At 40.0% G+C, this 56,744-nt stretch overlaps 1 protein-coding gene across 1 annotated transcript; it reads right to left on the bottom strand.

Annotated features, from left to right (window-relative positions):
* Positions 1-12,754: 12,754 nt before the first annotated feature.
* COL1A2 (collagen type I alpha 2 chain) lies at positions 12,755-51,438 on the bottom strand (the record flags this gene model as incomplete). Its single annotated transcript, XM_082283706.1, has 53 exons — positions 12,755-12,901; positions 13,489-13,731; positions 15,399-15,592; positions 16,012-16,258; positions 16,667-16,774; positions 16,905-16,958; positions 17,636-17,743; positions 18,082-18,135; positions 18,346-18,453; positions 18,561-18,614; positions 19,533-19,640; positions 20,072-20,179; positions 20,888-21,049; positions 21,990-22,043; positions 22,137-22,190; positions 23,161-23,268; positions 23,370-23,423; positions 23,532-23,585; positions 24,134-24,187; positions 24,759-24,812; positions 25,637-25,744; positions 26,394-26,492; positions 28,607-28,651; positions 29,449-29,502; positions 29,602-29,655; positions 29,782-29,835; positions 30,483-30,536; positions 31,291-31,389; positions 31,762-31,815; positions 32,673-32,771; positions 32,873-32,926; positions 33,790-33,897; positions 33,997-34,050; positions 34,628-34,726; positions 34,836-34,880; positions 34,966-35,064; positions 36,481-36,534; positions 38,586-38,630; positions 38,737-38,790; positions 38,987-39,031; positions 40,742-40,795; positions 41,057-41,110; positions 41,640-41,693; positions 42,069-42,122; positions 42,410-42,463; positions 42,560-42,604; positions 44,735-44,791; positions 46,101-46,184; positions 47,076-47,157; positions 47,858-47,893; positions 48,560-48,577; positions 50,227-50,419; positions 51,369-51,438. 53 exons carry the CDS (start codon positions 51,436-51,438, stop codon positions 12,755-12,757), a joined length of 4,359 nt encoding a protein of 1,452 aa, XP_082139832.1.
* Between the last annotated feature and the right edge of the window lie 5,306 nt (positions 51,439-56,744).

Genomic DNA, 56,744 nt, shown 5'->3' with positions numbered 1-56,744 from the left:
TGAATGAGTAGCTGGGCGAGGGTCCGTGCCGCACACGGTCCGTAACTGGCACTGAACAGGGAGGGCATCTTCCAAATAATGCGATTTTTAAACACTTGTCACTCTTGTGTTGACAAGGAAATGGTCATTCCGGTCTGGAAGACGCTCACTCCCTCTGAACGCGGGTAACTGTACAAGCAAGCTGACACACTCACAGAATCAATTATGTTGGAAAAGACCCCTGGGATCATCGGGTCCAACCTATGACCGAACACCCCCATGTCAATTGGACCATGTCACTAAGTTTAAGGAAAGACATCCAGGCTTTCCTTAAACACTTCCATGGTGACTCCACGACATCCCCGGGAAGCCCCTAATCACCTTTTCTCTGAAGAAATTCTTCCCAATGTTCAACCTAAACTCACCGTGGTGCATCTTAAGACTGCGTCCTCTCATCCTATAGCTATTTGCCTGGGTTAAGAGGTCGACCCCCACAGACTTACCTGGGCTTGGGGGATGGATGAAATGATTGCTGAAATCAAACTTTGCTAAGATTTGCAAAAGGGAAATTCTGCTCCTCCACAAGCAGATACCTGAGCTGGGCAGGAAATCTGGGCTCCGAATCCAATCCCTCACCAGTGGTGGGGCTGGGAAGCTGCCACCAAGCCCGGCAGGCCTGGAGCAGGGCAGGCTGTCACGGGAAAGACATTTCCACAGAATAAAGTAACCATATATAAACTGCATAAGCAAATCTAAAACTTAGGAAATGTGTGCACTATATAGTCACATGAAGATGGGAAATGAATATGGGAAATAAAGAGTGAGCATTTATCAAGCCTTGGGTGCATGATGAAGTACATACTGTACTAGACAGGTTCCCTCAGATCTAGCAGAACTCTTTTCATTAGGACTAGCCAAAAAAAAAAAACCAACAGGAAGAGTGTCGTCATCCCCCCCCCCCTTTTTTTTTTTTTTTAAATTTAACTGAATGAGTAAATAATAATAATTAATTGTCTGGGTTTTGAACACATAGAAAGTCCAATTTTCATTTCACTAACCTTTCATTTCCCTGTCATCCAAAAAACCCCTAATCTGGAAATTCTGCAAATCATTGAATTTGATTATTCATTTAATAATATGTGAAAAAATAATTTTGTGGAGAAAAAAGAGAAGAGAAATATTTGAAAAAAACCCAGGAAGTCTACACATTGCAAAAGAAGTTTTATTTTGAAATGTTATCTGAAAAACTGATGAACTTAAAGCATTATGCAAACATAATGTAATGTAAGTACAAAATGTGAGTTCTAAGTATTATTCTGATGTGTGCTGTTACTATATATTCAATGTATATCCCATTTCTATCCAACCAATGTCTTTACTATCTGCCAACATATAGCCCATACTTCTTTTCTATTCAAGTCTGTCTGTTGATTTGTTCACTTTCTCAGTATTCTTTTTAAATAATAAAAGCGCTATTTTAAAGTGCTCAGATTTATTCCCTCAGGGAGAGGGAGAGAGAAAAGGTACCAAGTATATAGATGGGTATTTACTTGGTTACGTATTTCCAGAAAAACCCCAACAAAACCAAACTAAAACAATGACAACAACAAAAATTCAAACCAACCCCAACCCCCCCCCCCCCAACCACACACCCCCCCCCCCCCGTTCTGGTTGTAGTAGGGATTTTTTTGCTCCACAAATGAAAAATTCTCATGGATGCATTATTTTTTGCTCATGCCTCATTCAAAAAGACAAGAATTTTCATAGCCTTCTTTCTGTGAACAAACCTTCTTGTTTGTTAAAATATTCCTGTTAGTGCTCCAGTTTCTTTGTGTTCATTTCACATGCATTTTACACTTGAAGAAGCAACTTAAACACTTTTTAACATCTTCTCTAGCTAGAATATTTTTGTCACTTTTTGCACTGTTGCTCATTAATAATTCTTAACAATCTTATGAAATATATCTTTCCTGCAGTCATTGAAGACCACAGATGCTCTTCTTCATCTGTTTATTTGTTGATGAAAAAGTGAGACTTTTCATCCAACTGAAACGTATTTACTTCAGCTTGTCTCATTCTGCAATGTAACTATGTTAAGTTTGAGGACTATGTGGCAAGTCTGCAAGGTGCATTTATGACCATGAGTGCAGCTCAGAACTTACCCAAATTACTGCTGTTACTATAAGCAGTGTAGATGCAGAAAGCATGGGGCTCTGCCACAGCTCCTGTGTTGACTCAGCTTCTCAGGGTGGATGCAATGCTTAAGCAGGGAAATGTAATTTTTAATTTTTATTCTCAAAATCATGAAATGAATTCAACTCTCCACAACAAGGTGGAGAATTTCAGGGATCTTCAACTAAATCAGCTTCTTTCTCTGACAGAGCAGCAGGAAGTAAAATGCTATCAAAACAACCATTCTTCTGTTTATAGATATCTCAGAAAATTACAACCCTTAGAAATAGTAATTCTGTCCTTCAGCCTTTGGAGGGCTCTTTTGGATCTGCTGCCTACTGCTGGAAGTCCCTGGGCATTCCTCATTTGCCATGAAGACCTAACACCAGCCTTCAGTAATGCCTGAAAACTCCATGTGTGGATTTCAATTGTGTTATTTTAGGACTGTACAAATACATGCTGATACTGTTACAGGTTGAGTATCTTAATTAAGATAATTCCCCTGTGTATATTAAATATTTATATGGATGTGAGCAAGACATCTGCTTTTGCTTCCTTGCTTCTTTGCAGACATTGCTTAGGTGTTCGATAATTGAGATCCCCTTCATTCACTCAGAAGCTTTTGTCTGAAGTGCCATGAGTTAGGAAGTGGTTTGCATGCATGTAGTCTTGCTTCTAAAAGGTTCTTCCTTGTTTTTCACAAGCTAATTGAATTTGGCATCATGACATATACCTAAGTAATTCACACCAAAACCACTATATATAAAAGGCCTGATATAAAAGGCTAATTAGGGATTGCTAAGTACCCTATAAAACCAACTCCAGACATGAACTAGAAGCTGCTTTGTAAATTGTGTACCTACTTTTTTTCTTGTCTGCTGATCAACTAAGTGTGCTGGAAGTAAACCAGAAGTCTGCTAGCTGTTCTGATCAGTCAAACCTCAGCTTTTGGTTTGCAAATGCTACAGCTTCCTGTTGGCTTTCTGCTTGCTCTGCCAGAAGCATCAAGGGCCATCAGTGGGAACACCTAGAGCAGCCACAGAGAGAAGATCCAGAGAAAAGTGTTTCTTTTAAGAGGCAGAGGAGACGTGACACTGTTGTGCATGTGGGATAATATCTGTGAATATTAAAAGTAAAATGCCTCTGGAAGAATTTCACATTTCTTTTTTCTACAGATGTAGCCTTGGCTTAACTGGATTAATTATTTTCATAAGAGATTGTGGTGTTTTGTATGGTCACTCATGACTGATGCTGTCATTACTGTGGTTTTTGGCTGCTCTATTTCCTCTACGAGTCAGTCTAATAACAGTCAGGAATGAAGGGGTTCATCCCGCCTAATTCCATTCACTCATAGAGAACCAATCTATTTTAAACTAATCATCACCCTCCCTCTGTAGAACTGGAGCAAGTAAGGTGGTAATTTACTTGTAAGTTAGAATAAGGTGAACGACTTACCATGAAGAATGGTGACTTTCTGCTCAATTTAGGAAATGAATTTAAATTGGACAGATGTCATTTACGTGGGTATAATTTAGATGAGGTAATTCTTCTTTTAATGCTTCCTGACTTTGCCTGGCAGGCTCAGCATAAATGGAAGGAGAACTTTGTTTCACGGGTAAAACCTGGCATGTACATACGAGTTTGCTGATAAACTGAGTTCACAGGAGATGTCCTTTCTCTTGTTTACAGCATTACAGCCATATGTAGCTTCTGGAGTTGGACCTACCATCCTCAGGCAAAGGCACAATGTAATCAGAAGGACTGGGAGCATGTAAGAAGATAAAGTGACTGCTGTATATAAAGTCAGCTGTAACAGAAAGCTGATATTTAAATATTCTCAGTCAGAGGAGTAGTAGGGCATTCTCATGCGATATTTTCCCTTTTGAGTTTTTGTGTGGTTATAAAAGTATAATTTTTCACAAGTATATATAGGAAGGAATATAAGCACCAGAGCTGGAAGACAAATTATCACCTTTAATCTTTAAGTTTCATAAGGAAAATGATCATGTGTTCATAAGGAACATACTGTTTGTTATATGATAAGTAAAATATTCCCTACATTAACTAACAGGTTAAGTGTTGAATAATTAATTAGTAGATCTGCCATACCCCAAACCATATCACTTCTTAGTTTAAATGGTGCAGCATTGCCAGATTGCTCTGGTCATATTGTAGTTCCAGAAATAAAGCTACATTTCCAGTGGATTCCTGGATAGTGTACTATTTTCAGTATATATTTTCTGTCTGGGGAGCTTTTAGGTACCTGCCAAATGATGGCATCAGACATTTTAATTGCTGGGTTTTCAGCCTCATAATGGTAATCAATTTTTCCCTAAGAATCAAGTTTCCCTGTTGCATGTGTATGCCTGGTAGCCAATATTGTAAATATTTGATTGAATTAATGAAGAGGGATTACAAAGTGTAAGAAGTCTTTTTTTCAGTGGACTCGTTCAATCAAGCAGTGTGGCCTGAGTACTGCCACATCCAAATGATGAAACAAATATGCCCTCAAACCTGTAAGATCTTGGAATTCTATCACAAATTACTGCTTTTACAGTTTTCTAATTTTGTAACAGTTATAAACATGGTTTCTCAATTGTCTGTACTAAAATCAGACTGATATTAAATGAAGTAATTATGAAATCACATGTACAAAGGCCATATTTAGCTTTATCACTAAGAGATAAAGACATCTGCTGTTCTACAACATGAGACTTAACAGTGTTTTCATTTCAGGCTCTGTGGGTCTGAAACAAAGATGGATCGGATGAAGACAGGGAAGGGAAATGGGCAGATAGCAAATATTTATGTCATCTGTCCTCTTTCGTTAAGGACAGTCAAGGGGCCTCACCTTTCTGCATCGTGGGGAGTGTCATTGCTGTGCAGCTACACAGTCCTGAGAAAGGGGCTGGGACCCAGCTCAGCTCACTAACACAAATTATTTTTCTTTCACCTGCTTGCACTTTATCCTCAAAGCTTTGTATCCATCAAAGTAAAGGGTTAAGAATGTTTGATTTAGATGAGTGTTTTGGTATGCAGGTATATTATATACCTGCATATATATATATATATATATATATATATATATGCAAGTTTTTTTCTATTTCTCCTCCCCTCTCTTTTCTTGACTCCTGGTTGAGGGAAAATGGCAGTCACTGTTAGTCCCTTGTCAAATTGAGTTATTCTTTTTTCATGAACATATTGTTTCATATTGTTCCTCTTTCTGGTTCTCCCTTGTGCTCCCAGTTGTGCCTTCTTAAAATTCTGAATTCTTATATTTACAAGACAGCATTTGGAAGCCTACACAGCCACAGTCCAAGCTTTGCTGTGTTTGTGCAGCTTTATAAGCCTTTCCTTCTGCCTGCCAGCAATACAGATGCCATGTGATGACCGTGTTCTCTTTTAGCATCTCTGCACTAAATCCCTGCTACTTGAAATCAATGTTTTTAGGAACATAAAATTATTTTGGGTAGGAAAATTATTTTTTCTTATGAAGATTGCAGTGTCAAGGGAGTCTCTGTGGCGCAATCGGTAAGCGCGTTCGGCTGTTAACCGAAAGGTTGGTGGTTCGAGCCCACCCAGGGACGTGTTTTTCCTTTTCCTCTGCCATGGCAGGGGATTGGAACCAGATGACCTTAAGGTCTCTTCCAAACCCAGCCATTCTTGAAATTTTAGAAACTTGGAATTCTCTGTTTAGCCTCAGGTTCACTTAAACACTAGTTTGCTGAAGTATCAGCAATGGAACAGACTAAAATATTTCTATACATCGTTATTTAAAAATGAAATTGCATAGAAATAGTTTCATTTTAGCAGAATATTGCAACCTTCCCTATTGTGTCATTTTTGTTTGTTTCTCTGTTTTGTTTCTCTGTTGTGTTGCTTGTGAGCCCTAAAGGATCTGTGTTATTTTATGATGTTGAAAAGTAAATGCGTATCTACAAAATATCAACATGGGCTACTGTGCACCTCAGGCTTAGAAAAGATTTTTCATTTAGGAATTAACAGGTAACTCAGTAGTTGTGCCATTTCCAGCAATTTTGTGTAAGAGCCTGGTGAGTTGGAATCTACAGGAGAGCTATTGTTTTTTGCTTCTAGCTTTAAATCTCCTGTGCATGGCACACTTTAATAATTGCTCAGATGGCAGGCAGGTAGATCTAATTCTTTGATGTGTTGTTTTCTCTTATGCTTTAAAAACACTTGAACTGAAAGGTTTAACTAACAGCGTATGATTTTCTGTAAAGCATAAAACCAAAACAAATCTGTATGCAGTGAAACCACTGGAGCCCATTATCCTTCAGCAGCTTTCTTGTGGACTCTTTTTCAGGAACTGTAGTGATAGGGCAAGTAGTAATGGGTATAAATTGAAAGAGGGAGAATTTAGCTTAGATACAAGGAAGAAATCTTTTACTGTGAGGGTGGTTAGGCACTGGAACACGTTGCTCAGGAATATTGTGGATACCCCAACTCCAGCCATGTTCAAAGCCAGGTTGGACAAGGTCTTGAGCAGTCTGGTCTAGTGGGAGGTGCCCCTGCCAGGGGTGGTCAGGACTAGATGGACTTCAAGGTCCATGCATACCCTTTAAAATTCAATCGTTCTATGATTCTATTTTATGAACTTGCCCTTCTCTCACAGAGCTCTCTGTCTCCACAGATGTTTTCATGGTACATGCAAAGCAACTTGGAAATGGAATCCAAATCCCAGTTGGTTTTCAACACACTAAATCCAGATCATGCTAGACAAGGAGTTTAAAACTGCTATTTTTTTAGAAGTCATGCTGTCCTACATTTTAGAGCTTCAGGTTGTAGAAAGCTATGAGTTTAACAACAGCAAAAAAAACCTATTAAACTTTGTAATCATGCTAAGAAACAGATGAAGGAGTCAGTAGAAATCAAAGCAAGTAGTCTTCATATTGTGTCTGGGCAGTGCATTGTCCATATGGGTGGCAAAGAGGTGAAGGAGTTGTCCAGGCAAAGCCCACAAAAAACAGCTACTGAGTTGTTGCATATGAAATTTCCACGGTGTTTATGTAGAGTTAACATAGAGAATGGATTTTTAGCCTAATCTGCAGCAGAGAGTAAATAGAATGTAAGAACATTGCTGTGGACCTAGAAAGAAGGTGTGAGACAAACTCAATTAATCCAAAGGTCAGACCACCAGCTTGTCTTGCACAGGGAAGGAATTCTTAACCTTAACTCTAAATCCCTCCAGAAAATTGAAGACTACCAACTAAAACAATAGTTTCAAAAGTTACAGGAACTTTATGGAATAAAGTATTTGAAACTGTACTCCAGAATCACATATGGAACTGAAAAATTTCAAAGAACCTCTTGTGTCTGTCTGTGTCTATTGTACCTATCTTGTATCTCTTGTATCTATACGCTAATTAAAGTAGATGAGAGAAATGAAGTAAAACTGTAATTCTACTTTTTGTCTACTGTGAGGCAGGTGCTCTTCATGGGTGCGGTTTGCTATCTTTGCTATTCCTGAGAAGAATAAGCAGAGGTCCTTTGGATCTCATTGCAGAATCTGGGGAACAAATAATTCTGGCAAAATGGGCCGCTTCTGTAGGAATTGAACTTTTGGATGACTGTGGTAAAGCAAATGTGGTATAGAGGCAGGTGCAGACAGCCATAATAGCAATGGATGTTCTTTCAAACTAATGGAATTAGAGTGGTCTTATTCCCTGTTAAATGCTGAAAGATGAAAATAAATGAGAAGGTAGCTCATTATTAACTAGAAACAGTAATGGAAAGCATTTTTCCCAAATTAAGTCAGGCTGTGTTTGGGAGACTCCTCTTGTCACACATTCTAGGCACTGTTGTAGAGAATATACTGGGATATATTGGGAGCAGTGACTTACACCTTGAGATGTTAAATACCTTAACCAAAAAGTAGTGGTAAATCCCTTGGGATAAAATTTCCCAGAAAAAACTTAAAGCCATTATGGAGGAAGGATTTAATGAAGAAAAAATCCTGCCCTTTATACCACTACACAGAGAAAATAATTTCAGATTCATAGAACCTGACAACTAAAAGACTAAATTTAATTATTGTCTTTTTTTCTGCCCTGAGTGAGCCTGCAGTTTGCTGCCAAGAGCTTTCCTGTTTGGATGAGTGTTCTTCTCATATGTTATGCATATTTAGGGTGAGTTCTGATGCTGATGTTTTGAAGAAATAGCCTTTAGGATATTCTTGGTACAGAAGATTTTGACAATAACAACCCTGAGATTAGCTCAGTTGGTTAGAGCATAAATCTAATAACACTATGGTTGTGGGTTTGATACCTCTGTGGGCCATTTACTTAAGAGTTGGACTAGATGATCCTTGTAAATCCCTTCCAACTCAGAGTATTTTGTGGTTCTGTGAATGACAGTGAATTCAGGAATAAAAGCCCTAGAAAAACAGGGGCTGGTAATTAGTGTGTGAGTCAGTAGGTGGTGCACAACGCCTATGGGAATTCTGGAGAACCGCTCTGCTGTTTCACTGTCTTCCAAACTGGCAATTGGGAAAAGTTTAATTTCACCCGAAGGTCCAATTTCTGTAGCTTGAACACAGTAAGATATTGATAATAATTATTGGAATTTATTATATATATATTTCAAATGCTTGTGTTCAAAATAATTCAAATGTTGTGTTTGTTTGTTTTGATAGTTATATTTGCCTTAATGAGAGCCGTCATTTCCTGAGTAGCTGGAGTGTATACATAAGCATGGAATCATGTATAGGAAATTTTGCTCATGTAATATTCAACCACATGTTTTCCAGGAAAGGATAAATTTATTCCAGCTTTAGAATATAGACATGCAGGAATTTCTTTGGTTTTGCGCTGAAGATTGCATTCGTTAAGCATCTGAGATTCATGGGAGAACCCTACAGAAAATTAGTGGATTTCTAAGGAGCTCAGAATGAGGCATGAGTAAAGCTAAATGAATTAGGGATTACTTCTGTTTGCATGTATGATAGCTTTAGTTAAGCTTGCTGGTATCTCATTGGAATTGGGTACATGATTTTAATACTGTAAAACACTGCATCAAATGGATGGTAGCAAGGCAGATTCTGGGAGATCCTGTTTGAAACCACTACAAGAAAACTATTCAAAAGTGACATCAAAAGCTGCGACTTAAACGTGAGTGGTTGAAGTGTAGATATTATCTGGTAATGTTGTTTTATCACTCACCTGTATTAAAGGACATTTGTCTGTAGCACAGTATTCATGTTTTAGACTGACAAACTCAGATCCTGAAGACAATTGGCAGTGGCTCGTGTTTCTCCCCACAGGGCTGCGGGGTTACAACTGTCCCTTCTAGAACCGTGCTGCATGATTTGAGTTTCTTTTTGCTCCATGTTGGTCAGATGGATGGTGTTCTCCTTACCTTTAGTTTTTACTTACTATGGCCATATTAGTGCAAAAGCACATGCTACAGAGAGCCCAATGTGCTGCCAGCTGAGCCTGCTGCAACAGGAGACAGTGTGCATGGATACAATAAGGTGTATTTGAACTGGAGACATCAGAAGTCCACTTAGATACAATTTGAAGCACTTACTGACAGGAGCCTTTTAATCTCTTCGTCTCCTGGGGGGATGGCATAAGAGAAGCTGATAGAGAACATATTTATAGATCACACAAGTGAGGGTCATCAGTCACACAGATTCCAGGGAGGAAAATGGTCTGAATGCTGCAGTACTTTGGTTTATGCAATTGTATCGCAACCGAGCCCTACAAGTCAGTTGTCTCTCTACCCAGCTTTACAGAGCTTCTCCAGCAATTCTGTTCTGCTGTGGTACAGTCAGGGCATGCTGTAAACTTTGCCTTTCACTTAGTTACTCCAGCTGTTTTCCTTTCCTTCCAAGATTCTTTAAAAAACTTTAATCTCTTGTTTTAGCTAATTTATGCTAATGCTCTAGATGTATTGCTGCTGATAATTAAATTCTCCAGAGATAATAGTTACAGGGAGGCAGACCACTCCCAGAAACAATTAAGATCACTTTACCAGAAGTTTATTCAACATCTTGTATTCCCAAAACTAGACAATATGAAGGCCCCCTGCCCTGTCTGCCATTTATCTCTCTTATTTTCAGCTATGATCTTTGAAAGACAGTTTCCTCAATATTGTACATAACATAAGCAAAATACGTGATCAGGCAGTAAGTTCTGATGAGCTCAAAACCTGCAAAGCAGAAGGAGTATCTTTTCAGTGCTAATGAGCCTGGAATTTGTGAGGTAAACACTATGTATTTTTTCAGGTTTAATTTCCAAATGAGGCTGCTTTTCGGGCAAAAATCTGAAAACACATAATTTGGATGTTATCAGTGAGCTGATAGAAAGTATTCTCTGCCTGGGAGGACATGCCATGGAATAGAGCACAGAGAGCAAAGGAGAAATCAGAAGATGACAAAAAGAGACAGTGTTTGTTATGTGTAGTTTCCTTTCTAGACTCAAGTGTCCCTCCTTTAACTGTGGTTTGGGGTTTTTTTTCTCCCCAGGTAACAAAGGTTCACCTCCCTATCCTAGCATTAACCTTTGCATACCTTCTAGTGGATTGCATATCCTGAGGGATGAAATTTTAACTTTTCAGTCCTTGTAGGAACTTCCTGTCTTGTAGTTAATCTATACAAGGAAATAAAGTCTTTACCATTTTCAAATATTGAATTACTGTTTTTACAACAACAAATTTATTTTGAAATTGTGAAACAATGCTTAAAATACTAATATTTTAAGAATCATCATGTTCCAATGAGTAAATGCAGGTATTTTAAAAACAGACCTTCAGTGTGTTTTACTCAGTGAAGAAAAAATGGGGCCTATTTCATCATGGAAATTCTCATTTTACTAATTCAGCACACACCTGCAGACACATAGCAGCTGCATTTAAGATCATGTTTTGATATTTTCCTTATTTTCCTTAATCAGTTCATTGCAAGCAAGAACAAAAAAACTGTCTTTAGAAACAGATTTTAGTGTTTATTTCCCCTTGCACCATTTGGAGCTGCCTTCAGACTCTCAGCTGCTAATCTTTGGAGTGGTGCTTTCTTCAGGTTACAGGGACTTTATTTTGGATATATTCATCATGTCTTCCTTTGGGGGTTCCAGCTGACAAAACCCATCTCACCTCTTGCCTTACCTGATTGTGCTGTTGTCTTTGTGGTCCTCTGTGGGTTCTCCCAAGCACCTTCCCAATAACAAGAACATGGCTGTTGGAAGTGTAGTTCATTTACGGTTTTCAGCAGTCTTCTAAAAGGTCTCAGAGAAGAAATATTTGCTTCTCATGGTGGTTTGTGTGACAGTAAATTATTAAAGTCAGTAACAAAGGTTCAGCATATGGTTCTGTGTCTCATACACAACTGAACAAACTGTTAGGGCCTAACAAACACTGAGTTTCCTGACAAAACAACTAAATTTGAGATTCTTGGAATAGACTTCTGCACATCCTTTCTAAAGTACACAGGGACAGTTCTGCTGATTACAGCACAGCATCAGCCAGCACAGCTCTTTCAACAGCCAGGAGCTTTCTGTCCCTCCTTTAAGGGAGATGATGGCCCTTCTTTCAGCCATTAATCCTATTCAGTATTTGGAAAAAAGGAGGGAATTATTTCTGCTTCTGAACTTCTCATACTCAGAGGCACAGAGATACTGAGTGAGTTTCTTGACAACTTTTCAAACATTAGTGTTGAAATGAAAAGTAGACAATCACACCCTTAAGGCAGTTGTAGGCAGCTTTACGAGGCTTTAACAAAATGTTTTATAGCAATGTGCTAACAAAGTATTGTAAAATCTGGGTGTGAGTATCTCCAATGCATCTAAGCAAGTAACTTAACTCGTTAAATAGTTTCTTTTGGAACACTTGACATGCTTTATTTCATTTTTTTTCACAATTTATTTAAACATCTCACATATACAAAATACATTTTCTTTCTTTTTTTGAGAAATGATGGGGGGGGGTTTTTACCCATAGTAGAAGATGGAAATGAAATTTGAAAGCAGGAACACCTGATTTTGGAGGAAGAAGACAAAGAGGCAGAAAAATTATCCACATGCTTAAGCTGTGGGTGAGACAGGACATCCTAAGTTTTAAGACAGACTTCAAAGAAACAGAGAAGCAATACTTTAAATGCTACTAGCACCATCAAAGTTCAAGTATTGGAAAGATACTCTGTAAGTATGCAATTAGCACCACTGTATTTTGAGTGGAACTGAAAGTACCTCAGATCATATGGAGAAGTTCCTACAAAAGATGTGGATCACTCTTGATTTAGTGTATGAGGTAGTTTAAACCTTTGGAAGTCATGGATTTAAACTTCCTCTGTGGAAGATATTCAAAGGCCACAAGTGGTGCAAACTTTCATGACTTTTTATTTTGGTTTTTTTTCTTTACAAAGGTTGACATTTCCCAAAACAAGGTGTTAAATCTTGAAAGACTTCCAAGTCCATGTGGGGCTGTATTAAATTTCATTGCACAATGCTCCAATCAATTCTTCTCCTTCTCTTTCGCCCAGAGTTTAAGCAAGTAGATGAACAGAAGAAATGGAAGGAGTCAGCTTTCATTATAAAAAGAAATGACAAGAGAATAATTTGGGAGAGGCTTTAAGTTAATTTTAGTTCATTCATTTAAAACAGACTGGGCCAATGTCCAAACCGAATTCTTGGTCAGCGCCGCCAATATCCAAAGGTGCAATGTCAAGGATGGGCAAGCGGGATGGCTTATTTGTTCTGTATTCAATGATTGTTTTGCCCCATTCATTGTTCTTTCTCTGTAAGAGAAGATTCATTGCAATTGTTATTGCATTGTTCACAGTACTGAGAATTGTTTCACCTGAATGGATAATTTCTGGAAGAATTTCATATTAATTTTGCTTCTATTGTTTGCAAATCAGATACCCACATCCAACTATTCAGATCTCCAATACAGAGAAAATCTTTACTTGAATCTTCTGTAGTCCTATGTGTGATGCTGTATACAAGCTACTGTATTATTCACACTGATGTTAGATCCTAAGAGAACCCTGCCTGAGTGTTTCAGGACTTAAAGATCCTGGCCCTCCTATAGCCTATGTGCTGTTTTCTTATCAGTCTTCTGCTTACATAGAATTTGGATCTGGACCCTCTGAAAACTTTTTTTTTGCCACACTGCACAGTACAAGGTAGGATTTGTTTGTAACCTCTTCCCTCCTACTTGTTAGTGACCTTGCATGGTTGGGTTTGTAGCCTATGTATTTTCACCAGGCAAAATTTTGTTGGTCTGACAGATAATCTAATTCTAAACTAAAGCACAACTCTGTCTCTAATCACGTGCTTAGGCCTGGGCAGTCATTGCACCCATGGTTTCTGCATTACTTACAGAGCAGCCATCCTCAAGAACACTGAAAGTGAATCTGCTGTTGCCTTCAGCTCGTAGTTCAACATCGTTAGATCCCTGCAGTACAACAGCCTTTTTAAGGTTGCCAGTTTCTGCATCCATGTAGGCAATGCTGTTCTTGCAGTGGTAGGTGATGTTCTGAGAGGCATGGTTGGCCAGCAGACGCATGAAGGCGAGTTGGGTGGCCATATCCTTTGAGGTCACTCCTTCACTATTGTACTCAAACTGAAAAACAGAGAGGAACCCAGTCAGTTGTACTGCTAGGGAAAAGAGGATGTTTGTTATGGAAATGTGTGATAGCTGCTCTAGTGTCCTGGTTTCAGCTAGGGTAGAATTAATTTCTCAGTTGCTGATACAGTGCTGTGTTTTGGATAGAGTAGAATGAGAATGGTGTTGCTAACACACTGATGTTCACTTATGTCTTGGTTTTTTGCTAAGTCGTGCTTATCCTAAGTCAAGGATTTTTTTTTTTTTTTTTTTTTTGTCTCATGCTCTGCCAGTGAGAAAGAAGTAGCAATAGAAACTGGGAGGGAGCATAGCTGGGACAGGTGACCTGGGCTGACCAAAGGGATATTCCACACCATAAAACATCATGCCCAGTATATAAACTGGAGTGAAATAACCCTAAGGAGTGGCCTCTCTGGGTTCAGAAAAGGGGGCCTTTGCACCAGTCAGCAAGTGGTGAGCAATTACACTGTGCATCACTTGGTGTTTCACTTTTTATTATCATTATTATTTACCATTTTTATGGTACTTTATTTTATTTTCAATTATTAAACTGTTCTTATCTCAATATACCATGATTCTCCTCCCCATTCCATTAGGGTAGATTGGGGGGAAGAGAGAGGGAACTGAGCAAGTGGTACCTCATTTCCATCTGCACTTAAACCACGACAGCTAGGAACTTTTAAAGAAAATTAATCAGAAGTCTTCAATCACTTTTCTATTGTCACTCCAGAACTAAAGAGCATGGAATAAAACTAGTAGGAGGTAGACTGTCAACCAGACATGAGTGAATGTAGTTTAAGAGTTCTTGGTTAACACCAAGAAATGGTGTTAACAGTTTATGTGGGTTCTGAGACAAGATCAGGTAAGTTCAAGGAAGACAATCTATGGTTTCCACAGCTACACACAAAAAATGCCTGTTTCAATAAAACCCTGGAAATTTTCTTTGAGTCTAATAGAGTAGTGTCTGTGGATAATACAAATCTTTACTTCACTCTTCTATTCTTTTTACAGCATCTACTTTTAGCTACAGTAAGAAATAGGACCCTCAACTGTTCTGACCCCATGTAATCAAATCTTATCTTGGACACTTCATCACAATATCAACTCAATTTCAATTAAGAATGATGTAATTAAATCTCCTTAGCTGTACAAAAGTAGTTTACTTGCAATTTGCTGGGACAGTGTCTAACATGCAAGTAGACATGGTTCTTGCTTTTCCTTTTGCCAACAATTCTGAATGTTATGGTGGCATGCACTCAGAATCTGTGATGTGTAATATAAGTATCTTTCCAGGAATAGTGTTGTGTGTATTGTATGTAAAAAATATCAATTAAAAAGACTGATGTTTTTCTTACTCTTTCAGACATTTTCTGGACTGTCTTTATATGTATCATATTCCAGTCCAGGCTTCCCTTAGCAATAACCATTATTCAGGCTGAATGGATCATTTGCAGATATCAAGAAAAGTTAGAAAAATAATGAGAAGTACTTTAAACAAACTGATCTAAGCCAGAACCAGAGTTCTATGCCCATGAGGTAAAAGGTAGTTGGCTTTTTCATATTTCTCCCCTACGAATTTATCTGTTTGCTTGCTGAGAGTCAATGAATTGGGAACTCTTCAGACAGTGCTGTAGGAAACAATCACCCTGCCATACATCACTTACCTGGCTGCCACCATTGATAGTTTCACCAAACCATATGTGCTGCTTCTTGTCCTTGGGATTCTTGTTGATATACCAGGTCTTAACAGGAATATTGTCAGGGTTGGCATAGATGCAAGTCTCACCAGTGGCAAAATCACAGTATGCTCTAATGGCATCTGCAGTGCAGCCTTGGTTGGGATCAATCCAGTAGAAGCCTGCCATTACGGGAAGAAATGTGAACAATGGTTCACTCAGCCTAAACTTTGCATTCAGTTCATATTCACTTGTCTGGTACAGGAACTCAGGCCATAAACATCACGGCTAGGTACAATATTAAGGTGATAAGTGGGATACATAGATATTTTGGATTGTTAACGTATGAAAAACTGTATTTGAAAACAAGGGTTAAATATTTTTGTATTATTTTGGAAAATTATTGGAAAAATGTACAAAAATATCTATAAAGAGCTTTTCAAAATGTACTTGCATCTATTTTCAGTAGAGGCAGAAAGAACTTCTTCATTGGTCATTTAATATTTTTGCCGTGTGGCCAAAGATACCATTCACCGAAGAAATCTAACGACCTGGAAGTACTCCCTGAGCCAGAAAGGGCAAACATCTGGCAGTAACATACCACTGCTCCATTCTGGGTGGCTAAGTCTGAGGTCACGACAGGTGCGAGCTGGGTTCTTTTTGGAGCCTTCTGGGGTCAGCAGGGTCTCAATTTGGTTGTTCAGTGTTTTCAGAGTGGCATCAACTTCATAATCCTTGGGTCTGAGAGAAGGCTGATCAGCCCGGTAATATTCTGCATCAAAGCCAACTTCATATCCACCACCGTTGGGACCAGGGGGGCCAGGGGGACCAGGAGGACCAGGAGGACCCTAAAGTTTTTCAAAAGCAGAAGACAAGAAGGATTCTGTCAGATACATGGTGCTTTTAATGAAATTATTCCACACATGGACATTCCTGCTTAACTCCTGGCACCCTCAGCTCTGATTGGAAACAGCACACATGGACTCGCCCTGTGGTGACTGCTATGGGTTGAAGCAGCGGAAGATGCACAGTGTAGGACTACCACATCTCCTTTGTGTATTTGCTCTCTGGCCATAAGGAGTGAACAAAATCTCTTAGTTTAGGTCTATTAAACATTTCCCTACTATTAAATGTATTTTTAAAGAAATAAAACCACACGCATTATTAAACTGCTAGGCTTCTGGAGTGACATAACTGCTAGGCTTATAGTGTAACATAAATGTGTTAAATCAATAAAAAAAAAAGGTTATACTCACAGCAGGACCTTGGCTACCGTGAGAGCCACGCACACCAGCAGGACCAATAGGTCCAGGGAGACCATTGCGACCATCTTTACCAGGAGGACCAGAAGGACCAGGTGGACCCTAAAAGGACATTTGAACAGTTTAATGACAGTAAAAATGCTACAAATAGAGATTCATATGAATGGGAGCATACATATATATTGCACAATCAGAATGGGAGTTATTTGAATATATTCTGAAAGTCACATACCCTTGGGCCAGCAGGGCCGGTGTTACCAGGAGGACCTTGATCACCATGTTGGCCCTATTGGGAAAGATACATAATCATCAAAAAAAGAGCAGTGGAACATTTTTGTGTTTGCTTCGTTCAAGAGGCAACTACAGGCAACATGTATTTGGGCTCAGAGAATGGGAATCTAGGGCTAATGACATTTATTAGTGGAGTTGGGTATAAAATGCTTGTTTTGGGAAGAGCAGAGAGAGGGAGTAAAGATGTGTTTAAACATCTTTAGATCTGTAAAATTCTTTATATTGTTTCTTCTGAACTTCAGAAAAGGCTTTAAAATAAAAGTTGTAATTCCTAAAGTTGATACCCTAATTTAATACCCAAATTTAAAGGGAAGAAGATCCCCAGCTTTGGCTTTTCTGAGATAAAGGTTTTACAATTTCTGGCCAAAATAAGAAATAATACTGAAACAAAGGCAGAGGATTTTTTAATTCTTTGCTAGCCAAATGCAACTGAGCTTCAAGGCAACTAACGGTACTCACAGTTCTAATGCCAATACCAGAATTTGCCATTTTGTACAAAAACATTGAATGTAAAAGACCCTATTTATGACTCTTGATTTGAAGGGTGCTGCACAGTGGAGTAAGTGGTATTAACATGCTCTATCTATTGTGCATATGTAATTCCTTGCTAGGGTGACCTTATTTTGGTTTTTTTGCTCTTTATACTCAACCCCCTAAAAACCATTTACTTACAGCAAGACCAGGAAGACCCTGTAATCCATTGTGTCCCTTCAAGCCAGGCAGACCTCTAGGCCCCTTATCACCAGGTAGACCTTTCTCACCACGTGGACCTTGTGGGCCCTAGGAAGGGATATAGGTGTCAGAGGAATAAATTAGAAGGCTTCAAGAACATACTACTGTCAAGGCAAGAATTCAGTATAAGTATTCTACGTTAAGCCATATCCCAATGTATATAATGGACATCCCCTTAATACACCCAGGAAGAGTGCCAATCCCAAAAGCTTCAGGACTGATCCCACAAAAGAGAATGCTAATATTGAGATTCTAAGTCCCTAAATATTTTCAGGTCCTTAAGCATTACGTTTTGGGCCCCTTGATCACTTCCATGAGTCCTTATCGATAAAGCATGCTTTCTCTTCTTGCATCAACGTGGTAATGTATTTAAAAATCAGACTTACAGCAAGACCTCTTGGACCAAAAGCACCAGCAGGACCGACAGCACCAGCAGGGCCCTGAAACAAGAATAGAAAATACATGTAACTGCTGTATATTGTTCTAATGAAGGTTCCGTGCTCAACACATCTCTGGAGAAAGTGAAGTAATTATCTATACATTGTAGACGTGTGATGTATTTTGTATATATGTATATATGATAGACAAGTCTTAGTCCTCTTAGACCTTAATCCAAAAAGTTAAGGTATATAATTATCTCATCAACTTACAGGTTCACCACGGTTTCCAGGCTTTCCAGAAGGACCAACTTGGCCATGAGGACCAGGAGCACCCAGAGCACCACTGGGACCAGGACTACCAGGAGCACCACGCTCACCCTGGGAACAAAGGAATGCAACAAGAGAGACTTTGTGTTATTACTGACTTACACATATTGGAATATTTCTTCCAAGACAATGAAATAAAAGAAAATGAAACAAGTTACCTTGAAACCAGGAGCACCATCTCGGCCTGGAGGACCATCATTTCCAGGATTGCCCTATTAAAATACCATGAAAAAAATTACTAAATTCAATCACCTTTCATCTCACACAGAACTGTCTCAGTCTAATTGCTTACAGTGAGAAGATATTGAGATAAGATAGTATAAATCTCGAAGAGAAAAACGTCTTCCTTATACACACCATTCTCAAATCCCTTAAATATACTAATGGTGTCAGAAAACTAAAATGGTCTTCAAATATTTTAGTTTTTAAAAGTTCAGTAAAGAAAAAATTACTGGGCTTTGCAACACTTCTGTAAATGAGAAGGCTAAGGCAATTGTGGTTTTCATCTAGCTTGCAGTCTTTTAAAACTGAGACTTTCTTTTTAGGTGAAAAATGCCAGTGGAGGGAAAAGGACCTAAACAATAGCCACAACTAAATTATTTTGTTGTGGTACTTCACAAGATTAAATGGTTTCCTTTGCGAATGTTAATTTCACTTCAGCTCTTAGACTGTGTCCAAACAAAACCCTTTTCCTTCAGAAAATTCCAATGAAACAAACTTTGGGATTTTAAAATTAATATTCTCTGTTCTCTTTGCAAGATTTGTATTAACAATATAATTAACAATGCTTCAGGTTATCAAATAATCTTCCCTGATAAGGCTTCAATTTTTATACTTTCCTGAAAGTTATCTTTTTTCCCTGCTCCATCTTTCTTGGCATTTACGTAAAAAGTCAGAAGATTCTGAGAGTGATTTCAGGATGTATTTCAGACACAACTTGTGCTTTAAAAATTTGTCACCTAGTTGGGTGTAGGAATCCATGTCTATAAAAATCCTGATAAAACTTTCTCTGAAGACATTGTACAAGTTTGCTAGCAGAACAGCCTCCAGTTCCATGCACTTTTTTTGAGTATTTGTCTTTGGCTCAGAATAAAAGAAAAGCAACATGAAGAGGATAAAAGACAGCTTACATCACGTCCAGCTTCACCAGGAGCACCATTTGGACCAGGAGAACCCACAGGACCAGAGGGACCACGGGCACCAGGAGGACCAGAAACACCCAGGGGACCAGGTTCACCCTAATACAGGAACAGTGGTAAGAAAATGTGACATTATAATACAACACAAACCAACCTGACAGAACTTTTGGCCTTCATCTAAGTGAAACATTTCTCTGCAATCAGTTTGGGAAGGAAAAAACAATCAGGACATAAGAAACCTACCTATCTATATCAAATATTATCTTCATTCTAGATGTTACTATTAGAAACCTCTAACATTTCTGACATTGAGAAATATGCTCACTTGCTAATAATTCTCTGCAACAAGCCATAATTTCTTCCATTTCTCTAAGTCTGGTAGGTCCATATCCTCTGTTTCCAACAGAATTGGAAACAACAGAATCTACATCTCCCTGGCTTCCCATAGGAGGGAACCTCAAATGTGTGTGGGTTTTTTCCATTTTCTTTGTTTTACATGTTATCTGTTTAAAGCAGTTAAGTATACTCACTGTTGCTCCAGAGATGCCTGGAAGACCACGTTCTCCCCGGGAGCCAGGCAGACCAAGGATACCAGGAGCACCAAGAATACCCTGAGGACCTGGGGTACCAGGAGGACCCTATGACATGAAGAGAATTATATTAATGGACAAAAATAAATGTAACATACACATCTGACAATGACACTGAAAATTTCATTCTCAGTTGCAATTTCTGCAGATCACAGAAGTTTCTATAATTTTTTCTTGAGTAACAATTGTGATATTTCACACAAGTGCTTACTTCAATAAGACAGAAACATGTTTGACTGTAAAAAAAGCCAGTAATTCTGGATGTGAAAGCTTAAAGATACTCAAAATGAATTAATTTTTTTGTATAATTCTAAGTCAACCTAGGGGCAGACAACTTTAACCTTGTGATCCCCCCAAATCAGAGTTTCTGTTGCAGCTGTGAATTGAGATTTTTCTAAATGGACATTCACATGTTCCTTCCTTTTCCGTCCATGAGTATTAATTTCAGAGCAGAAGATGTGCTTAGTTTTCTCAGACTAAATATCAATTTATTCTGTAGTTAGAGAAAGCTGCAACTCCCCACAAGAGAAAAAGAGAAAGAAAACCCTGACCCAGGGATCAGGTTCACTTTTATGGCATGTTTGTCAAACATGCCTATAAACAATTTCTTGTGTCTCAGTGGAACTTCTACATAAAGGCTTTGGTAAATTTGTGTACAAAGTAGAAAAGCCCTTCACAAACACCAGAAATATCTCAGAAGCCATAACATCTACAGGAAGAGAAATGTTTAATGAGATGTGATACTCAGTAACTTACAGCAGCACCAGCCTCTCCAGATGGACCTTTCTCACCAGCAAAACCAGGCGGGCCAGCAATACCTTGCTCACCAGTGCGGCCAACTGGTCCAACATCACCACGCAGACCTCGAGGACCATCTTTGCCAGCTGGGCCAGGAGGACCAGGGGGACCAGTGATGCCCTAGGATTGAGTATGAATATGATACCATTATAATATAGACCTGGGGACAACATAGATACATTTCATTTTAAGTCCATGTAAAAAAATAGTCCCTTGCAATAAACAGGTTATCAGCTGCTCCAAAGCAGCAACTTCTATTGCTTTGTTAGCAGTGGATAGCTGGAAGCAGTAGAATTATTGAAGTGATTTTTTTTCTTTTTTTTTTTTTTTTTTTACTCTGGGCAGGTGAAAGTGGCAAAATTTGGTGGGAAAATTTAGCTCTGTCTCTCTTTGGTGACATTAATTGCAACTATAACATCTATGAGGAAAACAAACAAACAAACAGTATCTTCCAGTTCAAGAGAATTATTTGCTTTGGATATTGAGATTTAAAATTTATTTAAATCTAGGGCATCTAAGAAAAGAAGTGCCTGATAATGGTTGGAAACACCTTTGAAAATAAAAACTACAAATTTCAATCTGGAATGAGAATATATTACTGAAAAATAAAAAATATTCACATTCTAAAACACAATGAGAGTTTACCCTGCTCAAGACAGGGGCTAGAACTGCAGGTACTTTAGAAAATGTGGACATACAATAACCTTAACATTCTTCTGCAGATTGGACATAACCTTCTTATTCCACTCCATCATGAGAAATTGCATAGCCATTGATTTGAGCAAAAGCAAATAAACACAGATTTTTGGAAATGGTTCAGTACTTCAAGATACATAGGGATGCTTGATGGATTATAAAAAACTCACAGATTAGATGCATAGGTCATACTCTGGGAGTTCGAACAGTTAGATTTTTTCTTACCCAATCCTATAAGGACCTGAGATGATTCCAGTGCAATTATGATTCATATAAACAAAACAAAAGTTAGGATTATCCCTAAGCAAAGTAACTTCTGACTTCTCTCCCATAGAGCTTCTTTATTAGTTACTTCATTACTTACAGCAGGGCCCGGAGGACCAACTCTTCCAGCAGCACCAGGGAAACCAGTCATGCCCTAAAAACAAAATTGAAAACGAAGATTAGGTTTAAAGGAAACAGTAACTTCATGAAAAGCAACAATGTCAGTACTAAAAGCCTGAAGACTTACAGGGGGACCGGCATCACCACGAGGGCCAGCAGGACCAGCAGCACCAACAGGACCCTAAGTAGGAAGGATTGAAAAAGAGATGGATCAAACAAAGGCAATTAATGCTCCCTATTTAGAGTAAGGGCTCAGTCTCACTATTGTGAAAGCTAAGGGTGATTTTTACACCAGTGGAAGGAGGACTGGGCCCAAAACCATGCTGCCTATCCTAAAAACAGGGTATTAAATTCTCACATTTTAAATTGGTATCATAAGGCCTGAGAAAAGTTGCATAAGGCATTTGTGATCCAAATTAATTTCCTAGCAAGTGTTACAAGCATCTAAACAAATCTGGAAGTCAAAATGTGGAAGCAGGACGAAATCATCAAGTCCTCTGCACTTTGTGACTAACTCAGCCACATAGTGCAAGACCCTGGTATTGGTCTATTAAAATCATACAGTAAGTAACCTAAGCTATGTTATCCTGCAACATTTTGTGGTATTTGAAGTATGTAGGTCTGACTTTCTGCATCATCATGAACTTTCAACCAGTTCCCCAATAATGGGCTATGTGCATGTGAAGCAGTATACAGCTTTGGGCTATAAAGGTGTCAGCACATGAAAAGCCTGTCTGCAAATGGGTGCATGGAAAAATTTGCACACATGCATATGGATGACTGAGCCTGAAAATCAGACTGTGAAAGCACAGCCCATCCTTGAGAGAAAAGTGTCAACAGCCTCAGGTCAGAACTTACCCAATCACCCCCTGAATGGTCCAAGATAGAGTGATTTTGCTGCTCTTCAGAGCAAGTTGAAAATCAGTTATTGTTTTCTCTTCATTTCAGTTCCAGACTCATGATCTGAGCCCACATAAATAGATTGATAAAATTTACGTAATGTGTGAAAATCAGCATGGTAACTTTTCTCACAGCCTAATTTGAAGTTTTGTTTCTTTTTTTCATTACCTTTTCAGGATTCAAGGCTTTCAGGCTAATGTATTGCTTGCATGTTAAGAACTATGCATTTCACAAAGACACAATTCACTTACTGGTGGTCCAGAAGCACCGATTGGGCCAATGGCACCTGTTGGTCCACTTTCACCCTTAGGTCCTTTGGGCCCACGCTCGCCTTTAGCACCAGGCTGACCAGCTGCACCCTATGGGCAGAAAAACAGACAAAGTGAGGAACTGAAAATCTTACAAAGGAAACAGAGGAAGGTTATGGCATCAATAACAGGAAAGTACAAACGAAACTCACAGGGGGTCCAGCAAATCCATTGGGACCTACGGGACCAGGCTCACCACGTTCACCCTAGAGAGAGGACAAAGAAGAGAGGACTGGTTGGAATGGTCTTTAAAAGGGCAATTTTCTCAACATCATATTTTTGACACAGGAATAATTGTAGAAATTGTTACTTACAGGGATACCACGGGCACCAGCAGGACCAGCAGGACCAGCAGGACCTCCTTCTCCCTAAAAGACAGCCAAAACCATTTTGACACTGGGAAATGGCCTTACTGTAGTAAGAACAGGAATGACCTTGTGGTACAGATATATATAGTGAGTCTCCTCGGGTCTCTCAGATGTTACTGAAAATGCTTTTGGTTCTGATCCACCTTAATAATTTCTAATTATATGAGACAGCATGAAGAATCATTCTGAGCTAATGTGTGGTTATTCATGGCTGTATCAAAATCTCCTCTCACAGTATGAGGAGGATGACAGAGTTTAACCTCAACTGGGAAAAATTCATTTGAATTCTGAATCAGAATCTTTTCCACATATAACCCGCTGCCATGTAGATGTGCATCCTCTTTCTTGCCCTCTCAGAAAAAGGTCTGGGGTCCTATGGCAAGCTTCATTGAATAGTCCCATCAGCCCTTGCTCTCTGAATCTGAAAAACTTAAAAAATTTGTGCACACTGGAAAGATGGAATTGGTTCTTATGGAACTCATCTTTAATATTCATGTGTGAGTAAACTGTATCAACTAGACATTTTTTCATTCAAAGAGTAGACTTACCCGATCACCAGCACCACCAGCAGGGCCAGGAGCACCAATGGCACCAGGGAGACCCTACAGGTCAAGAGACAGGACACTGTTTCAAATAAAATGTAAGTAGGACCAACTACTTTAAATAAGCTTTCTCTTTCCTCTTGGAGAAAGGTGTGTAACTTTCTTTCAGATGTTCTCAATACAAAGGACACATGATTTTATAAAAAATATATATATTCTGTTATTTTCCTTCCCAAAGTATGAATTCTAAGAAAGGCACCTGGAATCTCAAATTAAGGATAGTTTTGTGTAAGTTTGCAGGCTGCCTTTAAAATTAGCTGTCTGGGCTGAGCCCATAAAATTAAACAGGATACTGTCATACTGAACAGCTGTGCAATGTCTGTGCAATACTCTGCTCATGTAATTTCTCTGCTTGGATGCATGAGAAGTGATCACTTTTCTCTCTCTCTTCCCCTGAATTCAATCATCCTTGGCAAGGGGCAACAAAATTAAATTGATTTGTATCAAAAATGAGCAGATATAAGCAGTAATGCAATACAGTGGGAAATGCAAGTCCTGAACATTCTTCTCAGATATTTAAGTTCTGAGGTGTAGCAAGGCAAAAAACCTAGTAGAACTATAAGATACTTACACGAGCACCATCTCTTCCTGTTGCACCTGTATCACCTCTCAGACCTGGGGCACCCTGGAACACACAGTGGGAAAAATTGTATTGCTAATGAACACAGTAGTTTGTATGAAAGAAGTCTTGAGCTGTTTACTGACAATCTGTGGATTACTTAGACATCACAAAAAAAGTTTATCATGCTAGCTTTTCTGGAGAAATGAACTTTGATTATTATTTCATTCCTATTGCTGAGTAGGTACTGATTTGCAAAGGGAAGGTTTGCAAAGAGGACTGACATGCTTTTCAGAATAAACCTGCTTCTTTCATGGGAAACCTACTTGGCTTCTCCCACGTCCCAAGAATTTTGAATGGAATTAGAAATTGAAAACCGTGTCCATGTGTATTAGAAATAAAGAATATGAATTCCCTTCAAAATGTCTTTTCTTTTGGTCAAGAGATATCCATCTGTAAAAATTCTTCTGGGTATTCATATTATACTTTCTATATGAAGCAAGAAAACAGCTATTAAAAACAATGACATCATATGGGCGGACACATAAAATGTCATATGCTTCATATAACAAAAATTTATTTTCAGGCCATCACTGGAGTAAAGAAATCAGATCAGCACTCTGTTCTCTCTTTTTTTTATTAATACAGCCTAGTGTTCTGGATTAATCTGCATGTCAATACACAGTGGTTTTTAAAAAGTTTTAGGATAGTACCTTAGGAAAGACTGTCATTCTGTAAGACCAACAAAACCTCTACTTGCTGACTATTGAGTAATACAGTTTCACAGTAAATAAAAGTCATATTGGGATAACCTGCAGGTTTTTCCAAGTTAATGAAATTTAGGCATCTCAGACCTGTGCATGCAGTAACAAGGCAGTTGTCCACCTCACCTTTTCACCCTTGCCTCCTGGAACACCAGCAACACCTCTCTCTCCTGGGATTCCACCAGGGCCAGCAGGACCAGGAGCACCAGCAGCACCAACATTTCCAGGCTCACCCTAGCAGCAATAGCATATCATGTAAGTCAGAATCAAGTCACTCACACAATTTGGAACAAAATCATTACTATTCTGCCCATCATTCTGCTTGGTTGTAAACAGTGTGAGTAGTAACATTTTTGTCTTGAGCTATTGTACGTGTTTTACTTTTCCAGCTAGTGAAGATGCTAGATGTGAACACTGTCTCTGATTCTGTAGGCTCCTGAGGTTTAAGGTCCATGTTCCAAACGAAACTTCTGTAGAAGGACTACCCATGAAACTCCAGGAAACTAAGACCCAGATTCACTTAGCATCAAGGCAACATCATCATCTGTTAGATGATCACTTACTATTGCCCTAATGTTTGGGGAAAAATAGTGCTTACTACACACAAGAAGTTCCTGTGTACAAGTAGATGTGGGTATAAATAGAAGTCAGCATGAATTTTGGTCAGAATCTGGGATCCTATCTCCAAACAGAATAACAGCATATCCAGCTGACAACCTGTATTCAAACTGACTTCCCCTACCATCATCTATGGCACTAAACATAAACCCATTTAATATTAATGTGGACTAGCTGGAATGGAACTTTACCACTTGGAGAGAGGTTTTGGATTGCGTTCATCAGGAATTCAACAGTAAGGCAGTGGCAGCTGGAAATGACATACCTTGTTACCATCAGGGCCTGGGGGGCCAGAGGGACCACGGCTTCCAATGGCACCAGCAGGACCAACAGCACCGCTCTCACCGGGAGGACCACGTTCACCCTACAGGAGACAGTCTGGTCTGAGTGCTTCCTTGAATTGTTCTGTAGCTGGAAGCACTGGCTAGGAGCAATGGCAGTGTGACGCATTTTTATCTGAACAAACCTTTCATTAGAATTGTGCAGCTATTAACTAAATTGGTCATAAGAACCGGCTCTAGTTTTTGACACAAAAATATTAAAATGAAGTAATAAAGTCTTGCATCATGATAACAGCTGACAACTAAAGTATGAATACTTCTTGAACATGGATTTTGGCTACTGTGCTTTTTCTGTTAACAGTGTCTGGCATTCTACTGTCAAATGGAGATTCTGTTTTAGGACAAATAATGGATTCTAGTCAAATTAAAGGGCTAGTAACTGGAAAACAATTATTTTTACAGTGGCAAATGCCTGGTGAATACTGGAGAATAAAGGTAACACCTAAAGCCTACAAATGTGACCTGTACATTAATACAGGTATAAGGAAAAATTCTGATTCATAGATATGATATGGAACACATGGAAGTAGCCAGAAACTTGATTTAAATACACAGTAGATCTATCAAAGATAGAAACACCAGTTTTACTAAATATTTCTCAAATTATCTCAGTGTGATTAAGATGGACATTGGTGAATAATCTGATAAAGTATAATGGAGATTTTTAGTTATGCTGGAAAATCTGGAATTTTGTATAAAAATTATAATGTGGTCAAAGAACTGACTCAAGGGGAGATAGCACACTACTAGAAAGCACCAGTGATGAAAAAGATTAACTTTTATTGTAGAGCTGTTCCTCAACTGATTTTTTTTTTCAAACATTTTGTTAATTACAGAGAAGCAGAAAAAGAAGAAATATGCAGATATCACAAAGGTGGAAGCATTTGTCAACAGGAAGAAGGATTGGCATACTACACAGGAAGAAGTGAATAACCTGCTAGAAGGCTGTCACAGCAAAGGGATAAAATTCAAGAGTACTAGTACCAGGTTAGTTATTTAGGCACAAAACTGAGAATTCTGCTGTAAACTGAGGTTTCAATGGTGAAAATGACTGAAAGGGAAAGGTAATAGCCAACGATATGATGCAGACATGATAAAGGAAAATGTGATTTGGCACAAGCAGTGGGGTATTTTTAGGAAGTGCTAGTTTTGTGTATAAAGCATCAGTAAGACCTAATTTGGAATACTGGATGAAATACACCCTGGGCTGGGGATGTGATGCTTAGGGCAAGCTGGAGCAGAGGCAAATAACTGCTACTGCTATGACAAAGGGAACTTGGCTTGGATACACTGGCAAAATGAGAGTTTAGCTCAGACACGATTATTGATACAGACTCGGCACTAAAACATAGGGAGCAAAAGTGCTGCTTAAACTGATTGACATAACTTATGAGAATGAATGGGAATATTTGGCATTGGACACATTTAGCCTGGAAGTTAGAAGAAAAGAAGAAGCAACAGAAGTAGGTTAAGTATCAATTTCTTTATAGGTGGAGTTGGAAATCAAATAATTAATCGAGCATTTTAATAACTACTCCTTGCTCTACATAAATGGGATCTTCCTGCCCTGCAGGAAGGCTTCCACAGAAAGCTCTTTGAAGATGTTTATTGACAGTTCAGGATTAAAGGGAAGTGGGAGGCAATACCTTCTAATGACTATTCCAGGTTCTGAATTCAGCCCACTATTTATTCAAAGACAGTACTGGGGAGGTAGGGGCTGCCTAGCAAGGGATAATAAAACTGAAATGGTCAGGCTAAGAAGGTCTGAACACAGGCACTGCAGATGAAAATTCTCACATTCATCAGGCCTCAGTGTAACACTGTAGGATCAGTCCTTTATCATCCACAGTCTCATTGGAAGAGACATTAATGCAGGACATCATTATTTGGGCAATATTCATACTGCTTATACAGAAATTTACTAACACTGGCAACCATGTTAACCCTAACTCAAATACCCTGACACCTGCAAAGAGCAGAGAATATTATCTTTCCTTCCTGGGAGTCTGCTGCAATGCACTATTCTGTAACAGAGAAGAGCTTTTTGCCTTGAGGAACATGGAAATGTGAATAGCTACTATTATTACTGAACATATTATTAAGACAGTCTGTACCAGATTTCCAGTTAGTTACTCACTCTTGGGCCAGCGGGACCGGGGACACCAAATTCACCATGAAGACCCTAGAAGAGAGCAGATATAGTGGTATATTTCTAAGGGAAACGTACTTGCTTAAATTGTACTTTGTTTCTTAGCCACAAATGGAAATTCTCAAATTGTAGCAGTATATTGAAAAGTTTCAGAAAAATTTTCAGACAGTCTATTACATACATGGAAATAACCCCTTTTCATCCAGCTGCACAGGATCTCAAAGTACACATTAGATAGTATTTTTTCATCTGAAGAGTTAGTTATCAAATTACAAGCTCTTTTTTTCAGGTATATACAATGTAAACTCTTTTACAGGGACACAGATGTAACTATAAATGCTAAAGGTGATTATGACACATAGGATGCTCGATTTGCAGATTATATCACACACTAACTGCAGCAGCTAGAGCACGGACTACAACTGAACTACCTCAGTTGGATGCCATTGTAAATTCACTGAAGTCAAACTGAGGTGCAAGAACATAATTGGAGTAATGCAGGTTAGATTGAACCTTGAAGATTTTGAAAGCAATGTGAAGTAAAATATTTTTCATGTACTGCCTCTTCTGGGGGAATAACCATATTTTATTTCTACTTAAGGCCCAAACAGCAAAGAGCTGTCTTTGTTCTGTTTCATACCAAAACTTTGAAAAAGGAAGTATGATACAAGTTCCAATGCAAAAGGGACTATTAAAGTTTGCATGTTATCCTGATTGCTTTGTTTTGGCAAATAGATTCAACAGGCTCTTGCTTCACCACATGTGCCATTGCAAACACAGCCCTCATGCAATGCCTGCCCCATCTGTGGAATGCCGTGTCTGTCACTCACCCTCTCGCCTGGTTTACCAGCCTCTCCAGCAGGACCCGAGGGACCTGGCAGACCCTGAGTGTAAAGAAATGAGAATAAAAATTTAGTTGAGGCAGAAGCTCTTCACACTTTGGGAACCACAGACAAGATTGAACAGAGCACATTGTTACTTACCTGGAAGCCAGGAGGGCCAGCAGGACCTGTTTCACCCTTTCCACCTGGGTTGCCCTGAATGGAATGAAAAATAAGTGATTAACTTGGAAGAAGAAATACAGGAAAGTGGATTTAAAAAAGGGAAGTCCCATTAATGAAAAGTAAACCACAAATTGGATTTTTGTGGAGGCTGTTACTTACAGTGACTCCAGGAGGACCTTGAGCACCATTGTTTCCCTCTGGACCAGGAGCACCCTATATATGTTCAAGTAGAAAGCTGTTATCAAGCTTTTGATTTGATATAAATAATATCTCTAAATGTTTATGTGCCGAAACCAAAGGTTTCTGACTGTGTATTTTGAACTTAACCATTTACTTGCAAGAACTTCACAGCCAGAAGTACTAAAGATTCTTAAAGTTTTAAATTCTCATTATTGTTTTAGTTATTGCAGCACATTCATCCTTAAAGAAACTTCTTTTGGAATTACAGAGTATAGAAATCTTGCTGATAGCATTTTCCCCAGAGCAGACTGTGTTTTGGGTCCCTTAAATGGAAGTATTAGTAAGTTTCAACTATCAGTAAAAAGCTGGAAATTTACAGGGTTAATTAGAAACCATACACCGTGCTCTAAGAATTAAGGACAGGGAGTGCTGTTTTTTTCCTCTTCGTGAGATAAGACCCCATGATTAATTACCCAATTAAGACCCAAGAAGGGGAGCTTTCATTTATCCATTAAATAATAGCCCCCACTGACATGAAGCTAAAATGAATGCATTCCCAAGGGCTTTGCTAATTTCATCACCTATTCCTGCCTGCACAAGCCAATGCTATCTTATAGAGGTTTGGAAAATCTACTTTTTTTTTTCTCTCTGGTAGGTGATAAAGAAAACTATCCACATACCCGTGGGCCAGCAAGACCAACATTGCCTTTTTCACCAGGTTTGCCAGGTTCACCCTGAAGTTGAAAGAAAAAGATATAAAAGTTTACCAAGACTTCATATTAGATTCAGTTTAAACTATTAAGCACAGACTTACACTCTCATTGCCAGATTTACTGTAATATTTCTTTAACCCCAATTAAAACACACACAAGCTCCATCTGTCATTTTGGATCACTTAGATTAGCTCAAAAATACATGTCTTTTCAAAACTCTATGCCTTTATGTTTTGAGATTATAATTCATGGCACTCCATATAGTATCCTACGCAATACACTTTCTATATGTTGGCATGTGCGTGTATGTACAGCAACACCCAAATCCAGGACATGATTGTTATCTGTGGCCTCTCCGGGACATGTAAATAACCCCACTGAAGTCACTGGTAGCTTTTCTTCAAAGCTGAGTGAGCTTTGGATACTGCTCCATAAATAACTGGTTTAATGGCCAAATTTGACAGAAATTTTACTGATATGAATATACAGAAATGATAAAATGGACACGCTGAAATCATAAAATAGACATATATTATTCTAATCACTTGAATGTCAAAATATCCCTAACCTAAGAAAATTGCTTTTTCATTTCTTTAATCGTATTTTAGATAGCTGGAAAATAATTTAAAACAACTCTTGAATGTAAGGGGATGCCATCCAACGAGCAGCACAGGAGGATACAGGGAGATGTGTTGGATTAATGATAGAGTTGGGAACCTACAGGTTAGTCTGGAAATACCTTCATAGTAATAGAAAGTTTCTGTATTGTACTTACAGTGGGACCTTTTGGTCCAGGGAATCCAATGTTGCCAGGCTCACCTCTATTACCAGCTGGACCAATTGGCCCAACTCTACCATCTGCTCCAGGGAAACCCTAGAAAAAGAAATCGTATTATTAAATGGCTGAGGCAATTTAATTAGCGTTCAGCTTTAGGAGAAATATGTCAGGGAGAAAATGTCATTTAACTTTTCACCATTGTTGATACATCACATCCTTATACATCCCTCCCTTTTTCTCCTTTTTGTAGAAATCTGTATTTCTGCTTCCCCTTCCAGGACACAAGCCTGATCTGAGACCCACAGAAATGAATGGAAAGGTTCAAGCTAATCTTGAGTAATACAATAGAAAATCTTGCTGTTTTTACAGAGCTGTGTTAGAGCTCAGTGCTGAGATGTCTGCTTTATACAACTGTACTTCATTCTTTCACATGCAATGGGGGAACAGAATAAAAAGCAAGGTACTTACAACAGGACCTTCCTTGCCAGCAGGGCCCGGGCTTCCAGGCTGACCTGGGAGACCCTGAGAAAAGAAAAGTTTCATGTTTTTAGAAGGAAACCAACTCACCCAATACAACCAGAATTTTTTCTACATGTATGCATGCATACACACAGAGGTGCCAAGTTATCGATATACACAGTTTAAACAGGACTGTAAGTGCTATCACATTTCCACATGAAGCACACTGTCAATTTGGTGGTGTGTGCTCCCATGCCAGTTGAAAAATCAGTGTAGGGAAAACCTGTTTTACTCAGAGAAACTAATTTAGGCTCTACTTTGGAGGATAGCGAGTTTCAACATTTGCAGATGCCTAACATTCACATGTGCATTGCAAACTTTCACTTCACAGGGTAGGGTAGGGAGAGAAAGAATAAGGAGTATAAATGTAATGACATGAATATAATCTGGCTGCAGCCAACACCACTAAAAGTGAATGGCTGTTTTCAGTGAAATAATTTGCAAAATAAAAGAAAAATAATTGAGATCAGCCAACTCACATCATTTTAGTAGGGTTTGCTTTCCTTTGAGTTCATTAGAGGACACACACCCCTCAATTGTGATCACAATGATCACATTTTGTAAATAATCACAAGTGGAAGCCCCTTACAGAAGTCAATGCAGTATCCAGTACAAGAGGACAGTGCTCTATCACAAGGCAATCAAATGCTACCATAACAAAAGTAACTAATTTCAGTAAACATTTTGATGCTTCTTAACCATTCCTAATGGGATTTTTTCAATTGAGTGGTGGAAATGCCCTAATTGTGGTTAGCACATGCTGAATTTTTGCAGTTGAATTCCTGAATAATTTTGTCCATTAATTGTAAGTAATTTTCTTTTTATGTAGTTCAAACTTATTCCACAGAGTTCAAACTTACTCTTGGACCCATAAGACCAGGCTCACCAGGACGGCCAGCATCACCATTAGGACCCTTAGCACCAACAGGACCACTAGCACCACGGTTACCAGCAGGTCCCTACAAAAGAAATACATAAAATTTTTACAGAGGTAGCAAAAAGCATCACAAATCTGTATATAAAAGGTGGTTCAGAAAGAGTGACCCAGACAAAGTCTTACCATGACACCAGCTCTGCCATCAGCTCCAGGGAGACCACGAGATCCAGGTACACCCTGCAAGCCAACACAAAACATATCAAGAAAGGGAAAGAAATAAATGTGTTCCTCTGAGGTAGATAGTGCTTACTAGACTTCAGCCTTCCAAGCAGGTCTGCTGAATTTGAGGTAAGTGCACCTTTAAGCATACACACCTCAGTGTAAACAGGTATGGTGAAAGAAATCTCTCTCACTTCCTGTAGATTTCTTTAAATTCTAATCTGCTTGTATCATTTTCAGTGTTCATTGTAACTAACAGTGGCTCTAGCCAAGCAGCTAGGATCCCACAGCCTGGCCCACACAGTTCCACATTCCCTGTAGAGAGTTACTGACTGACTCTGTACACCCTACCCAAGATGCAACACTGAATCTTTATCTCTGCCAAAAAAATATCTAGGGGGAAACACTGCAATTTTTCATATTATTTTCCTGTGAATTCTTTTTCCTTCATGAAGCTACATGCTTCCTGAAGTTCATGGAGTGGCCTTCTCACCCAATGAAAAGTTTACTAGGCATCCTTGAAGACACTGAAATGAAAGCTTTTGCCCTCCATTATGTGAGCCCATTGTCTGTTTTAAGCAGTTAAATCCCATCACAAACTTTTAAGAGTAATCAAAAGATAACTCACTAAATATTACACAGTGGCTAAATCAAAGCAATCTCTAAATATTTCGGGGATAAGATAGTAAATAAGCATTTATGCAAAGCAAAAATTGGTTTGGTCCCAACTAACCAAAAGGCTCAGAATTGAAAATTATCACTGCTTAGCAGCATTAATGTAAATTTAATTACTCATAATTATTTAATTTGCCTGTGGGACTCTAGATTGATTTCCACTTCTCTTTTTGCTTCTACTTCTGGAACATGAAAAGAAAACCTACTCTCAGACCAGCAGGGCCTGGGGGACCAGCAGAGCCAGGTTCACCAGGGCTGCCTCTCTTGCCTTCCTCACCACTAGGGCCAGGAGGGCCAGCAGGTCCAGCAGCACCCTATTTAGGACAAACAGAGAAAAAGAAGAAATCAGATGCTATGTTGCAAATATTATCAGGCTTTTGATTGAAAAAACCTTCATATTTTGCCATACTTACAGGCTCACCCTTCATACCACTTTCTCCCTTGGCACCAGCAGGGCCTGGTTCACCCTAGAGTCCAAAACAAAAAGAGATGACAGAATTAGGCATCATTCCAAAAATCTCTCTTCTACCTGGAGAGCTTACTCATGAATCAAAAAATTCTTTTATCATCTAATGCCATGCCTCCCTCTATTGTGAAGATGGTCAATGAGCACAACTGTATTTTTGGCTTAAAAGGCACAAAACCAAACATGTTACAGATGCTTAGAAATTACAGTATTGAACTATGACACATTTAGGGCTGGTTCCTCTGCTGAGGATACCCATTGAGGGCCTAGTTGTGAGATTGCTGCCACATCTCTCTCAATATTATCAGCATGGACAGAGCCTCACAGTGACATAATATTCTGAGTTGGAAGGGACCCACAAGGATCATCGAGTCCAACTACTCCTTGCACTCAAAGGGAGTGCAAAGTGAACCTTTTCAGTCTCAGCATCTAAAGCAAGTAATGAGACACAGAAATTATAGTGTAGCAAGAAATAATGTCTGCATTATAACAAAAATGTATCCAGAGAAGATCTTTTACAACTGTGGACACTGTGTCCAGTTTTTAAATGAAGACATGCAATATAGGAGGTCACTTACAACAAGTCCTCTAGCACCACTAGGACCAGCAGGACCAGGAGGACCAAGAATACCACGGGGACCAGGCAGACCAGGAGCACCAGCAACACCGGGAAGACCCTGTCCAACAGAGAGGAAAAAAAGATATTATGAACCCATTGTCTTTTCTGCTCCATTAACTGAATTGTGTTTTTTTAGATCAAAAAAGTGTGAGTGTAGTTGTACTTACAGCTGCACCTTTCGCCCCTGGAAGACCATTAGCACCAGGGTTGCCCTGTTAAAAAAGATAACAATACTGGTTAATTCAGAATCAAAAGTGCACACATCTGACAATAGATAAAGTCTGGCAAGTTACTCACTGGAGGGCCAACAGGACCACTGGAACCAGGAAGTCCAATCTCTCCTCTTGGACCAGCAGGACCACTGGGACCAACATTACCAGCAGGTCCGATTTCACCCTGTTGGGGAGAAGGAAGAACCCTCTATCAGTGTACACAGTGTTATGGCAAGAGTGAAGTAATCCTACATCAGCCTGGCATGAAGATAATCAGATCTGTATATTCCCACTTCAGAGGCCAGAAAGCCAAGCAGCTGAGAGCTTTTAATGAATTTTAAAATCACTCAAGTTGAGATGTCTAGTTAGGCTTCATCTAAGCTAATGGCTAAGACAGGAAAAACAGATGCTTATCCAGAAGGTTCACCAAAAAAATCAGAATTAGAATTCCAGTCTCATTTACATCCATGTGCCTCCAGAACTGGCCTGAGGTGCCACAGTATGAGACCTAACTGACCATTATCTTGCACTTTCAGATGCCATTTGCACAGATACAAAATGAAAAATTATGCCTGATCAGAGTGCTGTGTGATAGTACTCAAAGTGGAGTAAATGACAGAAAAAAGGTTCTTGCTATTATTTTCAGAAGGTTGTACTCCCTAAGTCCACTACAAGAACCTGAATATAATGAGAAGTTCTCTTCAGCAGTTCAGAGTTCACCCTGGACACGTAGACAGTCTTCTCTTAAAACTACATGCTATAACCACGCTTACACCTGCATTAGAGAAAACGTGATGGTTTTCAAAAGTCTTGCTTTTTGACAAGAATAACCCAAGTGGGATCTCAATTTTTTCTCATCTTCCCTGCAGTTCAGAATAAATTTCTAGACCAAATTATTGGTCTAGAAAATAATATTTTATTTTCTTCTAAAAGTGGACTAAGTTTTGTCTGTAACACAGAATAACATGGATTTTGTGGAAATGGTCAGCAAAATTTGGAAATGCAGTATATGCAATATACTTTCCTTAAATTCTCTGTCCTTCCTTGGACACTCAAAATATTGAGGCTCTTACACAGGTAAAAAATGGTAAGATTTGAGCAATAAAGTCAATAATATAAATTATAGCCCGCAAGAGCAAAATGCTACTGCCCTAAACCTAAAAAATTGTAATGCAATTTCTGCATTGTAATTTCAAGGACTTAGACTGGAAGTAGCCCAATACTCAAAAGCAGCTTCTTGGTCCTCCACTATCTCTGTAAAGTGATATCAACTGCTGCTTTGCTTACTTATCATGATTTGTGTCACCCTTGGAAGGTATATATATAAGTGCACCTCATAGGAAGCAGTAAAAGGACTACATGTCTTCTTAAACCTGCCCAGCGTCAATCTTCAGCTGTGAAGTAAATGCTGTATTTTAAATTAGCATTCATATCTGAAGTTCTCCAAACACAGATCAGGATGAGGATGAATCTCCAGAGTAACTGATAAGAAAGTACGCTTAGTTCATAGGGAGTGGGGGGGTTTTTTGCTGCCTAGAAACTCTGGTTAGTACATTTCACCTTCACTGTCAAATGTACCAGTAGGTGCAGATGTTCATACCTTAGCACCAGGAGCGCCTGGGAAGCCTGGAGGACCAGCAGCACCAATAGGGCCCTGGGAAATGAAAGGGAAGCAGTTGTGTAAAGGTATTCAGTGACAACAGAAACAGCTTGCTTGTTGAAGTAAACAGATTAAAAAAATGCACATTTATTTATTCCACACATTACCACCTCAAAATATGAGTTTGTCTTTTGCAGTTCCAAACTGACAGATTTGGTTCACTACAGTTAAAGCCAGGTCAATGCTTAAACAACATTTGCAGTGCAAATTAAGCAAGAATTGGTAAAACCTTGCCTTGAGGCCAAACACCTGAGAAAGAACAAACAGAGGATGAGCAGAGGCAGGCATCTGCAAGGCAAGATGACTGATTCTACTATGTCTACTTGTTGCTGTGAGATTTATAATTACATTTGGACAAAGTTCCAACGTACCAGACGTTACGAGAGAAGATACACTGATGGATTCATAGCCTTTATTTTTTAATGCATACAAATAAAAAGGGATCATTTTTCTTCAATTATTAATTAAATATCCAACTCATTATTGGGAATTGATATCTACTTTTTTGTGAGCTAACATCTTTCAATTAGAAATATTTATAATAAAACTGCCTCACAAATCCAAGGTAATAAAACAGGCCAGCTGGTATAACAAAGAGGAATTAGCTTCAGACATTCTATAACCTACTGTATTGTAAAGGGGGTACCTGGAATTGTTGCTGGTTTTGCATAAGCAAAAAAAAAAAAAAAGACCAAATGCTCTTTTGGATATGTTTGAAAGCATAAACTTCCAGAATTTTCATTGCAATGACTTTTTAACATTTTAAATTCCAAGTGGAAAGAAGGATAAAACATTATTTCTGTCTTAGTTTTAAAAAATGAGTGTTAATAACTGCTTTGCATAACATTTATGGTATCATAACCTAAGTATGTGTAAAATAACTTCAGCCTGGCACAGACATTGGGACATAATGCAACGCTGTGCCCATTGTGAATAACAACCTATGCAATCAGCAGCTTCAGAATATTTTTCCTATAGCAACTCAGTTTCTTTCATTCAAAATGTCTTCAGCTAAAATGTTTTGGTTCTACTACATCAGATCTTAGCTGTAAGATCTCTATCTGCCTGCAAATTAAATGCCCAATCACATATTTTTTAAACACTCCACATGAAAGAACTGAAGAGAAATTCACAGCCATCCTCACATTCTACTCTGTTAAAGCACAAGAGGTGTTTGAAGTGACAAGGGGTATTAAAATCAACTTTGGCAAAACAGAACCAAGTACAGCTTCCTCATAGACTCAGTTTTTGAAGGTAGGAAGAAAACCACTATTAACTATTATTACTATTGTTCTGGTGTATTCCTGATTTGTTTCACAGTGTCAAAACAATATCCTTGTACTCATATTTATGTGGCTGAGATAAATGAGGTTTCCTGAAGTCAGGGGTATATTATGGCAACACTAACTCCTTTTAAATGGACAAATCTCCATTAGATTAGCTCTTATTAGGATGGTTACTGTTTACCCGTCAGATCAGGACAGTTGGACCTTGCAGGCCTTTCACACTAGCTCACAACTCATGTATCAGTGGTGAATGAAAAAGGTTAGTGCCTGTTAGCCTGACAGGAAAATGCTGCAGGCGCAAAGCTATGTCCTGTTGTGCATATATGATTTACAGGATGTATACAATTACAGCCATCTGTAACATGTGTATGGTGTATACCTGTTAAAAAGTAGAAAGTCTCTTTAGTTTTGGGATGAGAACTGTTCTGTTAGACTGTTGGAAATGAGAATTCTGTGCATTGGCTGTTTCCCAGTGAAATGTGCCGGGAAACCTCACGAAATCACTAGTGCCAACAAGAGAATATTTGGTTCCTTTGAAATGGATGTGTTTAATATAAATCCTGAGGCTCTCATTATATTGTCTGCAAAGGGTTTATGTTTCACTAATTCTCTTTGTGATGGTCTGATAAGAAACAAAGAACTGTGTTAAAAACATCAACACAATCAACTTCTTACAAGTCCAAGAAATCCTCTAAAAACAGGAAGAGAAGCACAAAGCCTAATGGAACCACACTGTCAAAAAGCAAGACAGAAACTTACAGCAGGTCCAGTGGGGCCAGTGCTACCATCACTTCCACGAGCACCCTGTGAGGAAAGAACATGATAAATAGTTTGCAAAGAGAGCTGAATATCAGAGAAAGCCACAGTAAGTGGCTGGTTCATGACGACAGACAGATGGAAAGCCACTTACAGCTGGTCCAGGGGCACCTATTCTTCCTCTCTCACCAGGGAGACCACGAGCACCCTGAAAGAAAAGTTAACTCATTTGTATCTTTTCATTGAGCATAGATATATAGATTTTTTTCCTCTGCTAAGTCATATTACTATTACATTAGAGTATCTGGGTATCTGAAGTGTCAGTAATGACAAACATTGAAGAAAATACTGGCTGAACTGTATCTATCAGATTGTAATTTCCCACAGCAGCAGTGAATACTTACAGGTTGTCCTGGGGTACCATTTTCACCAGGGGCACCAGGCTCTCCCTATGAAGAAGAAAGTTTGGAGGCTTAAGTTACTCAAAGGATGCTTTGGACAGACAACATAACACTATCAGAGAGATTTTCAGCTTCTGAATCCCACTGTCTTTGTTTTCTGTAGCACTTTATAACATAGCACTGTCTGTGTTTCTGCATCACAGTATACAACAATAGCACATTAAGTCCTGAGGGTGCAGAGACTGCCATTGTTCCTGCATATACTGGAACACAGCCAGATGGAATCCTTTTAGAAGGGGAGGGCCAGAGAAAATTGTTTCATTTGCTCAGCTTTCTTTACCCCCGTTCTTTATGCTGACATCTACTCTGTAGTACACACTTAAGAGATTGGACCTGGATAGTCAACTACCAACAGAGATCAATCAGCAGCTGTTTTTTAGCTAGAGCAGAAGCAGAATGATGCTTGCTCTTGCCTTAGATTAAGGTGACGAAGTCCTCTCAAATGGCTTAAAATAAAGATCTGCCTCAGCTATTTTTAACTTAAGACCAATAATACTGAGTATTTGAGTAACAGCCATTAATACATGGCTCCTCTCCCTTTAGTAGTGTATTCTCAACAGCCTTCTCAACAGGTCTAGGCTGGTCTACAGTGACATGACTCATCCTAGAGCACTGGTATCCTGGACATACCTGAATGCACCTAGTCTTAAATGCGGCAAAGAGTGCAAGTTTTTGCCTTCATCACTGCTTTCAGCACAGTTATATCATGAACAACCCTGATTAAATATGCTGGTGTTTTCCAGCACTCTTACTTGTAACTGTTCTATCCTTTACTTAATTGCTTTATCTGCTTTAAATCTCCAATGACTGGACAAACTTTGCCATCTAAACTTTTTCTGAAGGTTAACAACTTGCAGTGATATTGAAGAATGCTAGGATACAATTAAAAACCCTATAACCATGTAGTGCTAAGCTCTTAGAAACAAGCAAGATGGAGAATTAGTATTTGAGTTTTTCATTGCTATATTAGAAGTTTGTGAATAAAGGTCTCCTGTGAATCAGTCAGGATTTCCTGTAACACGATGCTGCAATAGTGAATTTTTCAAGAACACTATTAGGCACTGAGGTGGAATGGAAGAAGGAAAAAAAACTAAAAGAGAAAGAGTTTACCAGAGATGTTTCTAGACTATATTTCAGAATATATCTTTAAGAGTGGTTTTTTTTAAGGCTGGTGTTCAAATGTGCACTAATATGAAAATGATAAAAAGAAACAAGACTGTGAGGATCAAACAGCCTTAACTCAGCACTGCATCTATCCAGATTTTTAGCAGAAAGCCTTACACTGACCATGTGTCTCACACAATAGTTTTGTAGAAAAATGAAATGTTGTCATTTTAACGTGCTTTAAAAAAATCCCACCCACGTGCAGGATACAATCCAGAGAAGAGGAGAGATAGCAAAATCATTCTGAAGTGCTGCTGAATAGTCAATCATTAAGAGCCCAGTTCTGCAGCCTTTATTCACTGAAAGCAGTAACTTGCTTATTACAGCTGGACTGAGGGCTCAAGAATAGGGCCCCAGGAATGTTTTCTCGTGACAAGGTGCGTGTATTTGTTCTACATGGATCCACTGACTTCTAGATTATTGCAGCTGGGCAATGTTCAGTGGCAACCTGGAGGACTGATTGGATGGGAATTCACATGTCTTTTGCTAGAAAGAGCTACAAATGCATTCTACATTTTCAGATTTCATCTTTACCTTGCTGCCAGGAGTACCGGGTTGTCCCTTTTGACCATCCAGACCATTGTGTCCCTATATTGAGTAGAGAAATAAATATTGATACATATATGATTTTCTCTCAAATGGCTATATGCAAATCCTTCCTTTCCCACAAAATTATTTCCTAATGTAGTCTTCTGATTTTTCAGAAATAGTTAGTCTTTCATATCACGCAATATTAAAAACTTCAAAGAGGTTCATGCACTCTTCACTTTCAGAGGATTTCCAGGGGTTTTCAGTATGCTGCAGCATTGTTAGTCTTAAATATTCAGGGAAAAGTATGTATGTACTCACCCTAATTCCCTTAAAGCCAGGCAGACCAGGAGTTCCAGGGAAACCACGAGCACCCTAAAAACACACAGTGCACGAATGATTGTCTCTCGCATTATACAGTAGAGTTAAAAGGAAAGATGATGAATAAGTCTTTCAACACAATTAACAAGTAGATCTGGGTCATTATCATTCAAATAAGGAACAGAATCTAGATCCTAACCTCTCAGAACCAGACTTATTTCAAGACTAACAGTAATCTACCTGATTTTTCCAGTTCTAAACCTCAGAAATTTCATGCATTACCATGTGATAGGACAGCTTTTTAAACTTTCTCTGCCAAGGTGCCTGCTTACCTGCTCCTGTGTAACTCCTCACTATGCCACTTCTGTTACTCATTGCATTATATATACTCATTTTGTGGGAATAGGGCAGGGAAACAAAACAAAAATACAACTATATGATATCCCTGCAGGTAAGGACTGAAATTGTATTAATCCATATAAGGAATATCACTAGATCATTAATGTGGTGAAATTCAGAAAGGTTGTTAGGTTTCATTAATTAGTGAACTGGTTTGTACCATATTCAGTGGATCACTACATACCTGAGGGCCAGCAACACCCCTCTCACCAGGTCTTCCAGGTTTGCCAGGGTGACCCTAAAATATGCAATAAAGATGCACTAAGGAGGAAAGCTTTTATAAAATAACAACACAAACCATTAGGAAAAAAGAAAATACATTGGCAAGGCTTCTCTTTTTCTATAAATACAGGCAGACTGTTAACTTTCAAGTTTTCTTCTCCCTGTATTCAGGAAGTTAAATAATATATTTGGAGTGGTTTGGAAGTTATCTGATTTTCTGTACAATCCCAACCTACTGCAGCTCTTGTACCATAAAATAATTAATTCAGGGACTTATTTATTTAACAATGTAAAAAATATGGTCAATAGAATTCTTAGCTTAACAATAACCTGGTTGCTAGACTTGAATCACCACCCCAAAAGAGATGAGAGACATTTAATAACAACTTACATCTTCACCAGCCTTTCCTGGAGGACCAGGGGGACCACGAGGACCCTGGGGACCCTGTTAAAAATAGATTGAGGATTACTTAAAGCATCATTCTTCACATACATCTTCCCACTGTTTTCTGACTTGAGTTGGGGTGTAGTTGGAGACTAACTGACTTTGCAGTTTATGATTCCAATTGGAGAGAGCCTGAATCTTAGTGTTTAGCTCTGTTTCTGTAACAGGATCAAGCAGGAGTATCCAAACATTCAAAGAAGTGCACATGGATAGGAGAAAGGGGCCTAAGCATTACAAGCCTACTTTGGTGTGCTATTCCAGTGTCTGTACATGAAACCTGTACTTACTGTTTGACCAGGTTCACCAGGCTCACCAGGAAGGCCTTGGAAACCAGGAGGACCCTAGAAAATAAGGGAGATATTTTTAGTTTCCAAACAAGATAATTTGTAATTTTACAGGTATGTCAATGTCAGTAGGAGAGATAAGACTGTACTCACAGGGGGTCCAGATGCTCCAGGTGGGCCTCTGGGTCCCATTAAACCCTAGGGAAGAAAAATTACAAAACCTTTTTAAAAACGTCACAATTATATAAAACTTATCTATAACACCAATTCTCAGCATTCCTAAAATACTGGTTAGCATCACAGTTTTCATTGTGCAATGTTCAAATGAAGTCTGAGGAAGTTAAGAGATCTGCATGAATTTGCTCAGGCAGCCCAAGTGCAAACATCTTCCAATGGCAACAAACCCGTGCCAGAATCCACTGCGATGGTTAGGAATGTACCGTTACGGCGGTGAACTTTATGATTAGGTTTCTTAATCTATTCTGGCTTGCTAGCAAGTGAACTGATTCATTCTTTAGTGAATTCTTCCTTCTACCCTTCCTGTGCAGAAATGTCCAGAGTTTAAAGATGAGGGTCATAACGCATTATGAAAGGCTCTTACACATATTGTGTACACATCTATTTCCAATAATGATCTACTTCTATCTAAATATTTCATTGTTTTCTGGTTTTGATTAAATTTTCTTCATTTCACTTGCAAAATAAGTCACTAATATACTCTCCTTGACATTATTTAGAATTTACATGTATATTGAAAAAACAGGGTCAGAAAATCACTTCTAAAAAAGGAAATTTCTGCAGATTAGTGCTCTCTCTTAACAGTTTAAGATTTTAAGATTTACTAAGCAAGCAAACAATTGTGAACCAAAATTTAACTTGGACTTGTACAGTCCAAACAAATGATTTAGGAGATGTTTCAACAGAAATCATTATGTTTTTAATTGTTTTTAAAACTTTCTCAGAAAGTCTTTTAGATTTTCTCATTACAAGATTAAAATCATATGCCAACTTTTCAATGGCTTATGTAGCTTTCCCATAAGACTGAATACCTTTTATAAAGAGGAATAAATACACATTAATTCCAGGCATTTACTCATGAAAGTTAAAACAATGTTGTGGATATGAAAATATGCAGTAGTTCTAGGAAAAATAACTGTTTCTAGTCTGAATCGTATGTGCTGCATAAATCCTGTTAATTTCTTCACAAATTATATTCCATAAATATTTTTCCCTTCACAATCTTTTACATATTCTTTGTGAAACTTAAAACTTCCTCAAAATAGGTAGATTCTACTGCTGTTTCTGTCAAATGAACCTAACTGGCTCAAAAATTGGAACTTAGAAATTGTGACACCTCAAATAAATCCTCATCTACGTTTTCTGAATAATCATCAGACACTGAGGGCAGAACTTGATTAAAGGTACTCCTATTTTCCTATATTTCATAACTAAGTGGATGCCAAAGTATTTTCCAAAATCCCTGTAATATTAGAGTATTTTTGGAAGTGGAGACAAGCACTTGACCAAGAATAACCCTGGTCATCCTTCATCCTGCTGCTCACTCATCAGAGGCACTGTCTGTGACGTCAGCATGTGTGGTGAATTTAACCCATATTCTGCTATCTATGTACAGTGAAAATATTTGCTAACATAAGAAAGGGTTAGAAATTCCTATGGAGAGGCAATAGACCCCTTAAATTCCATTTGTTCATAGTATACAGTGAGCTATATTCTGAGTAGTCCTCAGAATAGCCTTATAGTACCAAGTACTAACATTCAGATGTTGAGAACCAAATGTTGTGGCCCATTTCCTAAAAAAATCTGTGCAATTCAAGGATATCAAAAGAGTTGTACAGCCATGGAGGAAAAATCATCACCAAATGGAGACAAGATGCTGAGTTACTTTTTAGGCCTGTGTCTGTTTTAGAGAGCAGCTTTACAGTTAATCTCATTCATAAAACACAATTTTCTGTCTCAATATGGGTAAAGTAATACTATATCAAAGTACATGTTATCTAACATCAGATTAAGAGACTGATTAATTGACTCATGGAAGTGTGGTCAACAAACAGAGTTAAAGACAAGACCCAGCAGTGCTATATTGGAGATGAATATACAGATCCAAAACCATATTTCAAGTCCTAACACTATTTAAAACACTTTACATTATCATAAATTAAAGGATCAGTTTCCAGTCAAGGTCAACATATGATCAAACCACTAATTTTAACACTATTCTTTTCATTAATACAGCTGAATTAGTGTCAAAGGAAAATCTTAAACACATTATCCATGCGAGTTACCAAGTGTGCTATGTCATATACCTACCATAGGTCCTGGGCCAAAATCTGCTGCTTTAGATGGATCATATTGAGCAGCGAAGTTCTGTAGGTAATAAAAAGGTTGAAATGAAAATACTAAGAATTTTACTTCAAAAAGTATTTTTAATCAACATTCTACATGTAAATATCATCTGATTTGTTATACTTGCTATGGGGTTTGTTAAAGCAGCATATATATAACTCAGTAAATACAGCCCTATTATAAACACATTTCTATGCACTTATTTCCAAAGACTTGATTTTACTGGGAAGGCCCTTTCAAACCTAAATATCTCTGCACAAGTGATAGAGAGGCATTGCGATAGTGTGAACTGAAAATCAGGAATGTAAATTCAGTGCTCATTTAAAATTGAAAGCTTTCTTGAAACTCTCAAATTATTCTGCCTAATTTCCAATAAGGGAAGTTAAGCAAAGCAGTGAAAAAATATGCATAAGTAAAATTCATGTACCAGCCCTGAGTAACTATTGCATGAAGTGGGCCCTTCTGCTTCAGAAACATCTGAGGACCATGCAGCCTCAGAAACACTGCAATGGATTTTTGATATTTTATCAAAATGGGAAAAGGTTCTCCACAACACAATCAAAACCCCTTTTCTTGCTTGTTTTATTAACGTAATTAAAATAAGAAAAATTAATGAAAACAGTTTGATATTTGCAACCAGCAAAATAAACTATTGCTGTTCACACTGAAGTCAAAAGAGCATTCTTCCATGCAGAAGGACTTACTAAACTTGATCAATACAACACTGTCTATGTCTTCATGCTCCCTGTGCAAGCTAATGTCAAGCAAAGAGTTAAATTCAGCATTCTGCAGAGAGTGCACGATGGACACTTGTGCACAAAGTGTGTACACAACAGCCCATTTCCAGTTCTGCAGGAGAAATACAGAGAAAAAGAAAAAATTCTAATGTACGATAGTCTAAAATTCTGCAGAACTTTCAATTGATTTTTTGCTTAAGGAATTGTCTTCTTCAGCTTATTCCAATACAGTTGCTGTCTCTTGAATCCAACCACAAAGCTTTCTTTTCCCCATCTACTTAACAGCACTGGTTTCATTTAGTTGATTCCTAACCCATACACATTATCACTGTGTAAATTTAATGCTAAATAACAGGGTTGATTTGCTCTTCTTCCTAAGTCCCTGTTCAATACAGAATCCATATTTTCCATGGAATATATACACCCCAAGGACAGTTCCACTGGAACCGGGACCATCAATTTCTTATGGCTCGCAAGAGAATGTTTCTTCCACTCTTCAACTCAACAACAGTGTTTTTCAGAAGAGATAAATTTCATCTTGGTCACAAAGCACAGCTTATGAGTTCTGGTAATAGAAAGTTTGGATGCCTTACTCCGCCAAGACCTGGAGGACCAGGGGGCCCTGGAGGACCTGGTAGACCATCTTCACCATCTCTGCCTGGTGGACCTGGTGGACCCTAGAGTTAAAAAGAGAATTATACAGTGAAAATTAGAAGCAGCTGAAGAAATCTCTGATGTGGTAACTTCTCTAACAACCAGGCACCCACAGCACATCCTACAGCAGCGCTATATACGCACGGTCAAGGATTTCAATAGATGTTGAGAGAATAAGCATAGTCTGATTTTATGTTACCTTGCTACACCTTGTATCAGATACATACTGGAGCTCCATATTTGAGAAGATTTATGGGAGCAATATTGGATTTATGCTACCAAAACGTCATCTCCAAACTGGGGAGTTTCATGTTAAGTGACAAACTTTGGACTTAGGAACCCCAAGTGACCCATGTGGACCCACACAGCCTGTTAGATCCTGAGAGCCTAAAATTTGCCCAGCTGAGGATATGAAAAGGTCAGCCCTACTGATATGAATTAACATGAATCCAGAGTTAGTCCAAGGTCAGTTTTTAATCAGTATAGACTGTTTGCTGGTACAATTGCAAATCCAATTAAAATTAAGCAGTGCTCTTCTACAGATTTTTGATACTGTCCCTCTGCTACCACTGTCAGAACTTCTTTTACAACAGGTTGAAATCATCTGTGTTCAGTCTGGTAACATTTGTCCTTACATTCTTTCATCCTCAGTACACAAAGGTGGTCAAGTTTTGGCATCATGGCAATTGATGTGAGGTATTTAATTTGTTGAGTATTTTGGACCCAGTTCAGTACTAAATGAAATCCATAATAAATGGATTTCTAAAGAAGCAAAATTAGGCTTGTTGCCTTCAGAACAAAGGAAGCATCTAGTTTCATCAAACAAATTTAGTTAGTGGCAGCCCAAAGCAAATATCCAGCTGATCACACAGATATACTCCTCGTAATAGCTTCCATTACATTTGTCAGCATACCATGATCTCAGAAATCTTCAAGAGCTCCCTCATCAGTACTACGGCATTTTCATTTTCAAAATATACAAAAAAAGACATGTAACTACACACAACCCAGATAAATATGTGAATTGCAGAATACCACTTTACAAAAAGCAGCAATGATGCAGAAGCAAACCAAAAAAGCAGATATCAGCAATATGAATGAACATTACAATTAAATTATTCAACTGTCCTTATTTATGGTTACTTTTACAGTAGAGCCTTTAGCAGTATATTTTAGCAGCATCCACTTTGACTGGCAGAAGCTAGATAACAAATGCCCAGCTGCCAAGGAAAGAGCTTTTCCAAAACATCATTGGAGGCACAGGTAATGAACGATCTTCAAAACTGGCTTAGTCTATTCAGGTTTTATGTAGAGAGCTTATCCGTACACTGTATTGTTCAAAGATTGCATCTTTACATGTCAACTTTTCCCTCTGCATTTCTATGCATTATTTCTACTGTGAGCAGCTGGAAAAATGTTTTTCAAATCATCACTTGAAGAGCTAGGCTGTGCTATGATTTCAATCACATCTGTTCAGGCACAATGACCACAATTAGGCTGATGAAGTATTGCCACGGCAGAATGTGGTACATAGGTAACTTGTTTTTTTTTTTTTTTTTTAATGGAATTGTACATGCAAGCTTGTATGGGTAGAATCATTTAATCTCACAGCAATGCTTAAACTTAGTTTTTTCCTACTGGTCTTCCAACAACTACTGTTCAAAGATCACAAGTAAATGTCAATCTAATTCCTTACCCTTTCTCCCTGTGGCCCTTTGTCTCCTCTAGGGCCCTGCCGAAAGAAAATAACACTTAATGAGTTACCATGGACATTTTCCAGGACAATACAGGGAAACAGACATATTAATAATAGATTAAATTAAAAGGAAAAGAAGGTCCAACAGCTATTTTCCACAGACAGCATATTTTTGTCTGCAATAATCTACTGGAAATAGATTAGCCACTGCCACTATTGTGTGAATTAAACTGTCACTGCACAGACCGCTGAAGTACTTGCAAAACTGGGTTTTTTTTCCTACTAAATAACTAGTTCTAGTTTAACTGCAGTAACTTTTAGAAATAATATAGAATCTATTTTGCCTTTTAGACCTGTGTGGATATTGTTGTACTATTCAATTCATGTAAATCTTTCCAAAGGAACTCTATTTAAATAAGAATGATACTTTGATGCCATTCAGGTCTTGGTAGGCTTAGTTCTGCTCATAGGTAAAGCATCTTTAATTCAATATTTGAATCTACCCTGGTATTAAGATGCAACATTGATTGTTCTCTCCTTTTTACTACCTATTCATCTCAGCACTACAGCTATTTTCAGAGAACACTGAAAATAATCAACATAGTCAATTTTCCTTTCATCCAATATTCAACAAAATATTAATCTGCTGAAGACTACCTGATATCATGTTCATTTACACACAAGAAAAATAAAAATGCTTACCTTCCGCCCTGCAGGTGCCTGGAAAAAAATAAAGAAGAGAATTAAAAAAAAAAAAGTTACAGTTTCTGCCAGTATTTTAAACTAAAATAATGCATATACTTAGACTCATCTTCTTACAGAAGTATACTTTTTCTCAATACAGTATATTTAACTATGCTCTGTGATTTAAAATTACTTTGAAGGCAAGTTATATATAGCAAAGATGCACGTAACTGTATTAAAATGTGTTGAAGACTGACAATATTATAACTGTTACAGCCTAAAATATTGGAATTAAAAAAAAAAAAAAAGTCACACCCGAGCTCTTTCATAATCCTACTGTGCAATGAAATCTAGACTGTAAAACTGGCTTTAAAGTAGAGTCATCTCCAATCCAAACTGCCAGGTACAATGTCCAAACAGCACTGCTCCGTTACTTTCCCCTCATGGTCTCTACACCTATGAAGGCAGTCTCTTAAAAAGGCCATCCCACTTGAGAAATTGGGGTGGATACCTTTCCAGGCAGTGCCTTCAGGATTTAATCACCACTTTTCCACGACCATCTTGGGAGTAAATGTTAGAAAATAATACTGCCACAAGAAGCAAAGCCTAGCCTGTTAATTGGAGTGTCACATATTAGATTAAAAAAATTATACTGACCTCACTCACATCTGCAAACAGAAGGGAAAGAAAAAAAGAGATAATTAGATATAAAATATTTTATAAGTTTTAAATTTTAAACTTGCTTTAAATTAAAAATTAAATTTGCTGCTTTTTATTCAAGATGAAATTTTGCTGATTTTCTTAATGCAATAAACATTTTCTTAATATAAGTTCTTACTTTTAAGATGATTATCTTAGATTGGAAAGACTCACAGGTGAAATCACCCTATATTTCAAATTCAAAACAAACTTGCTAATGAAATCAAGACAAGTAATATGGCTGATACAGTAAAAAGGCAGATATCAACTATAAACCTGCTCTAAACATGTTTAAACATAGCTCCATAGAAAAACCCCCACACCTATGTATTATCCTATATGTGTTCATGCAAGAGATTAATAAACCCACACAGACTGTCATGTGTGAAGATATTAAATTGTAGGAGTAACCTGAAACTTTAATATCAATGGCCCAATCCCACTTTTTATGGGGAAAGGTTCTAGCCAAAATCCCTATTTCCACAATTTCCTGTAAAACTGTGTAACAGGGAACAGTTTGAAGCTATTTAATGCCAAATTGCAAATAACTATCTCTGTATGTTATGTACTGCTAAGTGTGAGTAAGCTCTTTTTTCACTAGCTGGAGATACAAATTTTCTGACTTCCTTAATTTTTTAGAAATTAAAAATCTATTTTGTCTCAAACTCACTATAATAAAAGAGTCTCACATCACACTTAACTGCCAGCAATTTAATAGCACCACTAACAGGTTGTTGGATGTTTTTCCGCGACGTGTCACTTTGGCAATGTATGAGCACACTAAATTCCGATGATTCGTGCAGTCCAGAAAAAGGTAACAGTGCTGAAATGCTGAAAGCACTGGAATTCCGCCGCAGTACACACAGACTGCCTGTGCTAACCCAGCATAAAACTAAAGCCATTACTGCCCCCAGGTGCCGGTGACAATGGCGCCCACCCAAATTCCCTGCAGGAAGCGCGGGGCGGTCGTGTTCGGGGACCCTCACACGAACCGCTCCGTCTCCTTTGCGAAGGCCGGGGTTGGGCGGACGTCCCCAGAACGCCCCTCCAGAACGGCCCCGCCGCTGCCCCCCGCCCCGACGAGGGCGACCCGGGGCACCTTTCCGGGGGGGGGCATCTTCCTGGGGGCTCCCAGAGCCAGGAGCGGGCAGCGCACGGCTGCTCCCTCCCGCCTCCGCCCTGGAACGCGGCCAAACCCTGGGTCAAAGCCACGGTGGCCAGGGGCTCGGAGGATCCTTCACAGGGTGCTGCCTCGCAGGAAGGCTCCGCTTCGCCCCCAGCCGAGTGGTGGGGCGCGTTTCCCTCCCATCTCAGTGTGCGGGGTGTGTGCGCGGAGCGGGGGGGGGGGGGGTGCGCTTCGCTCACTGCGATGAGGAAGCACTACATCCTCATCCAGCGAGAGGAGGAGAGCTGCACTCGCTCCTTTTTCGCACTAGCGCAGAGCACTGCTCCTTCCCTGACTCCCTCCTCCCGCCCCATACGGCCCTCCCCTCCCCGGAGCCCGGCGCTCAGCGTGCGGGAGCGCCCCGGGCCGCGGGCAGCTCCGCCCGCCGCGCCGGCTCCGAGCGCGCCCCGAGCGGCCCGCAGGGGGCGCCCCGCGCGCGGAGCGGGCCCCGCTGGGAGCCCCTCGGAGGGAGGGAGGGCAGGGATGGATGAGCCGCTGCTCTCCCGCTCCCCACGGCTCCCTGCTTCGGAAAGCGCGCCGAAGTCTCACAGAAGTGCAGCCTGGGTTCTTCCGCTCGCCGCAAGCACTCTCCTCCCAGCCCGCATTTGTATGTCCTCCCAGCATCTGCGCTGGAGATGAGGCTTTGCGTCCTCCTACGAGCCCGTCTGGGGCGGGGCGGGGGGGAGTTTGTCCCTTTTTTTAAATGTTTCTTTTTTTTTTTTTTCTTAGATGGGGATCTCGTTGGCCATTTGCCATCTTTTTCTGAGGGAAAGAAAGAATCTAGATTCTGATCTGGGACGGAGGTGGCAGTTTATGAGCTGGTCTCTACCGCTTGGGAAGCGGCAACTCCCCGTAGACTGCCGTGCGTGGGGCGGGCGTCGGGACAAAGCACAGAGGGTCGGGACAAAGCCGGACAGCCACCCCTGCCACCACCCCTGTCACAAACAAGCAGAAAGCACTTACGTTGGCCTGTTGCTAGGTATGAAGTTACTGCGAGCAGCAACCAAATCCGTGTATCCACAAAGCTGAGCATGTCTAGTTGCAAGACATGCAGACTCCTTGTGGTGCCGAGTCGGTTGGTTAGCTATCGCCTGTGGGACGCAGGCATACAGTCTCGAGGAGTAACTCCAACCTTAGCAGAAACCTGCTGCCCGGGACGCTAAATTAACCCAGCCCCGGTCCGCCCTACTTATACCGCAGGAGGGTCCCGGCGCCGCCCCGGCTGTCACGTGCCCCGTGTCTCCAGCCCTCCACAGCAGCCTTGGCAGCAGCAGCGGCGGGGGGGCGGCGACGCTAAATTGGTTCCATGCTTTGAGGACGTGGACACTGAGGCTTTCGGAAGGAAAATCTGACTCGTCGTCTCTTTTTTTTTTTTTTTTTTCCCTTTTTTTTTCTTTTTTTTCCCTTCCCCTCAGCCGTCCCACGCCCCTCTCGCCCCGCTTTTCTGAGAGTGCGGCCGGGAGCCTCGCCGGGCAGCCGGCTGGCAGCGCCCCGACGGCGTTCAAAGCGGGAGCTGTCCAGGGCCTGCGGCACCTCCCGCCCCGCGGGGAAGCGGCCGGGGCAGCTGGGACGAGGCTGGATCCCAGCCCAACCTCTCTCCGCAGTCCCACTGCAACCAAAGGCAAAAGGCGACGCTCTCCCCATCCCCTAGCACGACCCCTCTAGCACGGTCACTCCGGTCCCGCTCCCCTGTCGTTTTCCCGCGGACAGCGGGTGCCGGGGGCACCGACAGCCCCTCAGCCCGCCCGCAGCCCTCGGCGGAGCCCGTTCGCGTCCCGGAGGTTCGCTTTCCCCGGGGAAGCATCTCCGGCCAGAGCCCTGCCAGTCTCCCTTCCCGGCTTCGCGGCCGCTCGGGCAGTGTGTGTGTGCGAGGGGAGCCCGGGGCGCCCCGCAGCCACCGCCCCGAGCGCTCCCCGCCTCCCGGCCCGCTGAACGGGACTCTCCGGGTGCAGGGAGGAGGATGGGCACTCCCGGCAGCTCCCCTTCGCGACGGCCATCCGCCCACCCAGCTGAGGGAAAGCTGGCGGGCTTGCCTGCCACGTCTGCCCGGCAGACGGCTTCTCCCTTCCCGGGGGAGGGGGCCGGGGTGGGTGTGAGGGGAGCTGCCCGCGCTGTGCCCCCGAGGGCCGGCGGCGCCGGGCCGCCCCTTGCGGCGGGCAGCGCCGCCCCATCGCTCCTCTGTCCCGGGACCGGGGTCGGGGCTGCAGTCACTTGGGGTCGCCCATCGCGGCCCCCGCGGCTGTGGGGAGCTGACGTGGTGCCTCCGACCAGGCCAAGCAGCAGCCGCGGCCAGCCCCCCTCCCCGCCCAGGGGCTCTTCCAAGGAGGGCAGCCGCCCCCTCCCAGGCCCCCACCTCTCGCCGAACGGAGTCCCGGGCAGAGGTAATGGCGAAGGCAAATAGCAGCCCCGCCTCAGGGTGGGGGGGACCTCTCCGGGGCGGAAAAGCCGGGGGGAGCGCCCGTCCTCTCTCCCCTTCCCTCCCCCAGCCGGGGGCCGCCGAACAGGCGGATCCTGCCCAGGCACAGGAGCGAGCAGCCACAGCCCCCGGGAAAGCCGCGGCGGAGGGCGCGGGAGGGCTCCCGACAGCAGGTTGGCACCGCCTCCTGACCACCCCGCAGCCAAGAGGGTCGTCTCGCCCTCAGCCTGTCTTAGGGGAGGTGCCGGGGGTGTATCCAGCCCCTATTTATCAGCTGCCTTCGGGGGGACGTGTACAGAAAGCATGGGTCATGGATGTGCACCTGAGCGAGGACCCCACAGGGGTTGTGTCTCAGGGGCACTGCTAGCACCGAAAGCAGCATCCCTGTGCCATGCATCCGCGAGTGTCCGGGCGAGGCAGTCGTTCCGAGCTGGACAGCCTGCCTGAAGTTGCCTCCGTGGACAGGACAGTTCCTCGCTGTCAAGAATCCGGATGAAATGGAAAAGCCTGCAGTTTGGATAGGAAAATCCACAGCATTAGGAAAAGGTGATCCAATGAAGTGTGTCTGACCACAAAATGGTAGCACAACAAATGATGTGATTGAAACATTGTAATAAAAGTATATGGCATAAACGGTACTTGAGTATTCTTTCAGATTATCTTTCATGTGAATGGTATCAAATTAGACCAATAAGGATTTAAAATTAACCTGGACAGTGAAGATAACTGCTTGTAAGTTTATACCAGCATAAACCTAAAGTAGCTCAGTGAGCTTCAAACAAGTTAAAATAATAAATAAATTAGACCCAAAGCACTGTGGCTCAAGTCCAGGTATTTCCTGACATCACTTTCAGTGAACAGTTTTGTTTTTTCCAAACTTGTTCCTTGAAATCAATCATTGACTCTATAGCCAGTTTTTCTTCATTTTGACTCTGCTGCATCAGCAGAACAGTTATTGACTGATTATAATAGTAATAAGAGACTCTGAGACAAACCTGTCCAAACTGCATATGTATAAACCTATTTTATGCACATTTTCAATAAATTATAGCCCTTTTCTCTTAGTGAAGTACTTGGAAGGTGCAAGGATGCAAACACATGTATCCTGACCAAATCAAACTAAGCCACTATTCCCATCCATCCTACCCATAAAGTTGCATGCAAGAAGGACAAGCCCCCCCCGCCAAAGAATGGAAATCCTCTGCAAAGATGTGGATTTTCAATTACCATGTCTCCCATAAAGCAGGTGGCTGAGGGAGACATGGAGCCAGAAGCTGAGCAACACACAAAAGCAGTTGAGATGGTACAAGACTCCTCTGGCTTCCAAAGAGATGAATTCTTGGTATGCTCCAGCCATTTCAGGATTGGTGCATATGAATAGAAAAAAAGAGATGCAGAAGGATAATTCATTGACATGGCTCTTTTCCCATGCTAGTCTCCTTTCAGCAACCCACCATTGTGAAAAATCCATAACTGAAATTGTCTAGGACCGACAGCTTTGACACAACAGTCCCAGATACATTACCTGACCTTCAGAACCTGTGGAGTCCTTGGCCCTTTTCTTCACTTTGAGTTGTCTGTTATCTTTGTATTTCAAGCAAAGATGAGGAAGGAAAGAGAGGAATCTCTTTTCCCTCTAGCATCAGCAGTAACTCAAGCCACACCAAATGATTTTAGGGTAAGTGACAAAGGCCTATTAAGTTGACCTTCCTGCAGGGTATCCCTTTCATACAGACACTGTCACAGTTTCTGTTGTGAAGACAGGCTACAACACTCATCTTCTCTACCTAAGCATGCGAAAATAATCTTAGAAACCTGGGAGAAAGAAGAAAAAGTATTTCCTTAAAAAGGTAGTGCCTAGTGACTTGGGTTCTATAGTGTGAAGTCAGCAATACTTTTTCCATAAAGTACAATTATTGCAAATGGTTGCTAGCATACAAGTATCATTATTAGTACAAGTAGTTCTGAAGTAACAGAAGTAATGTGAAAGCTTTTGGAGCCATTAGCATGCCAGAATTGATTTGATCAGCCAGCTTAAACAAGTAAGCATCTAAGAATTCTTTTTCCCTTTGGATCATACCTGTTTAAAGGAACTATTTCACACTAAAGCCAGTAATGCCTATGGCACAATTTAAATTGAAATTTTCATGATAATAAAAAAAATCCTCTGCAAAATTTGCTGTTAGGGCAGGCTTTAAAAGAGAGGAGTTTCCAGGTGATGTTAACCCAGATTTATTTCTCATTATTTTGAAAAATCATTAGAATACAGACAAAAAATGATGAAAACTGTAACATTTGTTCAACAATGGATGCATGCCCAACCATGCAGCAGTAATGAGTGAACAAAAAAGGTGCCTTAGGGAAGTAGTTTCCCAGGGGGACTACTTCTAGTACTGGGGCTGGTTCAGTGACATGATCTGGCTTCAGTCTTCCTTTTGTAGTAAAATGGGTATATGAGGGTCTCTATGATTTAATGCAGCTTGTGGAACCTTGGATAGTTTTTGCTTGATGTCTGCTGGGCAGACATATCATCTTCCTTAGAGCCATCTTTAACAGAATTTTTTAGGATTCTGAACTTCACATCTCAGCTTGGTTAGTCAGTATCTTGCATCAACAAGGATTTGTCAGTCGAAAAAATATGGAAGTGGTACCATGTATCTCCCTCACTGCAATTCATTGTGTCATGCTTGCTGTTTTCTTCTTGACTGCATAGTTAAAAAAAAAAAAAGAAAAAAACAAAACCAAACCCAAACAAACAAACCAAAATGAAACAAAACAACAAAAAAAGAAAAACAAAAAAAGGTCTCTTACAGAAAAATCGTGAGGAGAGACAAGATACTGCAAGTAACTTCCAGCAGTCCTCTGTATCCTGTGTTGAAGGGTGGGGTGTGCTAAGGCTCCTGTGGCCAGTCCTACTGTTCCCATATGGGACTAAAGGCACACATAGATCTAAGAACATGGCATAGGTACACAGAGCCATGACTTGGCTGCTCCGTGGATCATAATTTAGATGGAGTCCATAGGGTGCCAGTAAATGGTAAGGAAGCAGGAACATTGGCCAAACAGCTCATAGCCATTGACTTCTAATACTTCTTTGATATTTTCAGACAGTTCTTTTGGAATCATTTAAATTGGCTTTTGAGAGGTACTCCAACAAACTGACTTTTGATGGGAAATAAACAGGTTCTATGTGAACAGCTATGGTAGCTGCTTCATTTAGTTTCTCTTCCCCGGTGACTGTCTAGTGTCTGAAATAAATCATCATCCATTACTCTCAGCAGGATTAGTGGTCATGAATTCTCAAAAAGGAGCAACTGATAGGCAGCCCTTGGGGGAGTGCTGTTAGAGGGATCAGTAGACAAATTTAATGGAAAATTTTCCTCAATTATACTTAAGCAAAAGCAAACGAGGATGACTCAAGGCTGCCTTACTGAAACTGAGATGTCTAGTTACTCGTCTCTAAAGGGGTAAACCTCCACAGCAGCAGTCAGTGAGCTTTCTGGGTGGCGTTTAACTTATTTAAAGTATTTCTTTTTCCTCTTTTTTTCTTTTCTTATTTTTTTCCTCAATGGTTACACATTTAGGGATTGAGGAGGTCAAAACAAAGGCCTAGTTCACCTGTTGATAGAAGGCTCAGTTGGTTGTTACTGGAGCCAAACCAATTTATCATGTTTAAATAAATTCAGGACACATCGACCTCTTTTCATGTTATTATCAACTCAATCTATTGCTCTGTTACACTGAAAGTCATCCAATAAAATAATGAAATTATTAATATGCTAACTTATTTACATCTGAAAGCTAATTTTAAAACTTTATTTTTTTTAAGATCATTTGGACTTCACCTCTAATTCATTTAGTAAAGCTCTAAACCTGCATGTCTGTTATAAACATCCTTCCACACAGTCTCTGATTCTGTTCTC

Source organism: Coloeus monedula (assembly GCF_965178545.1).
Source record: "Coloeus monedula genome assembly, chromosome: 1".
NCBI classification, from domain to species: domain Eukaryota; kingdom Metazoa; phylum Chordata; class Aves; order Passeriformes; family Corvidae; genus Coloeus; species Coloeus monedula.
This window is presented reverse-complemented; position numbering and strand designations above follow the sequence as displayed.